We start from the raw sequence: 72,089 nt of genomic DNA, 5'->3' as shown, positions 1-72,089 counted from the left end.
TCGGAGATAAATGGAACTGATATAGTTATGATTGCAGGTATATTGATGGGTCGTCCTAAAGAGGAGGTGTCCGGATCATCCAGTGATCTGCTGCAAGGGCTGTCGCAAGTGCACGAGCAAGCTCAGCTGGCGATGCGGAGCGTTGCCAAGGCCCTATGGCCATCCGCCTCCCCTCCAGGAAGTATGGAGGAGCTTGTAGAGTTGTTCAAAGGAGCGCAGCGGCGTATCTGACTATGGAAGATATCAGCCTACCAAGAGGGTGCGCGAGAGGCCTGGGCCATGGTGAAGACGCGATATACCAAGCTGGATCCTAATCACATGGCCCGTGTCGGACCGCTAGGGTCGGATGGGGAAGAAATTCCCGTTAGTTTAGTATATGACCAGGTAGAGGTGGCCGCCAAATATTCCCAACAGGATTGTAAGTTAGACCGCCTTTTGGACTGTGTAGAGGAGGAAGTGTTTGAGTCCAAGTGACTATGTACTTCCTTGATATATGTAACTCTAGTTGAATTGTATAGCATTTGTCATGGAAGACCTTTTCACTTCAACCTCCGGACTCGAAGGTGCAGAGTGTTTCCGAATACCCGCACAGCCGAATAGACCGTGGTATGCGCGAAAACTAGGCGTATGGGTCATAGTTGCTTGAACAGACAAGTTTTATTCGGCTAGCTATGTTATATTACATTGAAATTATAAGAAACATCTTCCAGTGAGAATAGTTCCGTTAAGGGTTCCTTTCCCTGGGTGTGCATGCATTAGTATACATGTCCGAATTGTGATGTGAAAATCACAGTGTATAGCTTCTGGGTGTTCGCAATGGAATGAGTGCAAAAAACACCTTTAATTCACCGACCGAATATTCCCTTAAGAACGCTAGCTTTCGGCTTCACCCAGTCCGAGGTACACATCCGGATGACCCGACAGTAACAATCGCAGAGGTGCTCCCTTTATGGCCTAGCCGAACTAACGGGAACGTAGGGCATAAGCACAGGAGCCAGGCAACCCATCTTGGCCAAAACTTAAGTCATATCGATGTATATAGTGACAAAGAAAAGGTACATATGGAAAAACTCATATGTGAAGAGCTTGATGCTCAAGGAATAATAATAAAAAGCTTCTGTCCAAGAAGCTCCCAGGTATGATGGACGTACATATTTAAAGATGTATGCTTTAGGGGTGTGCAGTCTAGCCGTACGAAAGCTTTAAAGTGAGAAAGAAAAAAAATTAATCGGAAAAGAGAGAAATAATAATGGAAACTACAGGGGAGAAGGAGACAAACAAGGAGTTCGGCGCTAGGCATAGAATCTTCGGAGTCTGGCCGTGTTCCAGGGGTTCGGCTCGAGGCGATTGCCTGATGCATCGCGAAGACGGTACGCCCCTCCGGTGAGAACTTCATCAATTATGAAGGGACCCTCCCATTTGGGCTTGAGTTTGTCCTTTTTCTTTTCCGGCAGGCGTAGAACGAGTTCGCCAATGTTGTAGGTCTTGGCCCGTACTTCTCTGCTTTGATATCTTCGAGCCTGTTGTTGGTAAAATGCTGAACGGGCTTTTGCAACATCGCGCTCCTCTTCCAGGGCATCTAGGTTGTCCTGCCGATTAAGCTCGGCTTCTCTCTCTTCGTACATACGCACTCGAGGTGAGTCGTTGATAATATTGCAGGGCAATACAGCCTCCGCGCCATACACCATGAAGAAAGGTGTGTATCCGGTAGTACGGTTGGGCGTGGTCTGCAGCCCCCAGAGTACGGAGTCGAGCTCCTCAACCCAGTGCTTGTATGATTCTCTCAAAGACCGCACTAGTCTGGGTTTGATGCCGCTCATAATAAGACCATTGGCTCGTTTGACTTGACCGTTGGTTTGCGGGTGGTAGACGGAGGCGTAATCAAGTTTATTGCCAAGATTAGTACACCAGGTTTTTACCTCGTCTGCTGTGAAATTAGAGCCGTTGTCGATGATGATGCTGTGTGGGACACCATAACGGTGCACGACACCGGATATGAATTCTATCACCGGGCCGAACTCAGCCGTTTTGACCGGTTTAGCCTCTATCCACTTAGTGAATTTGTCAACCATGACCAGCAGATATTTTTTCTTATGGCTTCCCCCTTTAAGGGGTCAAAGCATATCCAGTCCCCAGACCACGAAAGGCCAAGTAATGGGGATGTTTGTAAGGCAGTTGGGGGCATGTGGCTTTGGTTGGCGAAGAGTTGGCATCCGACGCAGCGTTGGACAAGGTCCTGCGCGTCTGCTCGGGCTGTCGGCCAATAAAACCCAGTACGGAAGGCCTGATACGTCTCCGTCGTATCTACTTTTCCAAACACTTTTGCCCTTGTTTTGGACTCTAACTTGCATGATTTGAATGGAACTAACCCGGACTGACGCTGTTTTTAGCAGAATTGCCATGGTGTTATTTTTGTGCAGAAACAAAAGTTCTTGGAATGACCTGAAACTTCACGGAGATTATTTTTGGAAATAATAAAAATACTGGCGAAAGAATCAACACCAGGGGGACCACACCCTGTCCATGACGGTGGAGGGCGCGCCCACCCCCTGGGGCGCGCCCCCTGCCTCGTGGGCCCCTTGAGGCTCCACCGACATCAACTCCAGCTCTATATATTCACATTCGGGGAGAGAAAAATCAGAGAGAAGGATTCATCGCGTTTTACGATACGGAGCCGCCGCCAAGCCCTAATCTCTCTCGAGAGGGCTGATCTGGAGTCCGTTCAGGGCTCCGGAGAGGGGAATCCGTCGCCATCGTCATCATCAACCTTCCTCCATCACCAATTTCATGATGCTCACCACCGTGCGTGAGTAATTCCATCGTAGGCTTGCTGGACGGTGATGGGTTGGATGAGATTTATCATGTAATCGAGTTAGTTTTGTTAGGGTTTGATCCCTAGAATCCATTATGTTCTGAGATTGATGTTGCTATGACTTTGCTATGCTTAATGCTTGTCACTAGGGCCCGAGTGCCATGATTTCAGATCTGAACCTATTATGTTTTCATTAATATATGTGAGTTCTTGATCCTATCTTTCAAGTCAATAGTCACCTACTATGTGTTATGATCCGGTAACCCCGAAGTGACAAAAATCGGGACCACTCCCGGTGATGACCGTAGTTTGAGGAGTTCATGTATTCACTAAGTGTTAATGCTTTGGTCCGGTACTCTATTGAAAGGAGGCCTTAATATCCCTTAGTTTCCAATGGGACCCCGCTGCCACGGGAGGGTAGGACAAAAGATGTCATGCAAGTTCTTTCCCATAAGCACGTATGACTATATTCGGAATACATGCCTACATTACATTGATGAATTGGAGCTAGTTCTGTGTCACCCTATGTTATGATTGTTACATGATGAACCGCATCCGGCATAATTCTCCATCACCGATCCAATGCCTACGAGCTTTTCACATATTGTTCTTCGCTTATTTACTTTTCCATTGCTACTATTACAATCACTACAAAACCCAAAAATATTACTCTTGCTACCGTTACCATTACTTCCATACAACTTTGCTACTAAATACTTTGCTGCAGATATTAAGTTATCCGGGTGTGGTTGAATTGACAACTCAACTGCTAATACTTGAGAATATTCTTTGGCTCCCCTTGTGTCGAATCAATAAATTTGGGTTGAATACTCTACCCTCGAAAACTGTTGTGATCCCCTATACTTGTGGGTTATCAAGGCCTTGCTAACAAGGGCCCGAGCTGCGGTGTGGTGTCTGCCGAGACCAGCGTGAATTTCTGCTAAAAGCTGCCACCCCTCTTCTTCGGAGATACATCTTTGAAGTACTCCGGTGGTACTTTTCTTTTAGAGCTCTCCGTCGTGAACCTTGTAGGCCTTCGAACGCCGGACAATGCGGCGAGCCTCATTATGGTCTTCGGGAAGCTCCTTCCTATTAATGTAGGCCAAGAAGGGTTCGGTCCATGGGGCAATGACTGCCATAATGAGATGGGCCGACGGTGTTTTTTCGGTGGCTGAGCCCCCGATACTATCGGTGTATTCGAGATTTGGGGTTGTATTCGAATCTGGACTGTTGTTGCCGCCCTCCCCTTGCCACACCACGGATGGCTTGAAAAGCCTTTCCAGGAAAATGTTGGGTGGGACGGGGTCGCGCTTGGTGCCAGTGCGAGCGAGGACGTCTGCTGCCTGATTACTCTCTCGGGCGACGTGATGAAATTCGAGCCCCTCGAACCGAGCCGATATTTTTAAGACGGCATTGCGATAAGCTTCCATCTTTGGATCTTTGGCATCAAAGTCTCCGTTTATTTGAGATATTGCGAGGTTTGAATCCCCGCGCACCTCTAGGCGTTGTATGCCCATGGATACGGCCATCCGAAGACCATGCAATAGGGCCTCGTATTCGGCTGCGTTGTTGGAGTCTGTGTGTAGTATTTGGAGTACATACTGGACGATATCTCCAGTGGGGGATGTTAACACGACTCCCGCTCCTAGCCCCGCCAGCATTTTGGAGCCGTCAAAATACATAACCCAATTGGAATATGCACCGTACTCTTTAGGGAGTCTGGCCTCTGTCCATTCGGCGACGAAATCAGCCAATACTTGGGATTTGATGGCTCGACGTGGCTTGTATGTTATGTCAAATGGAAGTAGCTCTATGGCCCATTTGGCGATCCGTCCCGTGGCGTCGCGGTTGTTTATTATGGCATTAAGTGGTACTTCAGAAGCCACCGTGATTGAACACTCCTGGAAGTAGTGTCGTAGCTTTCGGGATGCCATGAAGACCGCATATGCTATCTTTTGGTAATGGGGGTACCGGGATTTGCATGGTGTGAGAACAGTAGATACGTAGTATACTGGTTTTTGAAGTGGGAATTTGTGTCCGTCCTGTTCTTGTTCGACGACGAGCACGGCGCTCACCACCTGATGTGTTGCCGATATGTATAGCAACATGGGTTCGCCAGCGTTTGGTGCGGCCAGGATTGGGTTGCTTGCTAGGAGGGCCTTTATTTCGTCCAGTCCGGCAGTCGCCGCGTCTGTCCATTCGAAGTTATCTGTGCGCCGTAAGAGGCGATAGAGTGGTAGTGCCTTTTCTCCTAATCTGGAGATAAAGCGACTTAACGCTGCCACTCAACCAGCTAGTTTTTGGACTTGTTTGAGGTCTGTTGGCGCAGCCAACTATGACAGAGCTCGGATTTTAGCTGGATTTGCTTCTATTCCTCTATTGGAAATGATGAAGCCCAGTATTTTTCCAGCGGGGACGCCGAAGACACACTTTTCCGGGTTGAGTTTAATGTCATATGCACGGAGGTTGTCGAATGTAAGACGTAAGTCGTCTATTAGTGTTTCGACGTGCCTGGTTTTGATGACGACGTCATCGACGTAAGCTTCTACTGTCTTGTCGATCTGCTTCTCCAAGCATGTTTGAATCATGCGTTGGTATTTGGCGCCGGCGTTCTTGAGCCTGAAGGGCATGGTGTTGAAGCAGAATGGCCCATATGGGGTAATAAATGCTATTGCAGCTTGATCGGACTCCTTCATTTTGATTTGATGGTATCCGGAATATGCATCGAGGAAACACAGTGAGTCGTGTCCTACGGTGGCGTCAATGATTTGATCAATGCGGGGAGGGGGAAGGGATCCTTAGGGCAAGCCTTGTTGAGGTCTTTGAAATCGACACACAGGCGCCAGGATTTGTCCTTCTTTGGTACCATCACCAGGTTTGCCAGCCAGTCCAGATGTTTGATTTCTCTAATGAATCCGGCTTAGATAAGCTTGGCCAGCTCCACCCCATGGCTTGTCGCTTGGGTTCGGAAAAGCGCCGCAGTGTTTGCTTGACCAGTTTAAATCCCTTTAATATATTGAGGCTATGTTCGGCCAGCTTGCGTGGGATCCCTGGCATATCTGAAGGGTGCCAGGCGAATATGTCCCAGTTTCGTGCAGGAATTCTCATGGTGCGGCGTCAACTGTTGGGTTCAGTTGCGCTCTGATAGATGCTGTCTTCTTGGGGTCCGTTGGCTGGACCTGGAATTTGACTATTTCTTCTGGTGGTTTGAAGGAGGTGGATTTGGGGCGTTTGTCGAGGATCACATCGTCCCTGTCCACCGTGGAGCGCAGTGCGGTTAATTCTTCGGCTGCGAGGACTTCGGTGCCTCAAGGGCGAGGGATGCGGTTTTATTTTCAGTGCGGAGTGCTATATCCGGATCACTGACGAGAGTGATTATACCATTTGGTCCGGGCATTTTGAGCTTCATATACCCGTAATGAGGTATAGCTTGGAAGCGTGTAAAAGTATCCCGCCCCAACAGGGCGTGGTATCCACTGCTGAAAGGGGCCACTTGGAAAGTGATTTCTTCGGACCGATAATTCTCCGACGTGCTGAATACCACGTCAAGTGTGATTTTTCCCGCGCATCGCGCCTCTCGACTGGGAATGATTCCTCGGAAGGTTGTGCTACTTTGCTTGATACGGCTCCTGTCTATTTCCATTTTGTGGAGTGTGTCCTCATAAATGAGGTTTAGTCCGCTGTCGCCGTCCATGAGGACCTTGGTAAGTCGAAACCCGTCCACGATGGGACTGAGGACTAATGCGGCTGGCACTCGGACTGTCCTGTACTTCGGTTCGTCACCGGCATTAAATGTTATAGCCGTGTCGTTCCAAGGGTTTATTGTAGCGATTTGGCAGACTTCCGCGAGGTCACGAAGTGCTCTTTTGCGCTTGTTGTTTGAAGCGAATGTCTCGAAGACCGTCAATACTCTTGTGTCGTTGTTTTCTGGAGGGTCTTGTTCCTTGATAAGGATGTCCTCGCCGCTCTTGGCTGCCTTCCGGAGTATCCAACAAGCTCTAAGGCTGTGGGTTGCCACGGTATCTGGTGTCGTGTGTATTTTGCATGGGCCATCGAGCCATCCCTCCAGAACGGTGCCGTGCCGCATAATGGGTTTATGTTTCTTGACTGTTGCACTGGGCATGCCACGGGGGTGCGCCATCTTCGCTTGTAGGAGGAGTTGAGTTGGGACCGACGGTTCCCAGCAAGCTGCCTGAGTTTTCCAGGTGCTTTCCATCGCGCTGTACTTCTGTACGATAGTTGCTAAGTCAGCGAACTTCAGTATGCGGCGGCGATTGATGGCGTTGAGGATTCCTTCGTCCGTGCAATTGTTGCGGAACGCTGATATCGCGTCCTCGTCGCGGCAATCTTTTACCTTGTCTTTGACAAGGAGGAATCTGGCCCAGAAGTGGTGGACCGTTTCCTGAGACTTCTGTTTTATGCTCATGAGGGCGTCTATGTCCGGGGGGATGGGTGGAATTAAATCCGAACCCCGACCTGATCGATTATCCGGAGTCTGAAGACCTTGCAAACTCAACAGTCCGGGCTCTGGAATATCTTCTGATTGTTTAGGACTGCCGTCCGATTCTATGTTCAGAGGGCTGGTCGCATCCTTTCGCTGGTGGGTATCCGGCTCTTCCTCATCGGCGATCCAAACATAGTCCGTCTTCGATATAGGAGAAGACTCCCGTCCCGCTCCTCGACTACCGCTATCTGGTGGGTGACCGGTGGAGTTTTGATTTCTCCTTGATCGGTTTTAGGCCCGATCCGATCGTAATCTGTGGCGATTCCCAAAGCGGCCATGCGATCTAGGAGTTTGTTCAAGGGCGAAAACTCTGCTGGATCCATCTGCTTGGAGTGTTCGGAGTTGATGCGAACGGGGTTTTCGATGGCCCGAGAGGTCATCGTCGGCTCAACGGCCGAATGGGCGATCATGGTAAAGCCACCCAACCGGAGGGTTTGGCCTGGGGCCAGAACTCCCCCAGAGATGATGTTGTCTTTAAGGACAAGGCGAGCCATCGAGCCTTTCGTCGACGTCACAGTGGAACTCTCAATGAAAGCACCAATGTCGGTGTCAAAACCAGCGGATCTCGGGTAGGGGGTCCTGAACTGTGCGTCTAAGGTCAATGGTTACAGGAGACAGGGGACACGATGTTTACCCAGGTTCGGGCCCTCTCTATGGAGGTAACACCCTACTTCTTGCTTGATTGATCTTGATGAATATGAGTATTACAAGAGTTGATCTACCACGAGATCGTAATGGCTAAACCATAGAAGTCTAGCCTGTATGACTATGGTAATGAGTATATCCTTTCCGGACTACACCCTCCGGTTTATATAGACACCGGGGGGATCTAGGGTTACATAGAGTCGGTTACATAGGAAGGAATCTTCATAGTTGATCGCCAAGCTTGCCTTCCACGGCAAGGAGAGTCCTATCCGAACACGGGTACAGTCTTCAGCCTTCATGTCTTCACAGCCCATCAGTCCGGCCCATGGATAACAGGCCGGACGCCCGAGGACCCCTTAGTCCAGGACTCCCTCACCGAGCTCCACCATAAGCCTTACTTGTATAGGTGTGAGAATTGACAAGATCCGGTACCAATTGTGCTATTTCCTTGATACATTATTGAGTGATCATTGATCCATCTTCAACATTGGATAAGGTACATTGGTCTAGTTCTTTCCTTTCTTCCACTCACATTTGCTCGAGTCTTGTGATGGATAGGCAAGGCATTTCATCTCCGGTCTTCCACGACAACGATAGCGCGAACAACTACATCACCAAAACGCCCATCTTCGGACTACAACGAGCAATGCGAGGCATTGAGCGACTCACCGTTGACATTCACCAACACGAAGCACGGACAAGGGACTACATCGACACCAAGTTGGGTGCACAACTGGATGACATCCGACACGTGTGGGCCAACTACAAGTCTTCTTCCTCTTCGTCATCTTCAAGGCGGAGATGCTCAAGTCGCAAGTCTTCGGAGTGGCCACAAGATGCAAGTACCACGCAACACCGTCAAGAAAACCTTCATGAGCACAAGAGAAGACCGCGAGACGAGCACCAACAAGACGAAGCTACGACTACTACCACCACTTTGGCATCTTCGCCAAGTGTCATGAAGGCATCTTCGCTTTTGGACATACAGCATCTTCACCTACCTCCGACGAGTACGCCTACATCGGCCTTCATCCACGGCGACGGCGAGAGATGATCGAGCATGGGATTTTCCCTTCGGTCATGGAGGAGAGCGATGATGTGCCATCTTCGGCCTTCATCCACGGCGACGACGATGAGATGGTTGAGCATGGGATTTTCCCTTCGACCACGGCGACGTATGATGACTTGAGTGACTTGTGCCACCATATTGAGAGTGAGAGTGACTTCACCACTAGCCCCATATATGATGAGTTGCCACAATTCCCATGTGAGGAGAGCCACACCCCCACCACTTGAGTGAGATGAGTGACTCCACCATATGTGACGTTGAGTGCACCTATTTTTGCGGGAGTGAGTGAACCACCACATAGAGAGAGTGTGGTAGTTGATCGGGCATGTGAGGCCATTTCGATTTCTAACAACTTAACCTCTACCTCTATTGTGTCTTCTCATTTGGTGCTAGGCCCCATTTATGATGACGCGCCGATCCTCGACGACTTCGTCCTCCCTTTGGACAAGACGATGGCCATGGTGGAATATGATGCACCCCCCACATGGTTCCATCAAGATGAAGATGATGACCACCATTTGGTCTTTGCCACCTCACCTACACCACTTGAGTGGAATGAACAAGGTAAAATAGGTGAAGGTGATGCTCTAGTCCCACTAGTGGACATTCTTGGCATTCATTGCTTGCATGCTATTGATCCACCTATTGTCATGCTTCATGCTAGTCCGACTTCCCCATGCAATGATTTACCCATTTTTGATGAGTTTGATGATTGCCATGTGGAGTCTATTAGTCGTGATGCCATGTTACATAGGATTTCTTGTGATAATTCTCTCGGTCACATCATGTTTGACAATCCGCTTGACTTGTCATATGCTATGAATGAGATCATCAATATGTCATATTTGCAATATCATTGTAGTGACTATGCATATGCCATCAACATAAACCCAATTTGCATATATGGCATAGATGACAAGCCCATGGTTATTGGCATTTGTTTTTCTTGTGATGATATTGATATGCTCCCTTTGCATCATTTATCTCATATGCCATGCCATGACCACCTAGATTCGGATATGCATTGTTTTGGATGTTGTTCATATTCTCCATATGATGTTTCCACTATTGCTCATGAGGATACCCCCATAGTTTCCTCATACATTTTAGGAGATTTTGATTCATCCTATCCATTGCATGATCCCACTACTTGTGTGCACCATGTGCTCCCCATGAATAAACATGCTAGTGATGTGCCATATACTTGCATTCTCAATTTGTGTCCTCATCATGTCATACACAATAAATATTCTTTCATGATGGATGACATGTTTCTATACCACACATCTCATTTATTTGAGCATTGGATATTTGTGCTAACCAACACATGCATGTATGCATCGTGATGGATGATGTGTACATTTACCACGCACACAACTTCTTTGGTTTGTGTATCTTTTGTGTAGGTACCCATGAATACTTGTCAACCTCGCAATCCCACGAGTTGACAAAACGAGCTCTAGAGAGCTATGATGACTTGGGATACCATGGATTGTCTTCCCCACCGCTCTCTTCGCGCAAAGACTTCGCGCATTTCTTCTACATGGCCCTCACTTGGCTATGGGTTATTGTCCATTACATATTATATGCCCATCTTGCCATGTTCACTTTGCATGATATGCTCATTCCTATGCCTTTGCCATGCATTTGTGACCCATGCTTTGCATTACACTTTATGATTGATTCTACTACTTTTATGTGTATTTGCAAACTTGGTGGAGATATTGCTTGTTCTTGCCATGTTTCCTTTGTGATCCATTCCTATGATGATACTATGATCTTGCATTGTGCTCGTGCTCGTGATATGTCATGTGCATTTCCTATATCTATTATTTGCTCACATGACATGATTGCCATGATTTCCTCTAGTGTGTTGCATCTTCGCTCCACTAGTTTGCATGACTTGATTTCTATGCTTGCTCATGTTGCATCCAATTCTTGGATTACTTGCTCCTATCATATGTTTGGTTGCAACAAAGTCATTACTTCACATATGCCATGTCCCATTGCTTATCATTTGCTTCACTTGATTTCCGCACACATGACGAATAATTGCTATCTCATTTGTGTTGAATGCCACACTACCTTCACTACACCATATGCACATTATGCTCGGATTGTCTTGCACTTACCCCATGTGTTTAGACATCTTCTCTTATTTGGTGTTGTGAATGGTTCATATGCATACCATAGACCATTTGTTGAGCAATTTATGCATGCTTGCTATGACATTGAGATAGATGCTTGTTTACTTGTCCCACAAATTAGCACCTTTACCTCACCTTTGCATGATTGTTTTGATGATGCTTTTCCATGTGCTCAATTGAGATGCTTAAATGCCATGCCACACTTCTTTGTCAAACCATATGCTATGCTTGAGGACAACACTTGTTGGGTTAATCACCTCTCGAATGCTTGGTTTTTCTCTAACGCTAACCACATTTGTTTTTCCAAGTGTTTGTTGTACTTGCTCGTTTTGAAGGAATCACAAGACGGTGCGACATCAGAGAGGGCCCATTTCGAGCTTCAACATGATAAGTGCTTGGTGGTCATCCACTTCTACACGGCGACACCATCTCTTTCCCATGGTGATGAAGATCATGATCCGTGGACGGATCTCTCCCAAGGGGGGGGGAGATGATGCGGAGCATCCCTCGACCATCACCATGGACGTCACACCACCACCACAAGGACTGAGAGAACCAACATCAAGGACACACGCACACGCCATCGAGACCGAGGTGAACTCTTTCCTCTTGGAGTTTCATTCGGATTCACACAAGAGTCAGGTTCCACCTCAAATGGATACATTGTGCATTCTTAGGTACCAAGGATGTGATCGTGAAGAAGCTAGGAGGGATCCACAAGCAACCGAGAAGAAGGAGAAGGAGGGAGAGTGGCCGAAGCACGAAGAAACGGAGGCGCTAGATCCCCCAGGTGCCCGGCCTTTCATGCCCCGGGTGCCCGGGCCTTCGGCCGCTGCCTGGGTGGCGCCCCTGAGCACCCCGGGGGCCCGGCCCCTCGCTGGGAGCTGCCACCGCCGCCCCGGGTGCCCGGGCCACCAACCCCGGGTGCCCGGCCCCTCCTCCAGCCGGCCCCCTGCTTGGTCCCGGGTGCTCGACCCCTCTCGTGCCTGCCTCCAGCGCCACCCGGGTGCCCGGGCCTTGGACCCCCGGGTGCCCAGCCTCGACCGCCCAGCCCCCTGCGTCTACCCCGGGTGCCCGGTCCTAGTACCCCTGGGTGCCCGGTCCTAGTACCCCTGGGTGCCCGGACCCCTCCGAGGGCCTGCGTGTCTTTTTGGGATTTTTGTCCTTGTACCCATCTCCCCTCTTATTCCGCCCCTAGACTATAAGTACCCCCACCTAGCTCATTTAGAGGGATAGCAAAGTATATGAGAGACATTAGAGAGCTTGCTCCTTGTACCCACTCCTCTAGGAGATCAAGACCTCCTAGGAGAAGATCCCTAGTGGATATCAAGCCCCCATCTTGGGAAGGATCCCCATCCTAGGATCATCAAGACCTCTCTCCTCACAAGATTGGGATGAACTAGTACCATGTATCTTTCCTTTGTTGTCCTTGAATTATTGTGACCTCTTGTGTGTTCTTGGATCTAGCATATGTGTGATTGGATCTACTCAATTTGAGATTTCCCCTCTCTTGTGTTCTTCGTGTTCTTCGTGTTCTTGGGTATTTCCCCTCCAATTCGTGAAAGATCTCCATCTAGGGTTCCGCCCTACAACACATAGGCTGCACAAGATTCTCGAAAGATCGGACAGTATTTCGGAGAATTTTGTAAAACACCAGAATCAACTAGGGATGAGCGGATACTCGGTAAGTGTGAGGAATTATTCATACATGTATTCATGAGGAAAAGGAGCTGCAAGGCAGCAGACACAAAGGATTCTTGGAATATCCAAAGTATTTCAGGGTATCTTGTAATAACAAGAACAATTGGAAGTGAAGCTATGGACGGCAAGTGTATGTAGTTTTCCATAGGGATTTATCGGTGGTATGGAATTGCAACAGCGAAGGGCACAAGGGTCTCGGGGAAACATCGGAGAGTATCTTCAAAAATTTCTGGTCCAGCAGGCGATCATCGGTAATAAGGTGCTCTCCGGTTGAAAGTGATCACGAGATCCTAATGTTAGATTTAGCAAAATTCCTTTAACCCGAATAGAAGAGAGATTAGTGTCCCAGAGTAAAGACGAGGAATAAAATATCCTAATACCAACCAATGGTGACGTGGGCCCATAAGACACACAACCATGTTAGTAAAAGTTTTACAATGACTAGACTCGACTTCGGCCAAGGAGTGTGGAAGGGGGATTCCTACAGGCAGTCGGCTCTGATACCAACTTGTGACGCCCCCGATTCAATCGTACACTAATCATACACGCAAACGTGTACGATCAAGATCAGGGACTCACGGGAAGATATCACAACACAACTCTAAAATAAAATAAGTCATACAAGCATCATAATACAAGCCAAGGGCCTCGAGGGCTCGAATACAAGTGCTCGATCATAGACGAGTCGGCGGAAGCAACAATATCTGAGTACATACATAAGTTAAACAAGTTGTCATAAGATGGCTAGCACAAACTGGGATACAGATTGAAAGAGGCGCAGGCCTCCTGCCTGGGATCCTCCTAAACTACTCCTGGTCGTCGTCAGCAGCCTGCACGTAGTAGTAGGCACCTCCGGTGTAGTAAGAGTCGTCGTCGATGGTGGCGTCTGGCTCCTGGGCTCCAGCATCTAGTTGCGACAACCCAGAAGAAAGAGAAGGGGAAAAAGGGGGAGCAAAGCAACCGTGAGTACTCATCCAAAGTACTCGCAAGCAAGGATCTACACTACATATGCATGGGTATCTGTGTAAAGGGGCAATATCAGTGGACTGAACTGCAGAATGCCAGAATAAGAGGGGGATAGCTAGTCTTGTCGAAGACTACGCTTCTGGCAACCTCCATCTTGTTAGCCTCCATCTTGCAGCATGTAGAAGAGAGTAGATGGTAAGTTCACCAAGTAGCATCGCATAATCCTACCCGGCGATCCTCTCCTCGTCGCCCTGTGTGAGAGCGATCACCGGGTTATATCTGGCACTTGGAAAAGTGTGTTCTATTAAGTATCCGGTTCTAGTTGTCATAAGGTCAAGGTATGATGACCCACAAGTATAGGGTATCTATCGTAGTCCTTTCGATAAGTAAGAGTGTCGAACCCAACAAGGACCAGAAGGAAATGACAAGCGGTTTTCAGTAAAGTATTCTCTGCAAGCACTGAAATTATCGGTAACAGATAGTTTTGTGATAAGGTAATTTGTAACGGGTAACGAGTAATGAAAATAAATAAGGTGTAGCAAGATGGCCCAATCCTTTTTGTAGCAAAGGACAAGCCTGGACAAACTCTTATATAGAGAAAAGCGCTCCTGGGGACACATGGGAATTATCGTCAAGCTAGTTTTCATCACGCTCATATGATTCGCGTTCGTTACTTTGACAATTTGGTATGTGGGTGGACCGGTGCTTGGGTACTGCCCTTTCTTGTACAAGCATCCCACTTATGATTAACCCCTATTGCAAGCATTTGCAACTACAAAAGAAGTATAAGGTATACCTAACCATAGCATGAAACATATGGATCCAAATCAGCCCCTTACGAAGCAACGCATAAACTAGGGTTTAAGCTCCTGTCACTCTAGCAACCCATCATCTACTTATTACTTCCCAATGCCTTCCTCTAGGCCCAAACAATGGTGAAGTGTCATGTACTCGACGTTCACATAACACCACTAGAGGAAAGACAAAATACATCTCATCAAAATATCGAACAAATACCAAATTCACATGACTACTTATAGCAAGACTTCTCCCATGTCCTCAGGAACAAACATAACTACTCACAAATCATATTCATGTTCATAATCAGAGGGGTATTAATATGCATAAAGGATCTGAACATATGATCTTCCACCAAATGAACCAACTAGCATCAACTACAAGGAGTAATCAACACTACTAGCAACCCACAGGTACCAATCTAAGGTTTTGGGACAAAGATTGGATACAAGAGATGAACTAGGGTTTGAGATGAGATGGTGCTGGTGAAGATGTTGATTGAGATTGACCCCCTGTCGATGAGAGGATCATTGGTGATGACGATGGTGATGATTTCCCCCTCCCGGAGGGATGTTTCCCTGGCAGAACAGCTCCGCCGGAGCCCTAGATTGGTTCCGCCAAGGTTCCGCCTCATGGCGGCGGTGTTTCATCCCAAAAGCTTGCTTATGATTTTTCCAGGGTAAAAGACTTCATATAGCAGAAGATGGGCACCGGGGGCTTGCCAGGGGCCCACGAGGCAGGGGGCGCGCCCCCCACCCTCGTGGCCAAGGTGTGGCCCCCCTCTGGTTGATTCTTTCTCCAGTATTTTTTATTAATTCCAAAAACTGCTTCCGTGAAGTTTCAGGACTTTTGGAGCTATGCATAATATGTCTCTAATATTTGCTCCTTTTCCAGCCCAGAATTCCAGCTACCGGCATTCTCCCTCTTCATGTAAACCTTGTAAAATAAGAGAGAATAGGCATAAGTATTGTGACATAACGTGTAATAACAACCCATAATGCAATCAATATTTATATAAAAGCATGATGCAAAATGGACGTATCAACTCCCCCAAGCTTAGACCTCGCTTGTCCTCAAGCGGAAGCCGATAACGAAAAATATGTCCACATGTTTAGAGATAGAGGTGTCGATAAAATAAAATACGGACATGAGGGCATCATGATCATTCTTATAACAGCAACATATATAGTTATTGTCATATGATTTCTTATGCTCAAGTAACAATCTATTCACAATGTGAAGTATGAATCAGAAACTTCATTGAGGATTAACAAACTATGATCTCGGTCAATGAAGCAATTGCAATTGATCATAACATCGGAAAGAGTCAATATAAGAGCTTTTCAGCAAGTCCACATACTCAACTATCATTTAGTCTTTCACAATTGCTAACACTCACGCAATACTTATGGGTATGGAGTTTTAATCGGACACAAAGAAAGATAGGGGCTTATAGTGTTGCCTCCCAACCTTTTACCTCAAGGGTAATGTCAACAATAATACTTCATGATAACTTACATACAATTGGGTATATATATCAGGATCTTTCCAACACAATGTGCTTGCCAAAGGATAAAGTGTAAAAAGGAAAGGTGAAGATCACCATGACTCTTGTATAAGGTATAAGACAAGAATAAAAGATAGGCCCTTCGCAGAGGGAAGCAGAGGTTGTCATGTGTTTTTGTGGTTGGATGCACAAGATCTTAATGCGAAAGAACGTCACTTTATATTGCCACTTGTGATATGACCTTTATTATGCAGTCCGCCGCTTTTATTGCTTCCATATCACAAGATCGTATAAAGCTTATTTTCTCCACACTAATAAATCATACATATTTAGAGAGCAATTTTTTATTGCATACAACAATGACAACTTACTTGAAGGATCTTACTCAATCCATAGGTAGGTATAGTGGACTCTCATGGCAAAACTGGGTTTAAGGATATTTGGAAGCACAAATAGTATATCTACTTGGTGTAAAGAATTTGGCTAGCATGAGGGGGAAAGGCAAGCTCAACATGTTCAATGATCCATGACAATATACTTTATTTCAGATATAAGAAAACATAACCCATTACGTTGTCTTCCTTGTCCAACATCAACTCTTTAGCATGTCATATTTTAATGAGTGCTCACAATCATAAAAGATGTCCAAGATAGTATATTTATATGTGAAAACCTCTCTTTCTTTATTACTTCCTATTAATTGCAACGATGACCAAAACTATGTTTGTCAACTCTCAACAACTTTTATTCATCATACTCTCTATATGTGAAGTCATTACTCTCCATAAGATCCATGTGATCTCTTTTATTTCTTTTTATTCTTTCTTTTATTCCCTCAAGATCATAGAAAAGATAACCAAGCCCTTGACTCAAAACTAATCTTTATTATATATAGCTCACGGACTCGATTACATAGAGGGATCATAAAGCGAAACTCAAAACTAGATCATACTAAAACTTTATTCTACTAGATCAAGATATTACCAAAAGGATCGAACTAAGAAAACGGTAAAGATAGGAGTGTGATGGTGATACGATACCGGGGCACCTCCCCCAAGCTTGGCAGTTTCCAAGGGGAGTGCCCATACCCATGTGATTATATCTCTTTCCTCGGAAGTGGTGGTGATGGGGTTGTTGATGATGTAGGCTTGTCGTCCATCTTCCAAGGCATAGGCTCACCATCATAGAAGGATGATCGAGTCTCCGGGATCCTTAAATCTGCAGCCAAACTCATCCTCTTGAATCTATATTCATACTCACAGTTTTGGTTTTGCAGGTCATAGATCTGGGCTTGGAGGTGCTCGATTTTCTCGCGAAGCTTGAAGATGGCCTCCCCAATGTCCTTGGCGTTCAGCTTGTGGTTTTTGGTGAACTCCGTGATCATTATGTGATTGGCGTCGAGTCCACGCTCCACCATCTCCTGACACTTAAAAACTTGTTGCTCCATTGCTTCAAGCCTTGTCTCCACGCTTCCGGTCCTCCTTGGTCCCTCAACATCGCGGATGTGCAGCACCCCCTCATGCATCTCAATGGTTTGATGATGTTGCAAGACTTCCGCGAGGTAGGGGTTGATGACCTTCTCGAAGAACTTGTCCTTGCGGGCACTTGGAGATGTCATGGTGATCTAGATCTGTCAGAAAAACAGCTCGAAACAAAAACAGAGGATATTTGCGTGATACGGTGGTCAAAACCTTCGGGAGATTATATAATGAATTTTTACCGACCAAAAGAAGTATCATGTAAGAAAACGGAGTCCGGAGGGCACACGAGGTGCCCACGAGGCAGGGGGCGCGCCCAGGGGGTAGGGCGTGCCCTCCACCCTCGTGGACGCCTCGTGTCCTTCCCGGACTGCTTCTTATTTTCCTATTTTTTCAAATATTCCAAAACGTAGAAAACATACCATTAGAACTGTTTTGGAGTCGGTTTACTTACCGTACCACATACCTATTCCTTTTCGGAGTCTGAAACGTTCTGGAAAGTGTCCCTTATGTACTCCTCTGGGGTTACGGTTTCAATAACATTAGTTTCAACATTTATAGGATTACCTGAGATATAATGTTTGATTCTTTGACCGTTCACCACCTTCGGATTTGTGCCTTCGAAGTTGTTGATTTTTATGGCACCGGAACGATAGACCTCCTCGATAACGTAAGGTCCTTCCCATTTAGATAGGAGTTTTCCTGCAAAAAATCTCAAACGAGAGTTGTATAGCAAAACATAGTCACCTACATTAAACTCACGCTTTTGTATCCTTTTGTCATGCCATCTTTTAACTTTTTCTTTAAACAGTTTGGCATTCTCATAGGCCTGGGTTCTCCATTCATCAAGTGAGCTAATGTCAAATAACCTCTTCTCACTGGCAAGTTTGAAATCATAATTGAGCTCTTTAATGGCCCAATATGCCTTATGTTCTAGTTCGAGAGGTAAGTGACATGCTTTTCCATAAACCATTTTATACGGAGACATTCCCATAGGATTTTCATATGCAGTTCTATAGGCCCATAATGCATCATCAAGTTTCTTGGACCAATTCTTTCTAGACCTATTAACAGTCTTTTGCAAAATTAATTTGAGCTCTCCATTACTCAATTCTACTTGACCACTAGACTGCGGGTGATAAGGAGATGCAATTCTATGATTAACATCATACTTAGCAAGCATTTTACAAAAAGCACCATGAATAAAATGTGAACCACCATTAGTCATTAAATATCTAGGGACTCCAAACCTCGGAAAAATAACTTCTTTAAGCATCTTAATAGAGGTGTTATGATCAACACTACTAGTTGGAATAGCTTCTACCCACTTAGTAACGTAATCAACAGCAACTGAAATATGTGTATACCCGTTAGAGGAAGGAAACGGTCCCATATAATCAAAGCCCCAAACATCAAATGGTTCAATAACAAGTGAATAATTCATAGGCATTTCTTGACGTCTACTAATATTACCAATTCTTTGACATTCATCACAAGACAAGACAAACTTACGGGCATCTTTGAAGAGAGTAGGCCAATAAAAACCGGATTGCAATACCTTATGTGCAGTTCTATCTCCAGCGTGGTGTCCTCCATAAGCTTCGGAGTGACACTTGCGTAGGATCTATTCCTGTTCATGCTCAGGTATACAACGTCTAATAACACCATCTACTCCTTCTTTATAAAGGTGTGGGTCATCCCAGAAGTAATGTCTTAAATCATAGAAAAACTTTTTCTTTTGCTGGTATGTGAAACTAGGTGGTATAAATTTAGCAACAATGTAATTAGCATAATCAGCATACCATGGAGCAGTACGAGAAGCATTTATGACAGCTAATTGTTCATCAGGAAAGCTATCATCAATAGGTAGTGGGTCATCAAGAACATTCTCTAACCTAGACAAGTTGTCTGCAACGGGGTTCTCAGCTCCCTTTCTATCAATAATATGCAAATCAAATTCTTGTAGCAAGAGAACCCATCTAATAAGTCTAGGTTTAGCATCTTTCTTTACCATAAGGTATTTAATAGCAGCATGATCAATGTGAACAGTTACTTTAGAATCAACAATATAAGGTCTGAACTTATCAGAAGCAAATACAACTGCTAAAAATTCTTTTTCAGTAGTAGCATAATTTCTCTGGGCACTGTCTAGAGTTTTACTAGCATATTGGATAACATTTAATTTCTTATCAACTCTTTGTCCTAGAACAGCACCTATAGCATAATCACTAGCATCACGCATAATTTCAAAGGGTAAATTCCAATCAGGTGGCTGAACAATAGGTGCAGAAATCAAAGCTTTCTTAAGTATTTCAAATGCTTCTACACCATCATCATCAAAGACAAAAGGAATATCTTTTTGTAAGAGATGTCAGAGGCCTAGAAATTTTAGAGAAGTCCTTAATGAACCTCCTATAAAAACCGGCATGACCAAGAAAACTTCTTATACCTTTAATGTCCTTGGGACAAGGCATCTTTTCAATAGCATCAACTTTAGCTTTATCAACTTCAATACCCCTTTCAGAAATTTTATGCCCCAAGACAATACCTTCATTAACCATAAAGTGGCACTTCTCCCAATTCAAGACAAGGTTGGTTTATTCACATCTCTGCAAAACTCGATCAAGGTTGCTCAAGCAATCATCAAAAGAAGTTCCGTAAACGGAGAAATCATCCATGAAAACCTCAACAATCTTTTCACAAAAGTCAGAGAATATAGCAGTCATACATCTTTGAAAGGTAGCAGGTGCATTACATAAACCAAAATGCATACGTCTATAAGTAAAGGTACCGAAAGGGCAAGTAAAAGTGGTCTTTTCTTGATCCCCTTTTGACACAGGTATTTGAGAGAAACCAGAATAACCATCTAGAAAGCAAAAATGCGTATGTTTGGATAGTCTTTCTAGCATTTTGATCAATAAAAGGTAAAGGGTAATGATCCTTTTTAGTAGCTTTATTTAATTTGTGGAAATCAATTACCATTTTATAACCTGTAATAATTCTTTGTGGGATCAATTCATCTTTATCATTAGGAACAACAGTAATACCTCCCTTCTTAGGGACACAATGGACAGGACTTACCCACTGACTATCAGCAATGGGATAGATTATACCTGCCTCCAGAAGCTTTAGTATTTCTTTTCTTACCACTTTTTTCATCTTAGGATTTAACCGTCGTTGGTGATCAACAACCGGTTTAGTGTCTTTCTCCAATTTTATTTGTGTTGGCATAAAGTGGGACTAATGCCCTTAAGAGTTTTCAATAATTTCTTTTCTTCATGCTCTGAAAGGTTAGCACTAATAATAACAGGATATATCTTCTTTTCATCAAGATAAGCATATTTAAGAGTATCAGGTAATGGTTTAAGCTCAAACACGGGATCACCCTTGGGTGGAGGAGCATCCCCTAGGATTTCAACAGGCAAGTTGTGTTTCAAGATAGGTCCTTGTTTAAAGAATACTTCATCTATTTCCCTTCTTTCATTCATAAACATATCATTTTCATGGTCTAGCAAATATTGTTCTAAAGGATCATTAGGAGGCACGGCAATAGAAGCAAGACCAATAATTTCATCTTTACTAGGCAATTCTTTATCATGGGGTTGTCTACGAAATTTAGAAAAATTAAACTCATGAGACATATCCCCCAAACCAATAGTAACAACATCCTTCTTGCAGTCTATCCTAGCATTAACAGTATTCAAGAAGGGTCTACCAAATATAATGGGACAAAAGTTATCTTGCGGGGAACCAAGAACAAGAAAATCAGCAGGATATTTAACTTTCCCACACAAGACTTCAACATCTCTAACAATCCCAACTGGTGAAATAGTGTCTCTATTGGCAAGCTTAATTGTAACATCGATTTCCTCTATCTCAGCAGGTGCAATATCAGGCATAATTTCTTTGTATAAGGAATGGGGTATTGCACTTGCACTAGCACCCATATCATATAAGCCATGATAACAATGATCTCCTATTTTAACAACAATAACAGGCATGCCAACAACAAGTCTATGTTTACCCTTAGTATCGGGTCTAGAATTCTAGCAGCTTCATCACAGAAGTAAATAACATGCCCATCAATATTGTCGACCAAGAGATCTTTAACCATAGCAATACTAGGTTCAACTTTAATTTGCTCAGGGGGTGTAGGTGTTCTAGTATTACTCTTACGAACCACAGTTGAAGCTTTGGCATGATCCTTTATTCTAACAGGGAAAGGTGGTTTCTCAATATAAGCGGTAGGAACAATAGGATCAACATTATAAGTGATAGTCTTTTTTTCAACTTTAATAGGTGCAACTACTTTTACTTCAATGGGAGGATTATATTTAAACCACTTCTCCTTGGGGATATCAACATGAGTAGCAAAGGATTCACAGAAAGAAGCTACTATCTCAGAGTCAAGTCCATATTTAGTGCTAAATTCACGGAAAACATCGGCATCCATAGAAGATTTAACGCAATCAAACTTGGGTGTTATACCTTACTCCTTACCTTCGTCGAGATCCAAATCTTCAGAGTTGCATTTAATTCTTTCCAATAAATCCCATTTGAATTCAATAGTCCTCATCATAAAAGAACCAGTACAAGAAGTATCGAGCATGGAGCGATTATTGAGAGAAAGCTGAGCATAAATAATTTCTCTTGAGAGCTCATGATTGGGGCATGAATATAACAGTTACTTAAGCCTCCCCCAAGCTTGAGCCATGCTTTCTCCTTCGCGAGGCCAAAAATTATATATATAATTACGATCACGATGAACAAGATGCATAGGATAAAACTTCTGATGAAATTCCAATTTCAGTCGGTTGTAGTGCCATGATCCCATATCATCACATAGCCTAAACCATGTCAATGCCTTTCCCTTCAAAGATAAAGGGAAGACCTTCTTCTTGATAACATCCTCGGGCATACCTGCAAGCTTAAATAATCCACAAACTTCATCCACATAGATTAGGTGCAAATCGGGATGTAATGTTCCATCACCTGTGAAAGGATTAGCTAGCAGTTTCTCTATCATACCCGAAGGAATTTCAAAGTAAACATTTTCAGTAGGTTCAGTAGGTTGAGGAGCAACTCTTTGCTCTACTGGTCGGGGTGAAGATACCCCGAACAAGCCCCTCAAAGGATTATGTTCCATAGTAACAAGTGATAGTAAATTTCAGCACACTATATAAATTTTTCCTTACCAAATTCCACCTAACAAAGGCGCTTCACTCCCCGGCAACGGCGCCAGAAAAGAGTCTTGATGACCCACAAGTATAGGGGATCTATCGTAGTCCTTTCGATAAGTAAGAGTGTTGAACCCAACGAGGAGCAGAAGGAAATGACAAGCGGTTTTCAGTAAAGTATTCTCTGCAAGCACTGAAATTATCGGTAACAGATAGTTTTGTGATAAAGTAATTTGTAACGGGTAACGAGTAATGAAAATAAATAAGGTGCAGCAAGATGGCCCAATCCTTTTTGTAGCAAAGTACAAGCCTGGACAAACTCTTATATAGAGAAAAGCGCTCCCGAGGACACATGAGAATTATCGTCAAGCTAGTTTTCATCATGCTCATATGATTCGCGTTCGTTACTTTGATAATTTGGTATGTGGGTGGATCGGTGCTTGGGTATTTCCCTTTCTTGGACAAGCATCCCACTTATGATTAACCCCTATTGCAAGCATCCGCAATTACAAAGGAAGTATTAAGGTATACCTAACCATAGCATGAAACATACGGATCCAAATCAGCCCCTTACGAAGCAATGCCTAAACTAGGGTTTAAGCTTCTGTAACTCTAGCAACCCATCATCTACTTATTACTTCCCAATGCCTTCCTCTAGGCCCAAACAATGGTGAAGTGTCATGTAGTCAACGTTCACATAACACCACTAGAGGAAAGACAACATACATCTCATCAAAATATCGAACGAATACCAAATTCACATGACTACTTATAGCAAGACTTCTCCCATGTCCTCAGGAACAAACGTAACTACTCACAAATCATATTCATGTTCATAATTAGAGGGGTATTAATATGCATAAAGGATCTGAACATATGATCTTCCACCAAATAAACCAACTAGCATCAACTACAAGGAGTAATCAACACTACTAGCAACCCACAGGTACCAATATGTGGTTTTGGGACAAAGATTGGATACAAGAGATGAACTAGGGTTTGAGATGAGATTGTGCTGGTGAAGATGTTGATGGAGATTGACCCCCTGCCGATGAGAGGATCGTTGGTGATGACGATGGTGATGATTTCCCCCTCCCAGAGGGATGTTTCCCCGGCAGAACAGCTCCGCCGGAGCCCTAGATTGGTTCCGCCTCGTGGCGGCGGTGTTTCGTCCCGAAAGCTTGCTTATGATTTTTTTCAGGGTAAAAGACTTCATATAGCAGAAGATGGGCACCGGGGGCCTGCCAGGGGGCCCTCAAGGCAGGGGGCACGCCCAGGGGGGTAGGGCGTGCCCCCACCCTCGTGGCCAGGGTGTGGGCCCCTCTGGTTGATTCTTTCTCCAGTATTTTTTATTAATTCCAAAAACTGCCTCCGTGAAGTTTCAGGACTTTTGGAGCTGTGCAGAATAGGTCTCTAATATTTGCTCCTTTTCCAGCCCAGAATTCCAGTTGCCGGCATTCTCCCTCTTCATGTAAACCTTGTAAAATAAGAGAGAATAGGAATAAGTATTGTGACATAACGTGTAATAACAACCCATAATGCAATAAATATCGATATAAAAGCATGATGCAAAATGGACGTATCATGGTACAACTCCGGGTCGTCCAGTTACCGAGGATCACGGCTATTCGAATAGATAAACTTCCCTGCAGGGGTGCACCACATTACCCAACACGCTCGATCCCTCTGGCCGGACACTTTCCTGGGTCATGCCCGGCCTCGGAAGATCAACACGTCGCAGCCCTACCTAGGCTCAACAGAGAGTCAGCACGCCGGTCTAAATCCTATGCTCGCAGGGGTCTGGGCTCATCGCCCATTGCACACCTGCACGTTGCGTACGCGGCCGGTGAGTAGACCTAGCCTCCCTTATACAAGAGCAGGCGTTCCAGTCCAACCCGGCGTGTGTCGCTCAGTCGCTAACGTCAAGAAGGCTTCGGCTGATACCACGACGTCGAGTGCCCATAACTGTTCCCACATAGTTGGTTAGTGTGTATAGGCCAGTGGCCAGACTCAGATCAAATACCAAGATCTCGTTAAGCATGTTATTTAGAAGTAACCGGAGATGCTGACCAGGGGCCAGGCCCACCTCTCACCTAGGTGGTCTCAACCTGCCATGTCGCTCCGCCACAAAGTAACAGCCGGGGGCCGTCGGGAACCCAGACCCACCACTACCGGGATGGAACCACCTGTCCTTTCAGCCCCCACATCGGAATCACTTGCGGGTACTCTACGAGCCGACCCGACTTTAGTCACCACCTGTATAGTATGTATGTATCTATATACCCGTTATCACCTCCTGAGTGATCACGGCCCAATAGTATAGCATGGAAGACGGACAAGAATGTAGGGCCACTGATGGAATACTAGCCTCCTATACTAAGCATTTAGGATTGCAGGTATGGGTAACAACTGTAGCAACAATGACAGGCTATGCAGCAGAATAGGATTAACCGAAAGCAGTAACATGCTACACTACTCTAATGCAAGCAGTAGAGAGAAGGAATAGGCGATATCTGGTGATGAAGGGGGGGGGCTTGCCTGGTTGCTCTGGCAAGAAGGAGGGGTCGTCAACACAGTAGTTGATCGGGGCACCAGCAGTGGCGTCAGCCTCGTAGTCTACCAGAGAGAAGAGGGGGAAGAAACAATAAATATAATGCAAACATATGCATGACATGATAATGAGTGGTGCTAGGTGTGCCCTAACGCGGTAGTAGGTGATACCGGTGAAGGGGGCAAACATCCGGGAAAGTATTCCCAGTGTTTCGCATTTTCGGACAGCTGAACTGGAGGGGGAAAGTTGCGTATTTGCTATGCTAGTGATGTGTGGCGGATGAACGGGCTGCGTATCCGAATTCATCTTGTCGTTCTGAGCAACTTTCATGTACAGAGTAGTTTCATCCGAGTTATGGATTGTTTTATATTAATTTTTAAAGTTTTAAAACATTTTCTAGAATTAATAGATTATTTTAATTCAAAGTTGCATTTATGATGTCATCATGACATCAGCAGTCAACTCTGACCATTGACTGGTCAAGCTGACACATGGGTCCCACTGTCATTGACTGAGATTATCTAAAACATTTTAATTAGTTTAATTAGTGATTAGGTCAATCTATTTAGGATTAATTAAGTTAATTAATGTAGTTAACTAATCAATTAATTAATTAAATTTTATTTATCATTATTTATTTTCTTAATTCTTTTTTTAACTCGTTCTAGGGGCGGGGCCCACTTGTCATTGGCCCCAGGGGGCCTTAATGGGCGTCGGGTTCTCGGGCGCTAGCGCCCAGGGGCATGCGGGCGTGGCCGTTAGCAGCCCCGAGCGGTGCAGCGGGGCCGTGGCCGGAGCGGCGCGAGTCCGGTGCGGGGCGCGGCCGGTGAAAGGCGCGGGCGCGTTCGGGGAGCCCTGTGTGCGAGGGTGAGCTCGGCGAAGGCACTGGGTGCGGGCGACGGCGAGCCTGGGCGAGGGGGAAGAGGCCCAGAGAGGAAGGGTAGTGTGGGGTAGGGGGCGAAGCCGGCGGTGAGGGAGGCGACGACGCGTAGCAGCAGGGGCGAGCAGGGTCATCGAGCAGGAGCGAGGCGGCTGCGGGGCGCGGCCGACGAACGGCGGCAGCAGCGCGCGGGCTGGGCGCGCCGTTGCGCGGGGCGGTGGCCGAAGCGGAGCGGGAGCCGCGGCGGGGCAAACGGCGGGCGTAGCTGGGCGCGGCCACCGCGCGCGTGAGCGGCCAGGGCGAGCGGCGGTGCTAGGCGGATGGCAGCGTGGGGGGGGGGGGCGGGCAAGCGCGCGTGAGCAGCGGCGAGGGCGCGGGTGCACGAGGGGCGGCGCGCGTGAACGGCGGGCGTGGGGCAAGGGCTTGAGAAGCACAGCCACGGCAGTGACAGCGGTCGTGAGCTACGGCGCGGGAGCGAAGAGCTGCGGCGGAGAGGTCGGGGCTCACGGCGGTAGTGTAGGGTTCGGGGTAGTGGGGCGCGGGGAGGATATCGGGGACGACGTGACGCAGGGGAGGACAACAACGAAGGCGTCCAGCAAGGAGGAGGGCGGCAACGCTGCTCCAGGCGGCGGGGATCGACGACGGCGTCGGTGCGGTTCGGTTCCCCCGATCCCGATCTGGATCGGGGAGGGGAGAGAGTCGTGGGGGAAGTGGGGGGAAGCGAGGTGGGTCGTGGGTTAGGGTTTAGGGTGTGGGGGGATAAGGGAGTGAGTGGGCGGCTGGTTGGTTTGGCCTTTGCCAAGTTGGGCTGGTGGCCTGCTGGGCCGGAGCCCAGTGAGGGGGGGGGGTTGCTTTTCTTTTTTACTTTGTTAGTTTTGTTTTCTGTTTTTGTTCTTTTCCTTTTTATTTATTTCCTTTTCTGTTTTAATTCATTTTAAAATATTTAGGCATCCGGTAAAAGTATGGTTCCTTCACCATAAATACCTAAGCATTAATTGGCACACTTCGAACATTTTAGTTTTAATGTTTGAATTTTTTTTGATGTTTGACAAAAATTCAAATTTGAATTTGAACAGTTTTGATCCAACGCGAGATTAACAACAGTAATCAAGGTGATGTGGCATCATTAGCAGAGGTTTACTGTAGCTTGATTATCCAGACATCACAATTGCACATCCCGGTATACCGCCGGAGGCATTCACATAGAGTCATATTTTGTTCTAAGTATCGAGTTGTAATTCTTGAGTTGTAAGTAAATAAAAGTGTGATGATCATCATTATTAGAGCATTGTCGCAGTGAGGAAAGGATGATGGAGACTATGATTCCCCCACAAGTCGGGATGAGACTCCGGACGAAAAAAAATAAAAAAAGAGGCCAAAAAAAGAGAGGGCCCAACCCAAAAATTAAAAAAAAGAGAGAAAAAGAGAGAAGGGGCAATGCTACTATCCTTTTACCACACTTGTGCTTCAAAGTAGCAGCATGATCTTCATGATAGAGAGTCTCCTATGTTGTCACTTTCATATACTAGTGGGAATTTCCATTATAGGATTTGGCTTGTATATTCCAATGATGGGCTTCCTCAAATGCCCTAGGTCTTCATGAGCAAGCAAGTTAGATGCACACCCACTTAGTTTCTTTTTCAGCTTTTATATACTTATAGCTCTAGTGCATCCGTTGCATGGAAATCCCTACTCACTCACATTGATATCTATTGATGGGCATCTCCATAGCCCGTTGATACGCCTAGTTGATGTGAGACTATTTTCTCCTTTTGTCTTCTCCACAACCACCATTCTATTCCACCTATAGTGCTATGCCCATGGCTCAAGCTTATGTATTGCGTGAAAGTTGAAAAAGTTTGAGAATACTAAAGCATGAAACAATTGCTTGGCTGAAACCGGGGTTGTGCATGATTTAAATATTTTGTGTGATGAAGATAGAGTGTAGCGAGACTATATGATTTTGTAGGGATAGCTTTCTTTGGCCATGTTATTTTGAGAAGACATGATTGCTTTGTTCGTATGCTTGAAGTATTACTGTTTTCATGTCAATATTAAACTTTTGTTTTGATCTTATGGATCTGAATATTCTTGCCACAATAAAGAGAATTACATGGATAAATATGTTACGTAGCATCCCACATCAAAAATTCTGTTTTTATCATTTACCTACTCGAGGACGAGCAGGAATTAAGCTTGGGGATGCTTGATACGTCTCCAACGTATCTATAATTTTTGATTGTTCCATGCTATTATATTATCCATCTAGGATGTTTTATATGCTATTTTATATGATTTTTGGGACTAACCTATTAACCTAGAGCCGAGTGCCAGTTTCTGTTTTTCCTTGTTTTTGAGTTCTACAAAAAAGGAATACCACATGGAGTCCAATTGACGTGCCAATTTTTGATGATTTTTTATGGACCAAAAGAAGCCCCCGGAGTAAAATAGTTGGGCCAAAAGAGTCCTGAGCCATCCACGAGGGTGGAGGGCGCGCCCTCCTGCCTCGTGGATGACTCGGAGATCCCCCTGACATGAGACCGACGCCAAAAATTCCTATAAATACAGAAACCCCCGAAAAGAAACCTAGATCGGGAGTTCCGCCGCCGCAAGCCTCTGTAGCCACCAAAAACCAATCGGGACCCTATTCCGGCACCCTGCCGAGGGGGGAATCATCACCAGTGGCCATCTTCATCATCCCGATGCTCTCCATGACGAGGAGGGAGTAGTTCGCCCTCGGGGCTGAGGGTATGTACCAGTAGCTATGTGTTTGATCTCTCTCTCTCGTGTTCTTGATTTGGCACGATCTTGATGTACCACGAGCTTTGCTACTATAGTTGGATCTTATGATGTTTTCCCCCCTCTACCTTCTTGTAATGGATTGAGTTTTCCCTTTGAAGTTATCTTATCGGATTGAGTCTTTAAGGATTTGAGAACACTTGATGTATGTCTTGCGTGGGATACCTTGGGAATCTATGCATAGGGGTTGGCACACGCTTTCGTCTTGACTCTCCGGTAGAAACTTTGGGGCACTCTTTGAAGTTCTTTGTGTTGGTTGAATAGATGAATCTGAGATTGTGTGATGCATATCGTATAATCATACCCGCGAATACTTGAGGTGACATTGGAGTATCTAGGTGACATTAGGGTTTTGGTTGATTTGTGTCTTAAGGTGTTATTTTACTACGAACTCTAGGGCTGTTTGTGACACTTATAGGAATAGCCCAATGGATTGATCGGAAAGAATAACTTTGAGGTGGTTTCGTACCCTACAATAATCTCTTCGTTTGTTCTCCGCTATTAGTGACTTTGGAGTGACTCTTTGTTGCATGTTGAGGGATAGTTATATGATCTAATTATGTTATCCTTGTTGAGAGAACTTGCACTAGTGAAAGTATGAACCCTAGGCCTTGTTTCGAAGCATTGGAATACCGTTTGTGCTCACTTTTATCATTAGTTACCTTGATGTTTTTATATTTTCAGATTACAAAAACCTATATCTACCATCCATATTGCACTTGTATCACCATCTCTTCGCCGAACTAGCGCACCTATACAATTTACCATTGTATTGGGTGTGTTGGGGACACAAGATACTCTTTTTTATTTGGTTGCAGGGTTGTTTGAGAGAGACCATCTTCATCCTACGCCTCCCACGGATTGATAAACCTTAGGTCATCCACTTGAGGGAAATTTGCTACTGTCCTACAACCTCTGCACTTGGAGGCCCAGCAATGTCTACAAGAAGAAGGTTGTGTACTAGACATCAAGCTCTTTTGTGGCGCCGTTGCCGGGGAGGTTAGTGCTTGAAGGTATATTTTTAGATCTTGCAATTGAATCTTTTAGTTTCTTGCAATTGCAAACTCTCTGTTTCCCTTTGTAACGTTTCGGTCCAACCAAGATGAGCGATCGGTCCCGCCGAGTTTGCAATGCAAACTCTCTGTTTCCCTTTCGAACGTTTCGGTCTCACCGAAATGAGCGATTCGGTCCCACCGAGTTTGCCTGACCAACTCTCTGTTTGCCTATTACAGAAATCGGTCCTACGAGTTTATGTGACCGGTCTCACCGAGATTACGTTATGACCTAACCCTAATGAAATCGGTCCCACCGAAAATCCTAACGTTCACATTTAGAACTAAATCGGTCTGACCGAGTTTCATGATTCGGTCCCACCAAGTTTGGTAAATTGTGTGTAACGGTTAATTTTGTGTGGAGGCTATTTATACCCCTCTGAAAGAACATGCGGTGCCCCCATGTTTGGTTTTGGTAATTGATGACAATCTCTATGGACTAATGGTTGCCTTGAGTTATATTTGAAGGGTTTGTCCATAGGATTTTCTTGAAGTCCATTTGTTGGTTTCACGGAGAGTTTATGATGACCAAGGTGCTATTAAGGAATTATCCAAAGATTGGTCTTGTGAGTGTTGAGCTTATTGCAAGCATGTCTTGAAGAAGTGTGTATGATCATTCATGTTTACGTTCAAGACATCATCCAAATGAAGAGAGTTGGAAAGATTCAAGGTTGATCAAGACTGAGTCAAAGAGTGAATCAAGTTGATCAACACACAAAGCGTAGAAGATGTACCGAGAGGGATCAAGCGATCCCATGGTATGGTAAGCATTGTCCTTTACGCTTTGTGTACTAACCCATGGTCTATGTGAGAGCTCTATGTGGGGTTAGGTATGTTTCCATGGGCTTGAGTCAAGAGGAAGATATTATACAACCCATGGAGGATGACATCAAATGGTGTTCGTCACCAAGTTTGCGTGTGCAAGTTCAAGTGGAGCATCATCAAAGAGATCTTATGCTTGAAGCTTGCCGTCCATTGTGGTGACAATGGATTTGTGAAGATGTGCCGAAGAGTGGCTCACCCATAGTGAAGTATGGGGGAGCAATCCACTAGTCTTCACCGAGCCAACACAATCAAGAAAGGTGGTCCAGCTTGAAGGAGTCAAGATCGTCATCATCCAGCTCAAGTGGGCTATGCGCAAGGCAAAGGTTTGCCCTTGATAGGTTTTCTATTTTACCGGTCTCATGGTAGTTCTGGGAGACCGGGTTATAGGATCGATTGCCGTACTATCAAGGGGGGCTCTTGATGAGTAGATTGATCGTATCGTTCGTAGAGAGCTCAAACCATTGCATCCTTGCATCATCTTTATTGGTTCTTGTTTGGTTCTTCTCCTTGTGAGATTTGGAGCTTATGGTCATTTTCATGACAAGCTCGAGTTCATCGAAAACGGAGTTCACATGCATCTTCTATGATGTTTTTTATGTTGGAGGTTATGCCAGTTCTTCTCTGATGGAGTGTTCACTCCTATTGCTGTTTTGATGCTACTCGTCTTCCTCTATCCAACAAGCTTGAGTTTGCTCAATTCGGAGCTCATATGAAGAAGTTATGGCAGTTCTGTTTTTCTCCCTGCGGTAGTACCGCGGTGGCAGCGGTAGTACCGCTTGTAGCGTCAAGCGGTAGTACCGCTCCAGTACCGCTCTACTACCGCCTCGTTTTTGGGTCTGCTCTTTTCGTGTCGGGTTCAGCAGTAGTCGCGCGGCAGTAAGGCACGACAGTTCCGCCTATAAGCGGTAGTGCCGCCCAGAATGGGCGGTAGTACCGCCTATAAGTGGTAGTACCGCTCCGGTCGGGCGGTAGTACCGCTACTGCACTACTGCCACCATACTCTGCTCTGTCCTGCCTCCTTTGGCCCCGTGTTCTGCTCCTCCAGCGGTAGTACCGCTGGGTGAGCGGTAGTACCGCTTTTAAGCGGTACTACCGCCCCAAGGTTCATGTTTTGTTGCTCCATTTCCCTGCTTCTTCCGCCCGAGCGGTAGTACCGCTCGTGGAGCAGTAGTACCGCTCATGTGCGGGCTAAGCACATAACGGTTGGATTTTCCCCTCCTATAAAAGGGGGTCTTCTTCCCGAATGAACTTTATCTCTTGAGCTCGTGTTCTTCCCCCATTGTTGACCTTCTTCGAGCTTGCTAACTCTCAATCCCTCCATGGATTCTTGCTAGTTTTTGGGGAAAAGGAGAGAGGAGATCTAGATCCAGTTTTCCACCAATCACTTTCTCCTCTATGTGAGGGGAACCCCTTGGATCTAGATCTTGGAGTTCTTAGTGTTCTCCTTCTTGTTCTTCCTCTCATTTTCCTCCCTAGCATTAGTTGCTTTGGTGGGATTTGGGGGAGAAGGACTTGGGCACTCCGTGTGCCCTTGCCATTGCATTTGGTGCATCGGTTTGAGTTCTCCACGGTGATACGTGGAAGTTACAAGTTGAGAAGCTTATTACTCTTGGGTGCTTGGTACCCTTGAGCTTGTTCCTCTTGGGTGCTTGGGCGCCCTAGACGGTTGGTGGTGTTCGGAGCTCAATCATTGTGGTGCAAAGCTCCGGGCAAGCGTCGGGGTCTCCAATTAGGTTGTGGAGATCGCCCCGAGCAATTTTGACGGGTACCTGCGACCGCCCCAAGGGTTGCCAAAGTGTACGGGTTCGGTGACCGCCCCCAAGGGTTGCCATTTGTACGGGTTCGGTGACCGCCCCCAAGGGTTGCCATTTGTACGGGTTCGGTGACCGCCCTCAAGGGTCCCTTAGTGGAATCACGGCATCTTGCATTGTGCGAGGGCGTGAGGAGATTACGGTGGCCCTAGTGGCTTCTTGGGGAGCATTGTGCCTCCACACCGCTCCAAACAGAGATTAGCATCTGCAAGGGTGTGAACTTCGGGATACATCGTCGTCTCCGCGTGCCTCGGTTATCTCTTACCCGAGCCCTTTACTTATGCACTTTACTTTGTGATAGTCATATTGTTTCTTGTCATATATCTTGCTATCACTTAGTTGTTTATCTTGCTTAGCATAAGTTGTTGGTGCACATAGGTGAGCCTAGTTGTTGTAGGTTTTGTGCTTGTCAAATTAACCGCTAGGTTTATTCCGCATTTGTTCAAGCCTAAACCGTAAATATTTTAAAGCGCCTATTCACCCCCCTCTAGGCGACATCCACAATCTTTCACCCTCCACCCACTCTTCATTCGTGGAGAGAGCCATCAGAACGTGCCTACACTTACAACATACATTTTCTGAGAAAGAACCACCTACTCATGTGTTGAGACCAAGATATTCCATTCCAACCACAAGAATCTTGATCTCTAGCCTTCCCCAAGTTGCTTTCCACTCAAATCATCTTTCCACCAAATCCAAATATGTGTGAGAGAGTTGAGTGTTGGGGCGACTATCATTTGAAGCACAAGAGCAAGGAGTTCATCATCAACACACCATCTATTAACTTTTGGAGAGTGGTGTCTCCTAGATTGGTTAGGTGTCACTTGGGAGCCTCCGACAAGATTGTGGAGTTGAACCAAGGAGTTTGTACGGGCAAGGAGATCGCCTACTTCATGAAGATCTACCCTAGTGAGGCAAGTCCTTCGTGGGCGATGGCCATGGTGGGATAGACAAGGTTGCTTCTTCATGGACCCTTAGTGGGTGGAGCCCTTCATGGACTCGTGCAACCATTACCCTTCGTGGGTTGAAGTCTCCATCAACGTGGATGTACGATAGCACCACCTATCGGAACCACGCCAAAAATCTGTGTGTCTACATTGCGTTTGCTCCCTCCAAACGCCTCCCTTTACCTTCATGTGCAATGTTTTACATTCCACTTCTATACTCTTAGATTTGCATGTGTAGGTTGATTGCTTGACTTGTGCTAAGTTGCTAAAATCTGCCAAGACTTAAAATTTGGAAACGGCTAGATTTTTATTTGGCCAAGTAGTTTAATCACCCCCTCTAGACATACTTTCGATCCTACAAGTGGTATCAGAGATTTGGTCTCCATTTGCCTTGATTTCCATAGCTTTTGGTGATCATAGCCTTGGTTTCACAACCTAGGAGAGTATGGCGTCTAGCGAGGGAAATTACCACCGTAGAGGTCCTTACTTTGATGGTACTAATTTTGCTAGTTGGAAGCATAAGATGAAAATGCATATTCTTGGACATAACCCCGCCGTTTGGGCTATTGTGTGTATTGGCTTGCAAGGTGAATTCTTTGATGGGAGAGAACCGAACCGTGAAGCTACCGCGGAAGAGTTGAAGATGCTGCAATACAACGCTCAAGCTTGTGATATCCTCTCCAACGGATTGTGCCCCGAAGAATTCAACAAAATTAACCGTCTTGAGAATGCAAAGAAAATTTGGGATACTTTGATTGATATGCATGAAGGTACCGACTCCGTCAAGGAATCCATTTTGGATGTGCTTCAAAGTCAGCTTGACAAGTTCAAAATGAAGGATGGTGAAGGTGTCGCTGAAATGTACTCTAGGCTTGCTCTCATCACAAATGAGGTTGCCGGCTTAGGAAGTGAAGAGATGACCGATAGATTCATCATCAAGAAGATCCTAAGAGCCTTGGATGGAAAATATGATACCGTGTGCACATTGATCCAAATGACGCCCAACTACAAAGATCTCAAGCCAACGGAAGTCAATGGAAGAATTGTTGCTCATGAAATGTCACTCAAGGATAAGGAAGAGCTTCACAACAAGTCCAGTGGTGTTTACAAGAGCCTTGCCGGAAGTAAGCAATTTGAGGAAATTGTACGCTAGCAAGGAAGGCACCGGAAGAATCAAGGTGTTGGTTTTGAACGAAAGTTCAATGCCAATGGAGTTGAGTGGGAAGAAGATCAATACCCCAAGACAAAGTTTGTTCCTCGCACTACAAAAAAAAAACACTTCCGTGATGATACATGTTTGTCACAGTAGGTCACGTTTTTTGTCATGCATGTACATCCATGACGATTTTATGACCGAATCAAGATGGTCATACCTGTGCTGTCGTAGAAGTGTTCCATGACATTACCAAAATTATCATCACGGAAGTGTTCACTTCCATGCCGATAAATCGCGCGTCAGAGAAGTGCTTTCGTCAAGGGTGACCGACACGTGGCATCCACCGTACCGGAATGTTGTTAAGCTATCAGGTCCGGTTTTGGATTCGATAACCCGCTAACAGCCCCGACCAATGGGGATTTTCCACGTGTAAAATCATCATTGGCTGGAGGAAACACGTGTCGGCTCACCGTTGGGACAGATGTCATCCACTCATTGGACCGAAGGCGCCTATGATACGTCGACACGTGGCACGGCCGAACAGAGGCCCATTCCTGTGAAAAGGCCGGCCCGTTTGACTTGGTCAAAAGGTGGCGGGCCGGCCCATGGAAAGCCTGTTAACGACCTGTTCGCATATAGCCCATTTACAGCCCGCTAACCCAGGGCCCGTTACGACCTATCCGAATTAGTCCCAGTAGCGTCATCTGGGCCGTCCAATATGATTCCAGCCCATTTTAAGTTCCGGCCCATGTATGGCCCATGACGTCTTTCGGCCCATATGAGGCCCTATGTAACTCTTGGCCCATTAACGGTCCGTGGTGAAACTGGCCCGTAATGAACAGTGTATCACTTTATACCCATTAATGGCCCATTAATCCATTGGGCCGTTTGCAGCCCATGTTACCTTTCGGCCTTCACAGGGCCCATTTATTCTTGGGCTCATTTCCAGCATTCGGTTACTTACGGCCCGTTACTACCATTTTCTGTGTGTGGGCCAAATTCAACCCGTGGTTACAGTCGGCCCGTTTGTGGCCCGTTAATATGTTGGGCCGTTTTCATAGCAGCAAACTTACGCTAGGCTATCACGGCTATTACACATATTACATCCACTAGGCATCAAAGTTCACCACTAGTGCAAATAAACACGCCGACAAAAGAATATAGAAAACTAAGAGCACTTCAGAAGGCACTAGGCCTGGCCAGGTCGGGCCCCCAAACAGCCGAACAAGCTGATTAGACCTCAGTTGTGTCAACGATAGATGCATCACCCGTAGCTGTATGGCATGATGGTGCGCAAGGCAGTCCTCTGACATCTTCATTACATCTTTGACTTCAAGTCGGAGCTGAGCTGAAGCAAGCCTTTCCGCTTTAAGTTGAGACTGAAGAAGTCGAACTGATTGAGGCAGCGACTGCACAGAGGTTGTCTCACACCTGCTGGTGAGTAGCTTCAACTCACTGTCTTCATCAAGACAGGACCTTGGGGTCATCTCGCTGTCCTCAAGATGGTTTGGCTCACTATCTTCCCTAAAGTTCTGCCTGGCATAAGAGATATGACTCTGAAAGATAAACAAGGAGACACGTAACAGGTTTCACAATTATATAAGCAAATAGATGGATCTGTTCTGCATAAGGAACATGTTTTTACAACTACAATTTGAAACTGGTAGTTGTTGCAAACATCCAATCAGATGTAAACAGCAAAGCAAACAGCAGTGGAGGAAATGATGCCTATCCAAATCTATACTAGAACAAAGTTTGAAGACTTGAGAAGGATGAACTTACATTACATGTTAACACGGGCTGGACAAAGCCCTTCTCCATGTTGATGGAAGGATAATTCAATAAATTCCCCAAAGAAAATTCTTTATAAGCATTGCCATTATTCTACATTTTGCAAAGAGTAAATATAGATCAAATAATATTGGAAGAAACGGAGGATAATGAAGCTCAGGTGCAGACTGATGATACATAATTAAATAGCAATTAATTAAGTACAGCGTTACAAGGCAAAAGGGAGAGAGGTACTGACAAGAGCAATGCAGAGCCTAGTATTGTTGTAAGATCGTATGATCCTTTGAGCAAGGAGATTCATCTGAAATTAGCTTTCATACAAGAGAGAAGGTAAGGCACATGCAGAAATTTAGGAGTTCAAATTTTGAATTGATATCATAGACAGTACCTGACGCGGGGCTCCCAGCAGTTCTAATAGGGGTTTGGCCACTGGAGTAGGGGTAAAGTGTGGTACAGTTGGGCCTGTGTTTTCTGTGGCTGCTGATCTATCTGATTTAATAGGTATCACTACCTTTTCCAAATACCTAGTTTGTACTCCTTGAGGATGTGCACTCACCCTCTTCCTTTTGGACAACTATTACGAAAGAACAATATCTGACTGGAAAAACATAGTATAACAACACATGGAATAGGTACAGAAAATGGATAGGTATGGCATATACTCATATATGATGCTTAAACTAAGCAGATGGTGTAACAAAGTAGAAGTAATGCAAGAGGTCAGATGCAAAATATGTGCGACCAATACAACCTTGCCAAGTTAGAGCAAGCACCTTGATGGGTGAATAAGATAGGCCATCCTCCACCATGCCAATTTTGTTAGCCAGTGGATTGTTCCACAATATTCCTCTCGTGCGCCCATTCTTATATTCATTTTGATAATGTTCAATATCTGACATGCATGAAAACATAAAACAAGTGAGATTATCTTTGTAATGCAGAAGTGATTCTAATCCAATACTGCCTCCCTGTAAACCCCTTTGTGCTATCTCTGCAATTCTTTTAAGAGATGCCATGCATGTTGTAATTTGGTGTGTGCATTAATATAATGTGGCCTACTACTCAAAATATGAGAGCTCCAGAAGTGATGACACTTCGCAGATGATAGCTTCAACATATAGTAAAGAAGAACAAGTCGACCTGACCTAATAGATTCAAAATATACTAAGGGAGAACAACTGGACCTAACCAGTCAACCGCAAGAGAAGAGGATCATCTTAAAGAAGAGCAGAAAAGCAAGCAGATTGAAGATATTACAAGTATTTCAATACAATGTCGGTTGGCCACTCATGATGAACCAGAGCGCATAGAGAAATACTATTCTTTCCGGTCTCTCCATATGTGGCTCACATGCATTTCAAAACTAAAGTAGGAACATTTAGCTGACCAATTAAACATCTCTCAGTTTTACTAATATCAGCATAATATCAGATATGAATTTGTACAACTAAGCTTGTTTAGCTCGAACCATGTAGGCTGATCGTGGTCATCATAAAATGGGGAAACCATAAGCATGATGAGTACAATGTTGACCGTGGCAGTGGGATGGCAGATCTGAAGCTGCAAACCGCGCCAAGGGTAGTTAGCAACCGATGTTTGCTTTGAAATAACAACTAAGATTTGGTATGGACAAGAAAGTACAGTCAACAAGTGACAAAGAAATGCAATTCTGCTGTCTCTCTATATGTCGCGACATGCATTTGGAAACTCAAGTGGGACCTTTAGCTAACCAATTAAATGTGTCTGTTAAATAATATCAGTATCATATCACAGTCATATTTGAACAACTAAGCTTTCGAATTTTGAGTGTTGTGTTGTTTAGCTTGAAGGGTGGAGTAATGCTAGTATGACTGAAAGCACCTACGCAGATCATAGTAGAGTAGATAAAAGGGGAAAACCCTAAGCATCAAGAGAAAAATCACGAAAGTGGAACTAGCTGGACCAGTGGGTGGCGCACATGCTTTTCGAAACGAATATAGGAACATCAGGTGACCAATTAAACGTTCTCTGTTTTAGTGATATGAGCATCATATCAGATTCGTATTTCAACACGTAAGCCACTACGATTTGGTACGGACAAGAAAAGTACAGTAAACAAATTACGATCTATTTTCCGGGTGAGATCAATAACTTAAGCACATATGGAAGAGTACCACCTCTCTTGCGACGCCGTGTAGGCCTCTGCTAATACGTTGAGGGTGCTGCGGATGCGATGGCTGTCGGCGGCGGGGAAGAAGACTTTAGACGACAGACGGCCGGGTCGGGGGATAAATCCTGTTGCCGTGGACGAGGCGGTCATAGGAGCGACAACGGCAAGGTGGACGACGGCGCCGATGAAGCGAGAGGACGCGATGAAAGGATCCTGGTCCAGCACCGTGGATGAGAGACGTCCATCTCTTGTAGTGGACGACGGGGTAGGGGTAGTGGCTCTGGCAAGGTGGAGGATGGGGTGGCGGACGGAGGAGGCTGGCCGTAGTGGGGAGGTTGTCGTGGCACCGACGGTGTATGAATGGGGAAATGGAGGGGGGATCTCAAACTTTAGGGCGCGCTTCTCTAAAATGTGGGAAAGTTACGAACTTATCCCCCGTTTAAAATTTCGGACATCGCGTCGGTTGGGGATAGGACGGTAATCTCGCATCTCCCAAATATTTGCCGGTAACTATTTCGGGCGAGGAGAGGGTGTTTTGCCGCCCACGGTATATGAACGGGGCTGACAGGTAGGGCGGTTGTGTCACGTCTGAGGGAAGTTACACATCTGCCCCTATTTAAAATATTAGCCTACATTGATTTCGGACGAGGAGAGTTTGTTTTGCCGCCCACCGTGTATGAATGGGGAAATGGTGGGAGAGACACATGTCTTTCGGACGAGCTTGAATCAAATGTGTTTTGCCGCCCACGTTTGGCACCCATCGTGTCTGAATGGGCTCAGAGGCCCTCGTGTCCCATCTGATTGAAGTTACTAGTCTACCCCTATCGACAGCAGTGTAAATCTGGTCGATAAGGCTGTAAGCGTCAGGGGTAGACAATAATTTCCATCTTGCAAACACTTGCTTCGGGTAGCCCACAAATTATAGTGGGTGTTTCGCCGCTTCGTTCAAAACTTGGGAGAATTAGCATTCATGTTTGCCCTCGGCCCTGGCAAACTAAATTCAAATCCAATTTGTATTCGATTACAAATATCCACATATAATTCTACGTTTTGTTATTTATTTCTTCAAAACCACAACAAAGATTTATTCCACCTTTATATATGATTAGGATTTAGAAATGCCGTGATCTTCGAATTCAGTAGGTTGGATACACTTTCAGTCAAACAATTATTTCATCCAATACAATATGCTCACACGAAAAACAGTTCACCTTATGTCAATCATACAAGTACTGAGGATTACCTCGCCTAAAAAATTCGGATCATTACAACACATGGACAACATAGGGGGTCTTACAACATAATCCATTCAGAGACATGACACAACATGCAAGTACAATAATCTAATGACAATTTCAACTGGTATCTAAAGAGGAACCGGGATTACCCTGGGCTTCAACTAGCAGAAACGGCAGGACCTCCTCTGTCTTCAAATGCAACATTCTTACTTCCTCCAATTCTTGGGTTGCTTGCATAATGTGTGCCGCTAATTCCATCATTTCCAGCCTCAAGATAAAGATTACCTCATTCATGGTAGCCACACCATCTCTTTCTGCCTCTAGTAGAGCCTCTAGAACTATAATATCTGTGCTCAGACTGCTCTCCGGCGGTGTTGCCTCTGAACTGCTACCATCTGGTAACATGGATGGCGCACTGCTTCCACAAATAGATTCTGGGGTTGTACATTGTGTCCTAGTGTGAACGGCATCCTGAAAGGTTTCCACTGGACATAAGTAAGAGATAGTTATCGCATGATCCAGGCAGTAAGCTTACATGGTAAACGACATATGAATTATGGCCGAGCATGGCAAGCTATATTTAAATGGTTCGAAGCAGCATCAGCCGAAAAGAAATTAAAATGGTAAGATGAAAGTTGAAAGGGAGTGTACCACCGCTATATTTAAGTTGCCAAGGCATCTAAGCAGTTGAAATAATAATAGAAAGCACTTAAAAGTGTGGCCTTATATAAACTAAGAAGACAATCTTGTGACGAAGTTCAGAGGAAAAGTTAAGGACTCAAATTAACTAGGCATGCATTTCTTTACGATAGTACAGCAGGCACTGCTGACATATTGGCCAACTCAGGTATAGTGTAACAACAAACAAGCATTCGAATCAAGCAATACGGCAAAGCAGACAACTGAACTATTTGTAATTCTGTAGGATTACACGTTGAGGGCACAAGCCAAGAAAGCAGCCCACTCGCATTACATTTCACATGTACTAAAACACACTGGCTTACCATATGTTGATGTGAAGCCTCGCTGCTGTTGCAATGTTCTTTGAAGATATCGTCAGCATCCCGTGGTTGCAAATCTAGTTGTTGTAGTTTATTCTGCACCCTCTATTTTGGTAAAATTAATTTTAATCGCATGCACTGGTCCGAATTGATCATCAATGGTTCATCTAAACTAATGAAAGAAGGGTGTGTGCATACACGACAATATATCTGCTTCCCTCTATTTTTATGCTTGTTCGAGGTGCCAGCCCCCAAAGAACAAATATTTTGCTTGATGGGGTTGGCAGCTCCATAACTAATAGAAGCATCAAATTAGTCATGCAACTTGGGAAGATCAAGAACACACAAACAAGTAATGAACAGAGGCTCGGAGCAGTGATGTAATAGCTAGCATCAGAAAATGTAGGGTTAAACAAACAAAAAGCACCGGAACCACATGCTAGTTTGCTGATGTGTAATTAAGCATACAGAACATTAAACAGTCTGATGGAACCAACAGGTGGCATCCGAACAACACCATTATCATAAATATAGCATTCAAGAATTAAAATAGTAGGCAGTGATATCTAGGAAGTACAGTAATACTTAGGACAAAACTAAAGCATATTAACTATATGTGCACTGGTATGTAATTTAGCACATGTAACATGTTCACTGCCAGAAGTATGGCCCTACAGGTGCAAGCAGAATAACGCGTCTCATGAAAAACTGAATGATGCCCTGAAGAAATTCAAAGGTGCGGTACTTATGCTAAGAAAGTGAACGTAGGCGTCGGCCGTTGGATAATAGTACCTGATTCTCGGCAGCGTATGGGTATCGTTGTCATACTTGATAGCTAAGGATCATCGATGGTGCTCGTGTTGCGGTTGAGTTTGGGCCGGCTGTCACCGGCGCTGAAGGGGCTCCGGTGCTACGGTTGCGGTGCTTGTCGACATACAAGAAAGCTCATATGTGGTAAGTGAACAGTTGCACGATAAAGAGAAAAACCGAAGGAGTACAAATCGAAATAACCTAATGAGGCTGCGGCGTCGGTAAAGCAGGGCCGGTGGAGTTGAATATGGCGTCCGTGGAGAGGGTCCGGTGCAGTGGACGAAGGCTTTGGCGGGCGCGTTGTACAGTGCTTTCGGTGAGGCGGATCTGTTGCGGCGGACAAGGGCTTGTATGAAGGGCCAGCGAAGGGGCGGACGAGGGAGTCAGTGAAGGGCCTACACTGTGGTGTACGAGGGCGCCGGTTAAGCAGATCCGGTGCGGTGGACCATGATGGCGGTCAAGGAGATCTGGAGCGGTGGACAAGCCAGTCGCTGAAGCGGCTCCTGTGAAGTGGTGAGTTGGCAGTTGGGGGTTCCAAGGTGCGGAAGGTAGATCCATCGGGGTGTGATGTCCACCGCTACGGCGGAGGACTAGATTCGGCGGCTTGCCGTGGTTGGGGGGGTCGGGGAGGGGCTCTGGGGAAGAATGTTGGGGGCAAAGAGGGGAAAACAATGGAGTTACCAAAGCAGCCCTTTTCCGTTCATGTTGCAGGGGTAAAACAGGAATATCGCAGGGCTACTTTTGGGCGCGAGATATTGCGATGTGAGCGGGAAGTTTGAAAGCTTTTGGCGCCTGAAATTATATTCTGCTCTTGTACGGCCGACTATGATATCATGGCCGAGAATTTGTTTGTTTTGCACGCAAAAAAATGTGCAAGTTTTGAAAATCAATGTCTCCAACTCAAAACTTAGATTGTCCATTCAATTCAAATATGGATCATTGAGCTACTACAAGCAAATACCATCACACGGTCCAATCCAAATGAAATTCCAAATGTGTTTATCCTAAATATGACGACAAAAGCAAAAATGTGTATGTGTATGAATAAAGTGGATGATTATAAAGTTTGAACAGGCCCGTATGTGTATATCTCTAGGTTTGATATATGAATTTGAAATCACGAAATCCCAGGCTTAAAAAATGTACCTCCGTTTAAATGAATTACAAAAGCTAATGATGGAGTCGAATTCCAAAATTTCAATCTTAGGTTTGTAATTCTGGTACATCAAGGTATATCACACATGTTCAAAAGTATCGTTATCTCATAGTCCAAACTGTGAAACAAATTGATCAACCACGAGTGCACACACTATTGACCATGTATATCTCAATTACGCTAAAGTCCCTCAAATATAGACACCTCACTCTTTATCTGAAGCCAACCCCCCCCCCCCCCACACACACAGAAGTCGTTCTCTCCCCCAAACACCAACACACGAGCACATTAACACCCCTCTCTCTTCTAAAGTCCGGACCCCAATATAGGTCTCTATCACTTAGTCTCTTGGGCATGCACACATCTCTTCCCCCACTCTCTAGTTAGGTCTCCCGGCATCTCTCTTTCCCAAGCACACGCACTATGTAGAGTGTATCTTTCCCATACACACAAAACGTCGCCCCCAAACATCTATCTCCCTAGTTATGTGGTTCTCGCACACTCACCTCACACACCACCCCCACTGCAAACAAGCACACTTTGTCTCCTTGTGCACCACTCTCCTCTTTCTATCTCTCCCACATGCGGACCCGCCCCAGCTCCTTCCCTGTATACATATATGTCGTGACTCTTTCCATAGCTCCCTAATGTATCATTGTTCTCGATCTCGCACATTGTTCTCTACACCATCTATTCTAGATCTCTCATGAAGTCCCTATCACACACACGATGACTCGCTTCCCTTGCGTCTCCGTACATATGCCAATTTCAAACAACATCAACATTGTCTCCCTATCTATACGCCATTTATGGACACAAACGCCCCCTCTCTCGCCTCTCTCTCTCTCTCTCTCTCGCTCCGTCGCTAGCTCTCTCTCTCTCTCTCGCTCTCACACCCCTCTCCCACACACACTCGATGTCTTCCAAATAGTCTGCTCCCCCCGCCCGCACCCATGCTATCCCGCTACTACACATGTCACACCATTCCCCGTTCCCTTATACTAGGTTTACATCATTAGTGGTCTCCCTACTCCACATACACACACTCCCTCTCACACACAAACACGCGCACAAACACACATAGATACGCACAAACACCCATTAATCTGGATCCTCATCCCTCCCCATGTCCGCATGTGTATCTCACACACTCACTCTCTAATTATGTATATGTGTCTCCATGTTACACAACACAAAGCCCCATGTACATGTCTCTCTCTATCCTCCACACACATAGACACAAAGAATCTGTTATCATTGCCTCAGTCTCAAGACATATCACACACGCACACTGTCTCTCTCTCCCGCAAACACGCTCAACAAGGGTTTCCCCATGAATAACTTACCGTCTATTCATCAACAGTCGTGGCAGTACGGCGAACACGAGATGTGAAAAAGAATAAATCTACACGTGCTTAGACCACCTAGTATGACTACTAGGACTAGAGCAAGCCAAAAAGCGCGCCGCCGTCACCCCCTCCTTATCGGCGACGGGAAAACCTTTGTTTTACATAGTCGAGAAGTCATTGTGCTAAGGCCCCACATGCTGAGGCGTTGAATAGAATGTAGATGCTAGTTTACGGAAACAAGTATCGATAATACGTTTGTATCTCCATACTTATATTTCTTCTCTTATAAAAAACAGAGTTGGTGATGATGGTACGCGTGCCATCTTGTAATATAGACCGTCCGATCTGTATCTGACGGATGTAAATTAAACTAAAAGATACCCGCACCCCTCTCCACATTTGCAGACAAGGCCTTCCCTCATTCATCCTTATCTCCAACAACCTCATTGTTGAGCAATTAAGAAAGGAAGCCTGTCACGACCGGTTTTTCAATAAAATAATTATTGAGAGACCAATCCCTTTTACGGACCAGCGAGGAAGAATTCCTTCTCACTGGTAGACAATATCTTGGTCACAGAAGAAAAAATACCAGGAGTACTAAATATAATACAAGGTTGAGCAGAGACTGCCCAACAATTTATTACATGCACGCCGCTAAAACAAGACGGCGGATAGGGTGGCAAACTACTAACTCACGATAATAACGGTGGTGGAAATATCATCGCGAAGCGAGTGATATGATTCCAGAAGACTACAACTCATCGAGCGTCGGAGTGAGGCTCGAGAAGACTTATTGCGGGTGGCGGAAGCGTATACAATACAAGTGACCAATATCCAGGATCGCGCAGGACTGACTGGGACTCCTCTAGGCATCGGACGCGCTATCAAACTCTTCATCCAAGAGATCGCCTTCGTCAACATCTGGCCAAATCAACAAGCCAGGTGAGTACTATGAAAGTACTCGCAAGACAGTTCGGACATAAGGTATAACGAATGCAAACATGAAACATATGAACAAGTTAACCAGTGCGATCAGACATAGAGATAATAAATACTGGGTGCCAAGCGAGGGTCTGAATGACGCCTCGAGCGGAAACTGCAGAATAGTAATACTGGTGCCAAACGAGTGTCTGAAAGACTCCTCGAGCGGAAAATGCGGAATAATAATACAGGTGCCAAACGAGTGTCTGAAAGACTCCTCGAGAGGAAGATGCAGAATAATAATGCGGGTGCCAAACGAGTGTCTGAAAGACTCCTTGAGAGGAAAATGCAGAATAATAATGCCACAGTCGGGCGTCGGGGCGACACCACATAAAGGGCTTATAACAGAAAATAAAGACAGTGCATGCCGCAGTCGGACGTCTGAGCGACGTCTCATAAAGGGCTTATATTGTAGCTCAATAATACAATAGTTCGGGAACATAATTTATCACAAGCATGAGACAAATATAACGTTAGTCCATCCACAGGAATAACAATAAATCTGAATTTACCACTGAGCTTGTACACCGGGGACAAGTTTTTCACACGGATAGATATGGATATAATGTTTACACTACTTGATCATGGATGCGATGATTTGGAAAGAATTGACTCTGCAGAGTTTGTACTTAACCACAGCCAACGGATTTCAGTAGTCACGGGGACTAGTTCCGTCTACGGTGTTTTGGAAGAAACACGTCTAACCAGTACACACCCAATTCAACCATCCGAAGCCAGGGATCACCCTCGGCAACGTTCAAGAAAAACCTTGAGACGGGGAGGCTACAACCTTGCGTAGCATGGGATCAAATTTCTATACGCGCGCTCTAAGGGGGTGCCCCCCCTCTCGGTCCCAACCAGAAACACCCATGCCCCCTGACCGGACGACTGGCTTTAATCCTGGGCCAAGGTACCATCATCCCGGCCTCTCTGTTTGGTGTGTACACGGAAAGAGGTTACCAACTTACTAAACCGCATCCTGGCAATGAGACATGTTGTAGCACGGAAAGGGGAAAGAACGGTAACGTGGCTCCAACCACGTTAACGTCGGAGGAAGTCGGATGACGCAAGGCTGGTATGCTACAACAGTACCACCTTGCTGCCCTTCATGTCACCACATGATTAGGCCATCTCTCATCAGAGATCATCGCAACTTTGGAACAACCGGGTCGTTGCCTTACAAGCAACGAGGTATTTACCGACACTCATATGCCACGCACAAACTCTCACGTGAATATGTAAAACACCTGTCATAACAAATGTTCAAAACATGCTTGCCTGGTTCGGAGAAGTCGGAGTCTAGCTCGGCGAAGTTCGCGGCTCCGTCACCTCTTCCGAAATCTACGGCAATCACGAAACGGGTACTAACGTGAAAACTAATGGGTGCACAGAAACTTTTCCAAATATTTTTCAAATAAATCCCATAAAAAACTAGACAAAATTTGAAGATTGTCAGAAAAAGAATCACTCAAAAATTCCTTTTTATTAAAAAGTTATAAAGGTTTCTGTCCAGGGACTTATCTGTAATGAAACAGAAAAGTTCCAGGATTTTAACTGAGAAAACAGAAAACGGTTCGATTGGGAATGCGCAAGCGCAAAGGAGAAAACGTATTTTCCCGAAGGCGTCAACAGAAAACGGTTCGAGGTGGAATAAAACAGAGGCTGACACGCGGGGTCCACATGTCAGGTTTGAAAAGCTCGCCGGCGCCCGAAGACTGCGGTGGACGCCGACGTCGAACCACGGCGAGTTAGGAGAAACGGAGGGTACCAAGAGCTTCAGCGTCCTCTTCCGCGTCGGTGGGTGGTGGACTCGTCCAACGGGGAGCACTACGTCGACGGCGACACTTTCTCCGGCGGACGGCCGCTCGGGTGAGGATGGGGAACTCCGGTGGAGGGCTGCAAGCTTCAAATTGAAGTGCGGGTCAGAAAGAGGGATGCATGGTGAAGCTACTGGTAGGAGAATGGAGGCGGAGGAGCGCACACGGGGGCGAATCGGGCTGGATCCGGTGGCGGGTCGCGGCGGCCGGAGTCGAGGAAGGAGACCTCCTCGGGGCTCTACCAGTGGCTAGGCTTGCTCTAGGGGGAGTGCAGAGATGGTGGGTGCTCGAGTTGAAGCTCAGGGCCTCTATTTATAGGCAGATCGACGGGGTGGCCGTGAACGGAGAATCTCCGGCGGGCGATTACGGCGGAGCAGTGGATTGGCAGGTGGTTTGAGCGGCCAGGCAGCATCAGTGGAGGTTACTGGAGTCGTTTCACAGCTAAACGGAGATGGTCTTGGCGTAATGGCGTCGGTCCACGGTGAGGTGACCGCACGGGCTCAACGGCGGCAGAGAGCGTGCTCCGCGCCCTACTGTTCACGACGAGAGCGGCAGCGCATTCGGGGGAGTGGAAGGCCACGCGGCGGGCTCCGGTGGTTTGGGCGGCGCTGGGTGGCGTCGTCGGCGCCGTGTCTCCTGCTGGCGTCCGCAAAGCCGCCGCCGGCGTCGGTCACGGGGCGGCGCACCTTCTGCTGCTCGTCGCCGACGCCCGCAAGGCGCCAGGCGTTCGTGCGGTGCAGGAACAAGAGGGCGGGGACGAGGAGCAAGGCGACGCGGTGGCACTGGCGAGATCGACGTCCTTCTCTGAAGAAAACGACAGCAGCCACTGCAGTGTTCTCTGAACTTTCTGAACTTGACATAGACAGTGCACTGCAGGTGTTCGACAGAAGGTTTTGGCTATGAGATAAATTTTTCTGGAGCTGTAACTTGGTGAGATGACCACTCAAAGCACCCAGGGGCTGCCTGATTTTACTTGGAATTTTTGGAGAAGGTTTTGAATGAATTTCACCAAATTTGTCAAATCTGGTCCAAACTTGCAGCAGGTGTAGTTTGAAAATTTTGAACTGAAGACCAGTGGATCTTCATGGTTCTAGGTTGAGGGTTCAAAGGACTAGGAGGGGAAGAAGGTTTGGGGGCAAAAATCAAAAATATAAAATGGAGTTCCTTTGTAACTCTCCAAGTGCTAGGAAAGAAGGCAGAAATTTATTTGAATAGAATTTGAATGGAAATAATCACATGGGGAGGTTCAACTTGCTGGATTTGATGCAAATCATGATCCAAAGGTGAGGAAGTGGTTAGGAGAGGGGATTTGCACTAATGCCATGGCAAGAAGGAATTGTTGAAAGTGGCAAAGGACTTTCCAAAAGCCATAGTGCAAAATTCAAAAAGATTTTCAAAAGTTCTTTTCCCAAATGAAAAACATTTTGTCTTGGGTCCAAATGAAAAGCAAGAACTTCCAAGACCAAAGGCAGATCTTGGGTGAATCCAAACAAAACTTTTGCCATAAATAAAAATATATGAGAGGGAGAGTTCTCTTGAAGAAAAATTTAAATCACTCCCCTCAAGTCAAATAAAATCTTTTGAAAAATCCAAATAAAAACTTGGGTGTCACAAAGCCTCTGGAACAAACTGGCCTGGTGGCCACTGCCGGCGTCGTCAATCCCCATGCCTCCGCTCAGTCCGACCACCAATCACCACCACGCCCCACTCATCTTCACCTTATCTCCTATTTCTCGAGATATCATTAGTTTTTACACATGGGATTACTCCCGCATGGGTCAATCACAACAAGTGTTTTATAAAAAATTGCATCTTGATGTTCCGTGCAATGCACGGATCTTGCTAGTACTTCTACAAAAGACTAAGTTGGTGATGATGGTGTGTCTGCCATCTGTCGTTTGTGACCATTAGATCTACATCTAACGACTGTGAGGTAAGTTGTTGCCTTTTCTCACCAACATCCCACTTGTCTACCAATTTGCAGAAAGACCCATAATGAGTATCTTAAAACCAACCACATCCCTCCCTGACCTCACCAAAACAGCCCAAGGAATATATTCTAATTGAAACATAATATATCTCTAGTGATACATGTATATCAAAATTAGAGTGTTTTGTATCAAGTTTGTGAATAAGTATTATTCTAATTATGATTTGTTGCAATGCACATGAACATTGCTAGTATTTCCAACTGTGCAATCTTTTTTCCTAGTATTCCATAGTTTCGAGTTTTCCATCAAGATATTAGTCACTCATGGTTGATATTTAGTTTCAATCATGTACACATATGCACTATGTAACTAGCCTTGCTTATTGGCTTCCAAAGCTTAACTTTCACTCCTACTTACAATATGTAGAGTAATTAACAAAAAATATCACTTTCAACTAGCCCTAGGAAGAATCTATTGTACAAAAAATAGCAAAAACATACCCAAAATTTCTTAATCCACGCCAAAAACAACTACCTAGTACTCCCTCCGTCCCACAATGTAAGACGTTTTTGCAAGCTACTTTAGCTTGCAAAAACATCTTATATTATGGGACAGAGGGAGTACCGATTAGGTTAGTTTAAACCCATTTATGACAGGGTTGGCCCACATGTCCGTGCTGACGAGGCAGCTTAAACCAACACATTTTGTTTGACCGTTGACACGAGGGACCCACATCTGACCTTCTATCCTGTTATTCCCCCTCAAATCATTATTTTTCCTGAACATTACTTCAAACAATACTGATGCGTGTTCGTCGGTGGCGCCGGTGATGAGCGAGTTGGCCGCCGCTCCCCCGGACGGGCCGGACGCCGCGCTGGCCTCCGCACGGGATGGCAGGCTGGCCCGAGCGTGACTCACGAGCGAGCAAGCCGCCGCGCTAGCCTTCGCTCGAGCCAGATGGCTGGCCTTAGCGCGGCGCGCGCAAGCAAGCCGCCGCGCCGCCGTGCCAATCTAGCCAGCAAACCTTGCAGACAAGTAGCTGGACGGAGCTATCTTGGCTAGCTAGCGGCCGCGAGCGCCGGACAGAGCTGGCATCCGGGCTGCCGCAAGATGGGCTCCGCACCGCCGGCGGTTTTGACCCCGCCTTCTGCCGGCGGCGGTAGCTGCGTCCCATGGCCGAGGATGACTAGGTGGACGGGCCGGAGGTAGGAGGTCACTCGGGGATTTTTGTGCAGACTGACATGTAGGTCCCACAAGTCATAACGCCCGGTCGAATAGAAGGCGTTGACTTAATGGGCGACATGGGACCTGTTTGGATACTCTAAGTCAGAGGTTAGAGTTAGATTCTAACCCTGAACTAACTCTAAGAAAAGTGGTGTTTGGATGGCAGGGTTAGATTGACAACAAATGTATCCAAACAGGGCCATGGGTTGAAACGTGCCCATAACGACACTTTGTAGAGTAGTCGTTTCTTGGTAGGGCTGGCTGGTAGGGTTGCGAGCCAATATTTTACACGGGTAGTTTGAGTTTTTAAGTCAAACGGATGTGCGGCACCACAATCTGGGTGCACTGGATAACCTAGCCACGTGAACGGGTTTTCCTTCCCAGCATCTCGTGGCTCGCGTGCTCTCCCTAGCCGCACCTCGCTTGCAGCTTCCTCATCAGCTAGTAGCATATTTGAACTAGCGCGTCCCAATTAAGCCCGAGGAGCCGGAAAAGCCTGGTGGGGCATTGGGAACTGTGCAATATGGCTCTGTACGTAAAGTTCTCTACTACTACTCTGTAGCTTATGGCGTTGCACGCATGGACTTCACTCCATTATCGGCTCTACTAAAAAAGAAATTCCTCTTGACGCGTTTTTTTTGAAACGAAGGCAACAGCTTTGCTTCATCTCATTCATAAAGAAGGAACTACTAACAAAGTTCGACGAGATCCATTACACCTCCACAAATGGAAGCGAAAAGCCTAGTCTCGCTGTATCAAATAACTCAAATGTTCTGCCCCCGCAGTAACCATCGCTGATAAATAGGCTGCTAGTGTGTGCGTGAGAGGAGCGGCTGAGTAGGCCAGCTACGTGAGAGGAGCGGCTGAATAGAGCACCGAGAGTACCCACTAGGCCACTACGCAGGTGTACTTTCCCTGCATTGATAGTACACCGATAGTTCTAGAGAACAGTAGTACCCTCCACTTCCAACTGTAGCTCCTTGGCCCTGAGATTCAAGAGTTCAAAGCTGGTGCACTATACTAGAAGTATAGTACGTCGCACTACTAGTTGAGAAAGTAGTACTAGTGCTGCTACAGTACGAGTACGTACTCCTCCATCACATAATGTAAGACGTTTTTGAAACTAGTTGGCGTGTACAAAAAATAGCAAAAACATACCCAAAATTTCTTAATCCACGCCAAAAACTACTAGCTAGTGCCAAAAATTTCTTACTAGTGCTATTATTTACAGTATAATGCAATCCCATAACGTCCCATAATGCTAGTACTAGTAGTAAATAATAGCCTCACCCCTTCTCTAAGGAACGATCTACAGTTGGAAGGGACGAGGCCGTGCGGTTACTACGCTCTTATCTCCTCCTCGCCAGTTCCCCTCCCCCAGAAGAGAAGGCAGTTCGTCGCTACTCCCATGGATTCGCCAGGCGGTTCTCCTCCTCGTCGGGGCTGGGAGACCTTGGACGACGATCCTCTGGGAGAAATCGCACGCCGCTCCGACGTCCTCACCGCCACAAGACTCGGTGCTTCCTGCACCAACTTTTTCAAGACGTTGCTTAAACAGGCTTGGGAAAAGGCCATGCTTGTTGGTCTTCCATGCGCCCTCAAGGAGAAGGTTCTTCTATGGGACAATCCTTCGAACAGTCCACCGCTCCCTGGCCATGGTTGCACGTTGACTCCGCTAGAGTTGCCGACGTTGAGAGGTAGTCGGATTTTGTCTGATGAGCAGGTCAGTAATGGAGTTTGATCATGTAGTACTTAGTTATTCCATTTCCATTTCGTAATTTCTCCGCTGCCCACCGTCTTATATATAGGTCTGGGTCGGTGCCAACGAAGATTGGCTTGCATACCTCCGGCCGGATACCACCATCATTTTGCACAACATCCACAGCAGTGCGCCCATTCCGGTAGGCCCCTTCTCCACCATTGGGATCGGCCTTCCGGACTAGCTGGGCTTGAATACGTATGATGATGCCTACATGAGATTGAAGAAGATAGCAATTGCGGACCCGCTGACAAAGCGACGCGGTTACGACGATTACTATCTCATCGCGGTGTTCGACATAAGGATTGCCATCAATGCAAGAGGCAGTAACGGCAGAGGCTGGTGCATGTTGGCGGCGGCAGATTTGTACCCCTACACATTCGAAGACGCCGTGCGCCATCTAGGCCACATCTTCGCGGTGACAAGCCAGGGGACTTGTTTCATCTAGTTGCCATCCTACGGTACGGGAGATTACAAACGGAATGCACAAACCATCATTTGCATCCCTAACGGTACTCCATTATTTTGCAGGGACCAGTCATCCCCCGATCAAAATAAGATCGCCGATCCTGGATGTGCATTTGCATCTGCGATTCGGTCTAACCTGGAACCTTGTAGCTGACTTTGGCATATTGGGATAAACTATCTTAGCAGTCGTTACCCATGGTACCACTGATGTGCAACATGGTCACACAATCTACCACGATCGGACCATCACCATCTACCCAGGTATTCCATTTTTTAACCCTCTTGCCTTGTCTTTCATTCTTGTACTAGTACTCTACTTACTAGTACTAGTAGGAGTACTTTTTACCTTGGAGGACAGTATAGCTAGTTAGGCCCTTGAAGACTTGAACCCACTAGCTGCCACCATTTTTGTTTTTCCATGTCTTACTATCTCATCCATGTAGCCAAGAGTGGCTATATATAATAAGCCGGTTATTTTACTTCCTCTATACCGGAGTAGTACTATTTGCTGCGTAGTATTACTGACCGCCATATTTGAGCACAACATTATTATGCATGGACCTTTACTATGTATGTCACCATGTGTCCAGCTCTGAGATGCCGCGTGTACCAGATGAACGGCGCCGAGTTCGACCCCCGTGATGCTACGTGGGTGCCGAGGAACACTCTTGGAGAGTACTCGCTTTTCATTGGGGACAGCTACCCCATTGTGAAGCGGATGCCACCTTCCGTGCACGACACGGAAGGACTGCCGTTCATGAAGCATGGTTGTGTCTTCAGTGCGCACCGCCGGATGAACGACATGCTAGGACACGCTATCCCTGATTTATGCCGCTTCAGCTTGGATGAGTCTCCATCGTGTGGAACCGGACTAGAAAGCTGCGAGAATGATTCCCGTTGCCCACCGCTATGGATCGTGCCATCCATGAAGAACACCTGGGACTGGAACCTGGAGGAGGACATGTAGCCCATCGATAACGTGTAAGTGGAGTACGGTAAATTGTGAACGGTAGCCCTGTGAATATATGTGTGGCATACTGGGCATTTGTCCTTTAGAATTTATTACTAGTAAATGTGTTATGTGTACGTGCAACTTGTGTGGTTGTTGCACGGGCTCCAACACGCTCTTTGAGAAAAAAAGGTGGCACAGCTTTGGATATACGTGACGTGGCGACATCATACAGTAGCATCGTTCGCTATAGTTGTAGTACACTCCTACTAGGACGACAACTCTTATAAAACCTTGCGCTTGGCTCTTTGCCTCTTCGGGAGGTTCAACAGTTCGTACTCGTGTGAACCTTGCACTTGGCTCTTCGCCTCTTCGGAAGGTCCAACAATGATGATACTACAATACAATATGCTTCTGGCAATCTGACACCGATTGAACTGTTGCACGTCCACCACGAGGTCAAGGGCGAGGGAGAGGGAGAGGGAGAGGGCGCTGTAGTCAAAACCCTCTCCTCGTCCTGCGAACCACCGCGCGCGTGGGCGAGGGAGAGGCGTCGTAGGCAAGCTTCTCCTCGTTCGGCGAGTTGACGGGACACATCAAAGCAGTGCTAGTACTAGTCCATACTGCGTCCTTTCCGGTTAATATGTCTTAATTTGAAACGAGAAAAATACACTGGCGGTCAACGTATGTAACAATACGCTCTTTACGGTCACTATATATAGTTTTGCGGTGGTTATACGATCACTAGCTCATCGTAGAGCACCGTATTGCACCCTACTGACCGGCCACATAGTCGACGTGGCACTTTGTTGACTGGTTAAATTGTCACCTAGTTTCTGGGTCCCACCTGTCAGTTGGCAGAGCAAAGAAATCAGCTAAAAAACAAAGAGTGTAGTACATCTACACTTCCAATGCATTTAGCCTTTAATCTAAATCGATATTGATTGACTAATGCACCAACTTGTGCTCTAGGTATAGGCTACATGTCTATCCTTAATTACAGCAAGCAACGACCTTCATTTAATCTTCTTCTCTCAATGGTCGCATGCACACATAAGTCTGCTACTTTTGGGCGTTAATTATGCCCTGGTCAATGTGTAAATCTCTAAATGTACAGTCTTTCACGGACGTAGGGAGTAGGTTGAGCACTTGAGCGTGAGCGTGTATGTTGTGTCGTGTGCTGTGTGCCGCATGGGTGCGTGAGTGTTGCGTGCGTCCATGTGTATGTGTGAGTGTTGCATGCATGCATGCATGCATGCATGCATGCATGCGGCTTACTTCCCTCCCATTGGCATGTTCATATTTCAAGCTTCCTCTGTTCCCTCCATATGGTGATACTCCCTCTGTTCCCAAATACGGAGTAAAATCCTCCCTTTGTTCCCAAATACGGAGTATTTGTCTTTCTAGAGATTTCAACAAGTGACTACGCACGGAGCAAAATGAGTGAAGTGAGCGTAGAGGCATAGGGATATTGTAGAAAGGAAGTCTTCGCGATCCATTATTCCCCATCTCGGCCAGAGAGAACTATTCAACTAGTCTTCGCAGTGAAGTGACAATACACGCTGCAGCAGATGGGACACTTAATTAATAAGCTGAACCAGTGTGTTGGTGTTACTAAATCAGCCTTACCCAGTACTGCCATCATGTTTGCCAGTAGAGCATGCTTCTATCCTCCATTAACTGACATATGGACCCTCTCGTGGTAGACCCACATGTCATCGGTGTAACTATTTACACTCCGAAGGACGGTATATCCTGGTAGTAGTACTAGTAGAATTGAGATTTAATGCACTTTCTTCCCCATATTCCACTCTTCTTCCTCCTCTCTTCCCCATCGTCGGCCGCACACCATTTCCCCTCGCTCACTACTCGCCCGCCCGCGCTATCTTCCTTGGTAGCTCGCGCGTACCATATCCCCCCGCTCACTGCTCGGCCACACGAGGAGAAGCTTCTTCGCTCGCCCGCCCGAATCCACTTCGCCGCTGGATTGCATGCACTGAAAACCCCAATGGCAGAACTGACTGACACGCAGAGCCGCGATTGGAATTCCCTCCCCGATGTTCTCTTGGAGCAGATCTATAATCGTATGGACCTACTCAGCACCGTCCATCTGGCCGCATGCTCGGTGTCTTTGTACCATCTACTCATCTGCAACTGGCCGGCTCTTTTCAAGACACCTTGCTTGCTGATGCCCGATCCTCGCAGGTGGCCCAGACACCGACTTGACGATCCTACGGAGGTTGCCGTGGTGCCCCTCGACATGCTACCACTGCTCGTCCACCTGTCCTTCATGCGCGGCCACTACTGGGCGGGCATGAAGGCCAACTGGATCGTCCTCATCCACCAATCCGGTAGTCCGTGGCGTCTCGTGGATATCTACACCCAGCGAGAGATCACCCTTCCATCGGTGGATACTGCCGCCATCGAGCCTCGCGGCCCGCCGGACACTCCTGCCTACTACGCACGAGACGCGTCAAGCTTTTGGCTCGACCTTTATTTGCTGAAAGTTGTAATCTGTGAAGTGCCCACACCATCAGAAGACTACATGGATTACAAGCTCATTGCCTTGTTCAACATGGGGTTAGTCTATCTGGAATCCGGTCGCCATACATGGTTATGGCTCATCGTCAATCCTGTTGAGGCAACATTTCTGTTTGATGCTATAGTGCACGATGGCATCGTTTACGCGGTCGACGAACAGATTGGCTGCCTATACTGGTGGAATCTATCGTCGTGTAATCGTTCTATCTCATCTCATCTTTACCTTATGAATATGACTGCCTATTCATTGTTACAAATTTAGAATAGATAGTATGTCTATAACCACATCATTGCTATATGTTCCTCTCATTTCCTAGATTTTTATTACCACACATGTTATTGTTAGAGTTGATATGAGAACAATTGGCATCTAATGATTGTTAGAATAGATATTATGAGCATAACATCATGATTGCTATATGTTACTCTCATTTCCAAGATTTTTATAACAACGCATGTTATTGCTTAGAGTTGATATGAGAATTGCTATGGTAGAATATGAGCAGGCTCTATCATAGCTGTTTTCCTCTCATTGTTACATGATGTTTGAACCATGACATATTGCTAGAATATGAAAGCCATTGGCTTTTTTTTAACTTGGGGTATGATTATGACCACGACATTGCAATTCTCTGTCTATGATATGTGTCACTGTTATAATAATCTTAATTCCACACATACTCTGAACATGATTGTTTATTTTTGTCCTTTTGGTCCCCAATTTGAATTGTTGCAGCAGACGCAAATGCGCTGGCCTTCATGATTCCAGGACCTGGAATCATACCAGCCGATGGGTGGTGGTTTATCGCTCGTTCAGCTGACGGCGGTCATTTGATGCTCATTCGCACGTACCAAATTGACCAAACCATTACATCAAACCACATGCAGTACAATGCCTGGGGCGTTCGTGACATTGATGGCTATGGCTGCTTCATGTTCGAGAAAGATCCCAGCTCCGTTGGGCCAGGAGTATTCAACTGGAGGCGGGTTTACAGCCTCGGCAACCACTCCATGTTCCTCGGGCTCAATTATCCGATCATGCAACCAATCATCTATCATATCACCGACGATGATTACCATGCTATGCAACTTCCATTTGCCGGGGGGACTGTGTTTACACATCATACCATGGGTCTCATGAATCACCATATCCAGAGATTCGTCGACACAGCTTGTTGCCAGATAATCTTTAGTGTGTGAAAGGCATCAAGCTTCCATGCGATAGATGGCTTTTGCAAACCCGATATGCGGCGATGTGGTTCATGCCAACAACAAATATGCACAACTTGATTCGTACTGATATCTAGACTGAGCCATGTATTCTGCTGCTGTAGCACGACCCTCTTTTATTGGATATTATGTACTGTTGTTAGTTTGAAGCACTCCTCTGGTTTGAAGGATAGATACCTTTCTGGGATCAAGTGCATCCTAACTCACCTGCGCTGGTTGTATTGATAATGATGATGGAGATGTTGTGCAGTATATATATCAATGATGTACTGATACTGATAATGATGTATCAATTAGGCTTCAAGTGCGTACTTGTTAGTTAAACCTATGGTTAAAATGTGACACTAAATATGACTAGTAAGTAGTACAGTAGCAGTACTAGTATACGTCGGTCAAATTATTCATCATGTCCACACATTGAGTTGACATGACAACACGCTGCGTGAGGTGACACAAGAATCCCGGCGGCGTGTTCGGGTATTCTGAACTTCAGATTTGGAGTACCACTTATCTGTCGAAATCTTTCATCATTCACTTAAAACAGTTGATTGATCATACATTGAGTACCATATAACTGGAATTAACTGATGCAAGTCGAAGAAGGATTGGGTGGTGCTGCCGGCTGGTGTCAAGTTCGATCCCACGGACCGGAGCTGATCGAGCACCTTGAGGCCAAAATGAGTGCTGACAGCGCGAGATCTCACCCTCTCATCGATTTGTTCATACCAACCATCGACAGTGAGCACGACATATGCTACACCCATCCCGAGAAACTTCCAGGTAAGACACCAATCGGCCATATACTTGCACAAACATATTCCTTTGTTTATAGCTCTATTTTTCTTTTTAGACGCAGACCTGGTGAAGCAATTACAATTTGACAGTTAATAAAAAGTGAAACAAGTGACTGCAACATGCCAAAGATGTTATGAAAAGGCCAACTACGTACACTAAAACCTGTATTCGACAATACTGCAGGTATCACACTGAGTTGCCTAAGCACATTTGTTCCAGCGCAATTCCAGGGCATTCAAAAGGGGCACGTGGACGCGTCAGAAGATACAGTTGGAGTGCGGCATGCATGCGATGTGGCACAACACCGGCAATACCTTGCCGGTGATGGTCAACGGCCGGCAGACGGGCAACAAAAAGGTTCTGGTGTTGCACACCAACAAGAACTTCGACAGGGCCTCACTTTAACTCATATTCAGCAGTTTGCTTCTCTTTGGGAGATGATTTCCGGCGTTACCCTCAGGTACGACAAACAAGACACTATTTCTTGGAAATTCACAACCAGCGGGAAATACTCTGCGTCGTCGGCATACTTGGCCCAATTTGCGGGTCTCAGCTTCAGTCCCAATACGGCCACGATTTGGAAGATGTGGGCACCTCCAAAGTGTAAATTCTTTGCCTGGTTAATTCTTCAGAACCGTGTTTGGACGGCTGATCACCTAGCTCGGCGAGGATGGCCTAACTGTGGCCTTTGCCCGCTTTGCAAGTAGGTACAGGAGTCTGCTGTCCACCTTCTTCTCCAGTGCAGATTTTCTGCACGAGTTTGGAACGAGATCACCTCTTGGCTAGGCATTCAAGACCACTCACCAATGTTGTGGAGGCATGAAGATTCAGTCTGATCATGTTGGCAGAAGGCGGTGAGTGCTGGAGGTCAAAGCCGGAAGGCCATTGCTTCGGTTATGATGCTTGTCTCATGGGAAATCTGGAAGGAACGGAACGCAAGAATTTTTCGCAACACGGCTGCCCCGACCTACATCGTCGTCAGTAAAATCAAAGAGGAAGCCCATCTTTGGGCATTGGCGGGAGCCAAGCATTTGAGTTTTCTGATGTCGTGAGAGTAGTTTTCCTTTTTTGCCGCTTTGCGGCTTATGTCTAAACCTTCTCCTTAATGAATGAAAATGGCAAGTCTTTTGCCTTGTTTCAAAAAAAAACAGGAACTTTGACCAGCAGAGGACCAACTGGGTGATGCACCAGTACCACCTCGGGGACCTGGAGCAAGAGAAGGAGCGGGAGCTGGTCCTCTGCAAGATTTTCTACCAGACGAACACTAGGGCCAGGAGTAAAAAGATTACAAGTTAGTTTGGTATTGGTACTTGTACTACCTTGCCGTCCGCAAGTTGGTATTGTTGTTAACGATCTTTTGGTATGAACTTGGCATTTGCTTCCAACCATCATGCCGAGGGTCAACGTGGATATAAAGCTGAATCATTTGTTTCAAAATGAATTTTTAGGCACCTGATTTTTATTTGATGGGTAACATAAGCACCTGCCGTTCGGATTCCCAGTTCTCCAATTTTTCAAAACAAGTGCATGCACTTATTATCACGATGAAAAAACAATATCCCTGCTGCATCCCAGTTATCAGTCTGTACTTGCAGAATTCTCTCATTTATTGAGCATGTATATTGTTTTTTCAGGTCGAGCAAGTTTCAACTAGGCTGTAGACTGCCCAGGCTTGGTTTTGTTTTTAACAGGCCCAGCCCATGACGACAACTGGGCACAAAGATCCAGCAGGTATCTACTGGCCTCTGGCCCACCAGCGTTAGTTATATTTTGTCTTACAACATCCGTAGGCAGTTTTTTTTACTGAATCAAACACACAGCCCAGTTCTATTTTCCTCTTGAAACACATGTCCTACATCCGTTTTCTAATCTCTACCTATAGTTTTACTAGTTCATATACACGTATCATTATATTGAAAATACATAAAATTCCCTTTTCATATTTACATCCTTATTTTTGTTGTTGTTTTCCCTCCCAGCGCTGATTTTTTTTACCACTGGTTTTCCCTTAAACCAACTCAATTGTCCCACGTCTTATTTGCTTACAAAAACAAATGATTTTTTTGGCAAATCAATAAGTTCTTAAAAAATGTTTATCATTTCGGGATTACAAAAGTTCGAACTCCACCGAAATATGCAAAATAAGGTTGAACTTTTTGATCGTGGTCCTGGGCAGAAAATGGGCTGTAATAAATTACTTAAGAATTAGCAAATGGGCTGCAAATTATTAAAAAATAGCAAATGGGCTCTATGTTGTCTACCACAGATTTGGAGGCTGACTTGTGGGCCTACTAAGTTCATGCGTACACAAGGTTTCTCAAAAAGAAACTTAGTCAACAATCGACTCTACCAGCGTCAGACGTCAATCTAACGACAATCGTGCTTCTTCAGTCTCTGATCTTCCTGCCCCAGCCGCCCAAACCAGCACCGTCGGAACCGCCTGCTCCTGCCTCTCGTGGCCGGCTGTGCTGCCGGGCAGGCCTCACGGCCCCATCATATCCTCGCATCCCTGGACTGTCTATCCCTCTACTCACCCACACCTCCTGTTATTTTTCGGCGATGGCAGCTGAACCAGTCAACCCTCGTACTCTCCATCACATGGGCAGCCACTGCCGTGTCTTTCCCGGCTCCGTGTCGTTCCCTTCGTAGGCCTCGCCGTCGTCCACCGCCCTAGTGCTCTTGGCGCGGCGTGGTCAACCTGGTCAACGAACGACATCCATCAGAAGTGGACTGTACGTGGAGAGGCTGACAGCTGGGTCCACGGTCGCACAGAAGGAAATGCCTCCTTATTACGCGCAAAATAATGATTCCTCCACCTGACATCTGGGACCCGCCGGAAGGGCCTCTGTATTTCATGAAAAAAACGTTCCCTCCACTGACAGGTCGGACCCACCAACTATATCTTCGCACGTAAGGAAGTGCCTCCTTATTGCGCACAAAAAATGAATACCCCCTGCCAGCTGGGACCCACCACAGTGGGAGGCCGACTTGTGGGCCAACTAAGTTGACGGGGACGGAGGGCTTTGTCAACTTAAAGTCAATATATGAACGATTCTAGCTCCAGTGACCGTACGATGTCCATCCAACGGCCGTAGTGCTTCTTCAACCTCTGGTCTTCTTGCTCCAGCCGCCCAAACTAGCGCCGGTCGTGCAGCGTGCTCCTGCCTCCCATGGCCGGCTGTGATGCCGCGGAGGCCTCACTGCTCCCTACTACTCCCACCGCTGGCCAGGCCATCCCTCTACTCACCCACACCCCCTGTTATTCTGCGGCGACGGCAACCTCACCACGCAGCCGAACCAGTGAACCCTCTTTCTCCTCTCCGCGTGGGCATCCACTGCCGCGTCTTCCCCGGCTCCGGGTCGTCCCCTTCCTAGGCCTCGCCGTCGTCCACCGCCCTGGTGCTCTTGGCGCGGCGTGGTCAACGTGGTCAAGGAACGACTTCCATCGGAAGAGTACTGTACGTGGAGAGGCTGACAGCTGGGTGTACGGCGGCCGCAAGGAAGTGCCTCCTTATTACGCGCAAAATAATTATTCCTCCACCTGACAGCAGGGACCCACCGGACGGGCCACCGTATTTCGTGAAAAAACGTTCCCCCCTGACTGCTGGGACCCACCAGCTACATCTTCGCATGCAAGGAAGTGCGTCCGGGCAAAAAAAAATGATTCGCCCCCCTGATTGCTGGGACCCACTAGCTACATCTTCGCACGGAAGGAAGTGCCTGACAGTCGGGACCCACCTGGTCGAAGCGTACGTAGCATTGTCATTCTGGTCGCGAACGTGTATGTACATACTGGTCAATGTAGAGGCGCGCACGTGTCGTAGTAGAGGTGCACACGTAGCATGTACACGTACGTACAACGACAGTGTGCAAGAAAGAAAATACGACCACGTACGTACATACGGGCTGGGTCTCGAACGCCTACTCACGCATACGTACGGCCAGGGCTCGTGTACATGGCTGGGTCGGAACGGAGAAACTGCGTCGTCATCGTGTTCATGGGGAGCCAACCGGCTGGGTCGGAACGGAATGCGTCGTCGTGTTCATCGGGAGGGCTTGGACGGAACAGCCGCTGGAAACAAGGCCTGGCGTACCGCAGAACGGAGGAAACAGCCTTGTCTTCGACCGGCCACGGTCGAAACGGGATCCTGCTTGCAAAACGGAGGAAACGACCTCCTATGGTCGAAACGGGGTCCTGTTGATCGGGAGGGGTGTGGCGTACCGCAAAACGGAGGAAACGGACTTATGTTGGAGCGCTACGGTCGAAACGGGGGTCCTATTCATTAGGAGGGGTGTGGCGTACCGCAAAACGGGACTCCATGGACTACTGTTCATCTCCACCATCGACCCCCTCCGGCTCCACGGGCTACTGTTCATCCACCGTCGACCTCCTCCAGCCTGCACCTCGACTGTTCATCCACGAGCTCCTGTTCATCCAGTCTCCACTGCACGCTACTCCACTGGCTACTGTTCAACCAGCCCTCTCCACGGGCTCCTGTTCAACCACCCCTCCACGGGCTACTGTTCATCCAGCCCTCCACCATCTACTGTTCATCCAGCCCTCCACGGTGTGGTCCTGTTCATCCAGCCCTCCACGGGGTCCTTTTCATCCAGCCCAAACCGGCTCGATAGATCTGGGTCCTGTTCATCCAGAGGCAACACCATGGGGTCCTGTTCATCCACCCCCACTGGGAACTGTTCATCCAACCCCCCCCCCAGCAACGCTCACTGTTCATCCAGAGGAAGCATCGATCGGCTTCAGTTAGCAGCAGTAGCGAAGGAATCGCTCGATCGGGTTCAGTCATAGAAGTAGGAGCCAACCACATCTATGATGATACCGGGTTTTGTCACAATTATCGTCATAGAAGTGTCATAAGTATGACAGAAAAAAAATCGTTCGGCCCAAAATGTCACGGATGTGTCTTTTTTTGTAGTGTCGACAAGAGAAGTATGATCCAATTCCTTCCAAGGGACACAAGCTCAAGATGATCTTCCACCACAAGACCACAAGCAAAAAGGCAAGGACGAGCTTCAAGAGGAGATTGATGCATTTGAAGAAGCTCCTAAGGCCTTGGTCAAGTGGGTTCCCAAGACTACACCAAGCTCTACTTCATCAAGTATAACTCCAAGGATTCCCATCAAGATGATGTGGATCCCGAAGAAGAAGAACTAGAGAGTTCTTGAGGGTGACTCCGCCAACATACTTCAATCATATCATCTTGGCTAGGACAAGTGCAAACAACCTCCACATCTTGCACTAGTTCAAGGAGTTACAAACCCTCTTGTTGGTAAGACAAGGGAAAAGGTAACCTAATGCTTTCATGGACATCATCTTGTGTGAACATCACTCTATGTCTATGGATATCCTTGTTTGTTCCTTGTGGGACTAACCCGTGTAGGTATTGAAAGTGCAACTCACTCCAATGGATTGCTCCAAATGATCTACATCAACATTGAGCATCCACATCTTCAACATCTACATGAAGTCATCATCGACAAAACCCAAGGTTAGTTCATCCCTCTTAGGGGGGGTATCACATCTAGGGGGAGCTTTACTCAAATCAATTGAGCTAAGGCAACTCTAATGGTGTGAACACAACAATGCTTTATGTAAAAGTGGTAACCCCACTTGTGCTTAAACGATGAGCATGAACTATGATGAAATGTTCTCATTTGAGTCCTAAGTCAATATACTCATATATAGATGACCTAGTCATCGCCAATTGCTTGATAGATGCTAGAGTGTTTGTGCCTGCTTTGTCACATATTTCATTTGTTATTTTATTGTGTGAGCATGTTGGTTGCATATTTTACTCATTCGAGGACATCCATTTGTTGCTTTGATTGTTTGGCTTTTTCTCTTTTGCCAAATGGATGGACAAGAATGCCTAATAACCTCCTCTAGCTATCTATGCTTTTCTCATCTCAAACTCTATTCATGCTACATCACAAAGTTTGATCAAGTCAGATTCAAACTACTCTGTGTGAGGAGCACTCGGAGTCCCCGATTCGTCATAGACTTAAACTTCCAAAACCTCTCTGTGCATTTCGGTCTGACCGATCCATCCACTTCGGTCACACCAAGTTCACTGAGTTGATCTAGGTTTTCAATCTCGATGCAATCGAGTAGAACTTTTCGGTCACACCGAGTTGCAGTAACCGCTTGCGATTCTACATCTCAGTGCCGCCGAGTTGTTCCACTCGGTCACACCGACAGGGTCAGGATATATATACCGACGGGTGAGATTTTGGAAATTTCTTCAAAACCCCTCATCCCGCGCGTGTCCTACTTTGCCGCCTCGGGTCTCCGGATCCTCTTCTCATCGCCAGTGACCTCCCACCGCTAGTTTCCATCACCGTCAACGGGATTCAACCCCGACGTTGTCGCCGTAGCGAACTCACTGCCGAACTAGGGTATGAGTTCGACCTTTTGTGCTAATTCCTGATGTCTACTACACAACCTTCTTCTTGTAGACGTTGTTGGGCCTCCAAGTGCAGAGGTTTGTAGGACAGTAGCAAATTTCCCTCGAGTTGTTGCCGCCGTGGGAGGCGTAGGATGAAGATGGTCTCTCTCAACCAACCCTGCAACCAAATAACAAAGAGTCTCTTGTGTCCCCAACACACCAAATACAATGGTAATTGTATAGGTGCACTAGTTCGGCGAAGAGATGGTGATACAAGTGCAATATGGATGGTAGATATAGGTTTTTATAATTTGAAAATATAAAAACAACAAGGTAACAAGTAATAAAAGTGAGTGTAAACGGTATTGCAATGCTAGGAAACAAGGCCTAGGGTTCATACTTTCACTAGTGCAAGTTCTCTCAACAATAATAACATAATTGGATCATATAACTATCCCTCAACATGCAACAAAGAGTCACTCCAAAGTCACTAATAGCGGAGAACAAACGAAGAGATTATTGTAGGGTACGAAACCACCTCAAAGTTATTCTTTCTGATCGATCTATTCAAGAGTCCGTAGTAAAATAACACGAAGCTATTCTTTCCGTTCGATCTATCCTAGAGTTCGTACTAGAATAACACCTTAAGACACAAATCAACCAAAACCCTAATGTCACCTAGATACTCCAATGTCACCTCAAGTATCCGTGGGTATGATTATACGATATGCATCACACAATCTCATATTCATCTATTCAACCAACACAAAGAACATCAAAGAGTGCCCCAAAGTTTCTACCGGAGAGTCAAGACGAAAACGTGTGCCAACCCCTATGCATAGATTCCAAAGGTCACGGAACCCACAAGTTGATCACCAAAACATACATCAAGTAGATCACGTGATATCCCATTGTCACCACAGATAAGCACATGCAAGACATACATCAAGCATTCTCTAATCCTTAAAGACTCAATCCGATAAGATAACTTCAAAGGGAAAACTCAATCCATTACAAGAGAGTAGAGGGGGAGAAACATCATAAGATCCAACTATAATAGCAAAGCTCGCGATACATCAAGATCGTACCACCTCAAGAACACGAGAGAGAGAGAGAGAGATCAAACACATAGCTACTGGTACATACCCTCAGCCCCGAGGGTGAACTACTCCCTCCTCGTCATGGAGAGCGCCGGGATGATGAAGATGGCCACCGGTGATGGATCCCCCCTCCGGCAGGGTGCCGGAACAGGGTCCCGATTGGTGTTTGGTGGCTACAGAGGCTTGCGGCGGCAGAACTCCCAATCTAGGTTATGTTCTGGGGGTTTCTGTATATATAAGAGGTTTTGGCGTTGGGAAAAAGTCAGGGGGGTCTCCGAGGCGGCCACGAGGTAGGGGGCGCGCCCAGGGGGTAGGGCGCGCCCCCACCATCTTGGTGGCCTCGGGATTCTTCTGGCCCATCTCCGGTACTCTCTGGGCTTCTTCTGGTCCAAAAACAATCTCCGTTGAATTTCAGGTCAATTGGACTCTGTTTGGTTTTCCTTTTCTGTGATACTCAAAAACAAGGAAAAAACAGAAACTGGCACTGGGCTCTAGGTTAATAGGTTAGTCCCAAAAATCATATAAAATAGCATATAAATGCATATAAAACATCCTAGATGGATAATATAATAGCATGGAACAATAAAAAATTATAGATATGTTGGAGACGTATCAAGCATCCCCAAGCTTAATTCCTGCTCGTCCCCGAGTAGGTATATGATAAAAACAGAATTTTTGATGTGGAATGCTACCTAACATAATTTTCAATGTAATTTTCCTTATTGTGGCATGAATGTTCAGATCCGAAAGAGCCAAGACAAAAGTTTAATATTGACACAAAAACAATAATACATCAAGCATACTAACAAAGCAATCATGTCTTCTCAAAATAACATGGCCAAAGCAAGCTATCCCTACAAAATCATATAGTCTGGCTATGCTCTATCTTCATCACACAAAATATTTAAATCATGCACAACCCCGATGACAAGCGAAGCAATTGTTTCATACTTTTGATGTTCTCAAACTTTTTCAATCTTCACGCAATACATGAGCGTGAGCCATGGACATATCACTATAGGTGGAATAGAATGGTGGTTGTGGAGAAGACAAAAAGGGAGAAGATAGTCTCACATCAACTAGGCGTATCAACGGGCTATGAAGTTGCCCATCAATAGATATCAATGTGAGTGAGTACGGATTGCCATGCAACGGATGCAGTAGAGCTATAAGTGTATGAAAGCTCAAAAAGAAACTAAGTGGGTGTGCATCCAACTCGCTTGCTCACGAAGACCTAGGGCATTTTGAGAAAGCCTATCATTGGAATATACAAGCCAAGTTCTATAATGAAAGATTCCCACTAGTATATGAAAGTGACAACATATGAGACTCTATCATGAAGATCATGGTGCTACTTTGAAGCACAAGTGTGGTAAAAGGATAGTAGCATTGTCCCTTCTCTCTTTTTCTCTCATTTTTTTTATTTTTTTACATTTTTTTATTTGGGCCTTTTCTCTTTTTTTAGGCCTCTTTTTTTCTCTTTTTTTTCGTTCGGAGTCTCATCCCGACTTGTGGGGGAATCATAGTCTCCATCATCCTTTCCTCACTGGGACAATGCTCTAATAATGATGATCATCACACTTTTATGTACTTACAACTCAAGAATTACAACTCGATACTTAGAACAAAATATGACTCTATGTGAATGCCTCTGCCGGTGTACCGGGATGTGCAATGAATCAAGAGTGACATGTATAAAAATGAAAGAATTATGAAAGGTGGCTTTGCCACAAATATGCAACTACATGATCATGCAAAGCAATATGACAATGATGGAGCATGTCATAATAAACGGAACGGTGGAAAGTTGCATGGCAATATATCTCAGAATGGCTATGTAAATGCCGTGATAGGTAGGTATGGTGGCTGTTTTGAGGAAGGTATATGGTGGGTGTATGATACCGGCGAAATGTGTGCGGTATTAGTGAGGCTAGCAATGGTGGAAGGGTGAGAGTGCGTATAATCCATGGACTCAACATTAGTCATAAAGAACTCACATACTTATTGCAAAAATCTATTAGTTATCGAAATGAAGTACTATGCGCATGCTCCTAGGGGGATAGATTGGTAGGAAAAGACCATCGCTCGTCCCTGACCGCCACTCATAAGGAAGACAATCAAAAAATAAATCATGCTCCGACTTCATCACATAACGGTTCACCATACGTGCATGCTACGGGAATCACAAACTTTAACACAAGTATCTCTCAAATTCACAACTACTCAACTAGCATGACTCTAATATCACCATCTTCTTATCTCAAAACAATCATAAGGAATCAAACTTCTCATAGTATTCAATGCACTCTATATGAAAGTTTTTATTATACCCATCTTGAATGCCCATCATATTAGGACTAAATTCATAACCAAAGAAAATTACCATGCTGTTTAAGACTCTAAAAATAATATAAGTGAAGCATGAGAGTTCATCTCTTTCTTCAAAATAAAACCACCGCCGTGCTCTAAAAGGATATAAGTGAAGCACTAGAGCAAATGACAAACTACTCCGAAAGATATAAGTGAAAATCCATGAGTAGTAGAATAATTATGTAAATATGTGAAGACTCTCTAACATTTAGGAATTTCAGATCTTGGTATTTTATTCAAACAGCAAGCAAAACAAAAGAAAATAAAATAACGCTCCAAGCAAAACACATATCATGTGGTGAATAAAAATATAGCTCCAAGTAAATTTTACCGATGAACGAAGACGAAAGAGGGGATGCCATCCGGGGCATCCCCAAGCTTAGGCTCTTGGTTTTACTTGAATATTACCTTGGGGTGCCTTGTGTATCCCCAAGCTTAGGCTCTTGCCACTCCTTATTCCATAGTCCATTGAATCTTTACCCAAAACTTGAAAACTTCACAACACAAAACTCAACAGAAAACTCGTAAGCTCCGTTAGTATAAGAAAATAAATCACCACTTAGGTACTATTAACTCATTATAAATTCATATTGGTGTAATATCTACTGTATTCCAACTTCTATATGGTTCATACCCTCCGATACTACTCATAGATTCATCAAAATAAGCAAACAACACAATGAAAACAGAATCTGTCAAAAACAAAACAGTCTGTAGTAATATGTATCAAACGTATACTTATGGAACTCCAAAAATTCTGAAATAAATTGGTGGACCTGAGAAATTTATCTATTAATCATCTGCAAAAAGAATAAACCTAAAAGCACTCTCCAGTAAAAAATGGCAGCTAATATCATGAGCGCTAAAGTTTCTGTTTTTTACAGCAAGATCATAAAGACTTCACCCAAGTCTTCCCAAAGGTTCTACTTGGCACAAACACTAACTAAAACATAAAACCACATCTAACCAGAGCTAGATGAATTATTTATTACTAAACAGGAACAAAAATCAAGGAACAAAAATAAAATTGGGTTGCCTCCCAACAAGCGCCAACGTTTAACGCCCCTAGCTAGGCATGATGATTTCAATGATGCTCACATAAAAGATAAGAATTAAAACATAAAGAGAGCATCATGAAGAATATGACTAGCATATTTAAGTCTTACCCACTTCCTATGCATAGGGATTTTGTGAGCAAACAACTTATGGGAACAAGAATCAACTAGCATAGGAAAGCAAAACAAGCATAACTTCAAGATTTTAAGCACATAGAGAGGAAACTTGATATTATTGCAATATGTAGAAGCATATGATCCTCTCTCATAATAATTTTCAGTAGCATCGTGAATGAATTCAACCATATAACCAGCACATAAAGCACTATTTTCATGATGCACAAGCATAGAATTTTTATTACTCTCCACTTCAGCAAACTTCTTCTCATGAATAGTAGCGGGAGCAAACTAACTATCATGTGAAGCATAATCCAATTGAAGATAAAAATCATGATGAAAAGTTTCATGGTTATCTTTATTCTTTATAGCATACGTGTCATCACAATAATCATCATAAATAGGAGGCATGCTTTCATATAATAAATTTGCTCATCAAAACTTGGGGGACTAAACATATAATCTTCATCAAACATAGCATCCCCAAGCTTGTGGCTTTGCATATCATTAGCATCATGGGTTTTCAAAGAATTCATACCAACAACATTGCAATCATGCTCATCATCCAAATATTTTATGCCAAGCATTCTATGTAATTCTTCTTCTAGTACTTGAGCACAATTTTCCTTCCCATCATTTTCACGAAAGACATTAAAAAAATGAAGCATATGAGGCAACCTTAATTCAATTTTTGTAGTTTTATTTTATAAACTAAACTAGTGATAAAACAAGAAACTAAGAGATTCAGTTGTAAGATATACCTTCAAGCACTCACCTCCCCGGCAACGGCGCCAGAAACTGCTTGATGTCTACTACACAACCTTCTTCTTGTAGACGTTGTTGGTCCTCCAAGTGTAGAGGTTTGTAGGACAGTAGCAAATTTCCCTCAAGTGGATGACCTAAGGTTTATCAATCCGTGGGAGGCGTAGGATGAAGATGGTCTCTCTCAAACAACCCTGCAACCAAATAACAAAGAGTCTCTTGTGTCCCCAACACACCCAATACAATGGTAAATTGTATAGGTGCACTAGTTCGGCGAAGAGATGGTGATACAAGTGCAATATGGATGGTAGATATAGGTTTTTATAATCTGAAAATATAAAAACAGCAAGGTAACAAGTAATAAAAGTGAGCGTAAACGGTATTGCAATGCTAGGAAACAAGGCCTAGGGTTCATACTTTCACTAGTGCAAGTTCTCTCAACAATAATAACATAATGGGATCATATAACTATCCCTCAACATGCAACAAAGAGTCACTCCAAAGTCACTAATAGCGGAGAACAAACGAAGAGATTATTGTAGGGTATGTAACCACCTCAAAGTTATTCTTTCTGATCGATCTATTCAAGAGTCCGTAGTAAAATAACACGAAGCTATTCTTTCCGTTCGATCTATCCTAGAGTTCGTACTAGAATAACACCTTAAGACACAAATCAACCAAAACCCTAATGTCACCTAGATACTCCAATGTCACCTCAAGTATCCGTGGGTATGATTATATGATATGCATCACACAATCTCAGATTGATCTATTCAACCAACACAAAGAACTTCAAAGAGTGCCCCAAAGTTTCTACCGGAGAGTCAAGACGAAAACGTGTGCCAACCCCTATGCATAGATTCCCAAGGTCACGGAACCCGCAAGTTGATCACCAAAACATACATCAAGTAGATCACGTGATATCCCATTGTCACCATAGATAAGCACATGCAAGACATACATCAAGTGTTCTCAAATCCTTAAAGACTCAATCTGATAAGATAACTTCAAAGGGAAAAATCAATCCATTACAAGAGAGTAGAGGGGGAGAAACATCATAAGATCCAACTATACTAGCAAAGCTCACGATACATCAAGATCGTACCACCTCAAGAACACGAGAGAGAGAGAGATCAAACACATAGCTACTGGTACATACCCTCAGCCCCGAGGGTGAACTACTCCCTCCTCGTCATGGAGAGCGCCGGGATGATGAAGATGGCCACCGGTGATGGATCCCCCCTCCGGAAGGGTGCCGGAACAGGGTCTCGATTGGTTTTTGGTGGCTACAGAGGCTTACGGAGGCGGAACTCCCGATCTAGGTTATGTTCTGGGGGTTTCTGTATATATAAGAGGTTTTGGCGTCAGGAACAAGTCAGGGGGGTCTCCGAGGCAACCATGAGGTAGGGGGCGCGCCTAGGGGGGTAGGGCGCGCCCCCCACCCTTGTGGTGGCCTCGAGACTCTTTTAATCCATCTCCGGTACTCCGTGGGCTTCTTCTGGTCCAAAAAAAATCTCCGTTGAATTTCAGGTCAACTGGACTCCGTTTGGTTTTCCTTTTCTGAGATACTCAAAAACAAGGAAAAAACAGAAACTGGCACTGGGCTCTAGGTTAATACGTTAGTCCCAAAAATCATATAGAATAGCATATAAATGCATATAAAACATCCTAGATGGATAATATAATAGCATGGAACAATCAAAAATTATAGATACGTTGGAGACGTATCAATTCCTTACTCCGATTCTTAGCACAGTGCAATGCCATGTTCTTTAACACGTATGAGATCAATCTATCCAGAGAAAACATTCCTTAGATTAGGTTTGATTCGAAAACCTACCGCTGAACTCATCTCGGACCGACCGAGTTGTAGAAATCGGTCTCACTGATTTGGCTTAGGCCATTGCACTTGCGCTTTTCGGTCTGACCGAAAGTTGCAAATTGGTGCGACCGAGTTCAACTCTCTGTGAAACCCTAGCAATCTTGGAGTCACCGAACTGTGTCTCGGTCTGACCGATTTCACTAGTTTAGACTCCAACAGTTGCTTCGGTGTCACCGAGTTTAACAAATCGGTAGCTCCGAAATCCTTTCTGTGGAAAACTAAAACTAAGTTTTTGACTGATCTGTTTTGCAAAAACCACTGCACTTTGTGATGCTCATCCACTCTACCTCATCTATATCTATTCACAGGGTCTGTTGTCAGTTTGCTTTGCCAATATGTCTGACCAGAGTGATAGCCAGAACAAATCAAAAGAGCAAGTGAACTT

Source organism: Triticum aestivum, chromosome 5D, assembly GCF_018294505.1.
Source record: "Triticum aestivum cultivar Chinese Spring chromosome 5D, IWGSC CS RefSeq v2.1, whole genome shotgun sequence".
Lineage (NCBI taxonomy): Eukaryota > Viridiplantae > Streptophyta > Magnoliopsida > Poales > Poaceae > Triticum > Triticum aestivum.
The sequence above is the reverse complement of the archived record's forward strand: the minus strand, read 5'-3'. Positions refer to the sequence as shown.